Raw genomic sequence first — 61,965 nt, 5'->3', positions numbered from 1 at the left:
AATTCAATCAAATTATTATAACCTCCTCTATATTTACGCGATACATAATTAATTTTTAAATGTAAACAACTTTTCACTTTTAACGGAAATAGCAAATTTTTTTTTTCTTTCTTCTTCTTTTTCTTCCAAATTTGCGTACGCAAGTTTTTCTTCTTCCCTCCTCTTCCTCCTTCTTCTCTCTCGATGTTGCGTCTTCTTCTTCTTCTTTTCCTCTTTCGTTATCTTTCTCTTTCGTTATCGTTATCACCAATAACACTAACATTTTGCAAATATCTTTATTAGTTCTGATTCTCTCTTATGCCATCATTAAATAATTTTTAGTTCATTTCTTAATTTATTTCAGTTCATTTGTGTGTTAATTGAGATTCATTTGATGCTGCTGATAAGTACTGACTAAATTTTTTATTCCATAAGTAATTTCGATTTATTTCTTAATTTAATTGAGGTTCATTTGGATCCAGAAATGAATTCGATGTGTTTTTGTTAATGGTTGAGTCTTTTTTGCTGTTTGTTCAAATATGAACTAATTTCGGTTCATTTGTATGCTAATTGAGGTTCACTTGATGCTACTGATAAGTATTGACCAAATTTTTTAGCAAACAAGAACGAAATTATTCATTATCGCTTTATTCAATTGCATTAGATTCCACTCCATTGCATTCAATTAATTCAGTTTTGAACAAGTAGTAAAAAAAACTCAGTCATCAACAAAAACACATCAAATTTATTTCTAGATCCAAATGAATCTCAAATGATTAAGAAATGAACCAAAATTACTTAAAGAATAAAAAATTTGGTCAATACTTATCAACAGCATCAGGTGAACCTCAATTAACACACAAATGAACCGAAATTAGTTTAGTTTTGAACAAGTAGCAGTAAAAAATACTCAATCATCAACAAAAATACATTAAATTTATTTTTTAATCCAAATGAATCTCAATTAAAAGGAGAAAAAGAAAAAATACAACAACAACAACAGTAATAAAATAATAACGATTGAGAAAAAATACGTGAAGAAGAAGGAGGAATGCGAAGAAGAAGAAGGAGGAAAGCGAAGAAGAAGGAAGAACGCAAAGAAGAAAGATCGCGAAGACGAAGAGGATATGTGTTGCGTTATTGAAACACGCGTGTGTACACATTGATGTAATGAAAGTGGTTTTTGTTAAGTTTGAATCAACTTGGTTGGACTTAGTTGCCAAAAACACTTGGATATGTAAATGGATTATTTATTCACCTAAGATTTGTTAATTATAATTAATTTGGTTAAGCTAATTCGTCTTAGTTACTGTTACGGATCCGACCTTCAGATCCCACACCCCGAACGGCCTCCCAACCTGGATATCCGAGTCGGCCCGCTTCCCTTTTCTAGAAGGTCCGAAACCGGCCCACTAGACCTTCTAACCAACATTCAAATTCAAACACTTCCCTTATCTTGGCCAGATAAGATAAGATAAGATAATTAGCATCACCTTTATAAAGGGGAGCTCCGTGCCCCCTTAGGTATGTCACTGATCGCACACTCCATACCTCTTAGATCTATTCTGACTTGACCGTTCCGACTCGCAAGTTCCCGATCCATCTCACAACCCTTACCGGAGCCGTCCAGTACATTGGTGCCGTCTATGGGGACTGAAATGTCATGACGGCATGGCAAATAACCCCGAGGAGCAACCCCCAAGCCCTCACCACAACTCATGCACACAAGCTCTAACTCCTGAACGTCAGGAGACCACCCATTCCACTCATCGAAACATAACAAGCGCCGTTCGTCAACCAACCCCACCTCAGCAGCAACCAAGGGAAAACAACCATCCACCCCACGAAACCCGAGTGCCTGACGGCCTAGGCGAAAAGGCAACTCGAATAATCCAAGAGCTGTGCCTCAGGGTACAAAGCCTCGAAGGTCGGGTCACAATCAAAAAGCGGTATCACGTAGAACACGGAAGCCACGCAACCTCCAGAACCCGATCTCATCGTGAAGCCCAGAACAGGACACCTGAGTGACGACACAACAAACAACTGGACCGCAACATATCCCGAGAACCAGAGCGCCGACACAACGAAGACGGCTGACGACACCATCGGGAAGCTAAACGAGCTTGAAGCAAGCACGTGATAATGGGAGCCACCCCATTCACCGACAGAATCCTAAGATCCAAACTTCCGAAGGGTTTTGATAAGCCCATGAACATGAAATACGATGAAACTAAGGATCCCCAAGAACACCTGACGGCCTTTGAGGTAAGAATAAACCTGGAGGGAGCTGCCGATGCTGTCCAATGCAGAGCCTTCCCGGTAACTTTGGCAGGGCCTACGATTAAATGGTTCAACACCCTCCCGAACGGTTCCATAACCAGCTTCCATGATATTTCGAGAAAGTTCATGGCGCAGTTCACCACCAGAATTGCCAAATCCAAACACCCCATAAGCCTACTCGGAGTCACTAATGCACCACTATTTCGTGGTACATCTTGTGCTTAATTGAGTGAATTTTATCCACTATTCTCATACTTATTCATAGAATTCACATGTTTTACATTTTTCTTTCTAATTCTGTGCTATGATTAAAAACATGCTTCTTTGGCCTTAAAATTGCTAATTATTAATCCTCTCTTATTACCATTCGACGCCTTGATGTGTGTGTTAAGTGTTTTCAGGGTTTATAGGGCAGGGATGGCTTAGAGGATGGAAAGGAAGCTTGCAAAATGGAAGGAACACAAGAAACCAAGGAGCTGACCAGCGAGGAATGACGCGTGCGCGTACCTGACGCGTACGCGTGACACGCGAAGAAGACAATCGACGCGTACGCGTGACTGATGTGTACGCGTGACGTGCACCACGTGCAGAAATTACAGAAGACACTGGGGGCAATTTTGGGCTGAGTTTGGACCTAGTTTTCAGCCCAGAAATGCAGACTAAAGCCAGGGGACAAGCAGAGACTCATCACACATTGAATCATTCATTCATACACATAATTTTAGGGTTTAGATGTAGTTTTCTAGAGAGAGAGGCTCTCTCTTCTCTCTAGGTTTTAGGATTCTTAGGTTTAGCTACTTTCAATTTTAGATTTCTACTTTACTATAATTTAGTTTCTCTTCTACTCTTATTTGTTCTAGAATCCTAGTTTATTTATTTCCCTTATTGATTACTTTATGTTTCCAACTTGGTTTATGAATTTCCATGTTAGATTTAATTTCTTATTAATGCAATTTGAGGTATTTCACGTTTATGATTGCTTCCTTCAATTTATGTTATTGATGCTTTCAATTGGTTGTTTGGATTTTATTATCTCTTATTGTGTTTCTATGCTTTTATGTTGTGCCTTCCAAGTGTTTGATAAAATGCTTGGGAGGGTTTTAAGTTAAATTTTATGTTCTTGGCTTTGGTTGAGTAATTGGAGACTCTTGAGTTATCAAACTCCTTTGTTGATTGATAATTGAAGGTTGCTGATTGATTTGGATCCCTCTAAAGCTAGTCTTTCCTTAGGAGTTGACTAGGACTTGAGGAATCAAATTGATTTATCCACTTGACTTTCCTTCATGGTTAGAGATTAACTAAGTGGGAGCAATGGACAATTCTCATCACAATTGATAAGGATAACTAGGATAGGACGTCTAGTTCTCATACCTTGCCAAGAGCTTTTCTAGTTATTAATTTACTTTCTTACCAATGTATTTCCTTGTTCCTTATTCAAAACCCCAAAAAGATACTTTTCCATAACCAATAATAATTACACTTCCCTGCAATTCCTTGAGAGACGACCCGAGGTTTAAATACTTCGATTTAATTTTATTGGGTTTGTTTTAGTGATAACCAAATTTTTGTATGAAAGAATTCTTTGTTGGTTTAGAAAATATACTTGCAACGATGTTTTATTGTGAAATTCTAGACCACACAAAAGTCCGTTCATCAGTCACCCAGAAGCAAGACAAATCCACAAGAAAGTACCTTGATAGGTTCAACAACGAGTGCCTAACGATCGACGGACTCACAGACTCAGTCGCGAGTCTCTGTCTGACCAACGGCCTCATGAACGAAGACTTCCAAAAACACCTTACCACTAAACCAACCTGGACCATGCACGAGATCCAAAGCGTCGCAAGGTAGTACATAAACGACGAAGAGGTGAGCCAAGTCGTAGCCGCCAACATAAGGCAGCACAGCAACACGACACCTCGTCATAATCCCCCTACTGAGATAAACTCAAAAAGAACATCCCAAGCCGGCAAACACCAACCGACCACCCAGGGTCGGAAAATTCTCAAACTACACCCCCTACCAACCCCCATTACTGAAATCTACCACCAAATAGTTGAGCGGGGCATTCTCCCGAAGGCTCGAAAACTGAAAGAGCGGACGGGTGGCAACAGGAGCCTATACTACGACTACCACCGAGCATACGACCATAAAACCCAAGATTGTTTCGACTTAAAGGACGCCCTTGAACAAGCCATCCGAGAGGGAGTTTGCCAAATTCATTAGGGAGCCAAGACAAAAAGAAAAGGACAGATCACCAGAGCACGAAAGATGCAACCCCAAGACAAGACCACAAACACCTCAAGAGAATCCAGAAACAGATCCCACTATAATCGTAAACGTCATTACTCGAAAGTCTCTCCGGAAAAGTCAAAATCAGCACTAAAAAAGGACCTCAAAATCTTGGCCGTTAGAAACCAAGCTCTGACCCCACAGTCGTAGAGACGATCACGTTCTCCCCCGAGGATTGCCAACACGGCACCTCGACAGAAGACGCCCCGTTCGTCATCTCCGCAAAAGTCGGGATAGGACTCGTAAAGAGGATACTAGTCGACACCGGAAAGGACTCCAATATCCTCTTTAGAGGAGCCTTCGACAAACTTGGACTCTGGAACGAAAATCTGCAAACCCACCGCAACGGGATAACCAGGCTCGGGGACAATTTTCTTAAACCGGACGGCTCCATAGTGCTTCCACTTACCATCGAAACCGGAAGCCAAAGGAAGACCATCCTCTTCGTGTTCGTAGTCCTCAAGAATCCACTGCCTACAACATCATCCTCAGGAGAAAAACCATCAATGACCTTTCCGCCGTCATCTTTACCAAATTCTTACTCATGAAGTTCTAAGCCGACGACGGCACTATCAGAACAATCCACGGAGACTGGAAAATCGTAGTGGAATGCAACAATACTAGCTTAACCCTCCGCAAAATGTCCTGAGACGTGGTGGGATCTTTCTTGTCGACCTCGATTCCCTCCAGGGCTGCCAACCCTGACCGGAACCAGAAGGAGACATGGAAAATCTACAGATAAAGCAAACAAAGGAGGAGTACACATTCATCAACAGGAACTTACCCTACGACTTAAAGGAAGACCTAATAGACCTCCTAAAACAAAACAGGGACATATTCATATTTACCCCGGCTGACATGCTGGGCATAGATCCTGACCTGATGTGCCACCTCTTAGCCATAGACCCGAAGGCCAAGGCCGTGACCCAAAGAAGAAGGAAAATATCCCCAGACCGAGCAACCGAGGTCAAGAAACAAGTCAAAACCCTTCTCGAAGCTGGCTTCATATAAGAGCTACGCTACACGACCTAGTTAGCCAATTTTGTGTTAGTCAAGAAAGCAAATGGAAAGTGGCAAATGTGCGTCGATTATACGGACTTGAACAAAGCTTGTCCTAAAGACACCTTTCCCCTTCCAAACATTGACAAACTCGTCGACGCCGCGTCAGGACACCAATACCTTAGCTTCATGGATGCCTATTCAGGGTATAACCAATTACCCATGCATTGGCCTGAAGAGGAGAAGACGGCCTTCGTAACTCCTGACGGCACGTACTTCTACACGGTTATGCCATTCGGACTGAAAAATGTGGGGGCCAGCTACCAGAGACTTGTCACCAAGATATTCCAAGACTTATTCGGGACTAAATTGGAAGTCCATATCGATGATATGCTGGCCAAAACTCATTCGGGCGAGCAACTCATCAATGATTCTGAGTTAGTAATGAATACCCTAAGGAAATACCGAATGCGTCTCAACCCGACGAAGTGCGCATTCGGAATGGAAGCCGGAAAATTCCTGGGATTTATGATCACCCAGCGCGGGGTCGAAGCAAATCTCGAGATGAACAGTCTAGGTAAAAAAAGTCTTTTCCAGAGGAAAATTTCTTTCAATTTAATTTGAAAGAAAAGTAAAAAAAGAATTAAAGGGGAATCATTTGATTTACTTTTTCGGGATATTGCAATGGAAAAAATATAAATTCTGTTTAATTCTATTGTAATATATTCTTAATTCTATTCTATCTTTATTCCCTTTTTCTATTTGAAATCTTGCCCCACTGATGTATTAGAAATGATATTTTGGGACGGGTGTAAAGCTAAGCAAATAGCTTCTGCCCCAAGAACGGAGGCCCTTACCACTGGGGGTAAGAAAATTATGATCGGGCTAGGTCAACGATATTCAAAAATTGACCGGCCGACTGACTGTCCTTTCCCAGTTCCTCAGAGCATCATCCCAAAGGGCATCACTTTCAAGTAGGAGGCAGAGTGCGAAGAAGTTTTTTAGCACTTCAAAAAGTTACTAGCGGAACCCCCCATCCTCCCCAAACCTCAACCGGGGAAACCCCGTTCCAGCTAACTTACGGCCTGGAAACCGTCATTCTAGTAAAAATCGGTGATCCCAACCCCAGAAGAACCATTGGGGGCAACGACGAAGAAGCAGAATGGGACCTCACGGACGATGTCAGAAGCATAGCCCACCTGCGAGAACTGGCCCTAAAATAGAGAATCAACTTAAGGTACAAGTGTACAACCGCGGCCTAATCCAACGGGACTTCGGGCCTGATGACCTCATCTTGCGACGGAACAACATCGGTCCTCCTACTCCCAGGGAATGAAAGCTCACTCCCAATTGGGAAGGTCCATACCGAATAAAAGCGGTAATCGAGAAAGGAGCCTACAAACTCGAACGACTTAACAGAGTTGAGGTACCGGGAACCTGGAATGCCGCCAACCTACGACGATACTACACTTAGAAACAGCCATCATGGAGAACCTTGCATCTTAAGATAAATCTCCTCATCTGTTTATATTTTCTCATTCCTTATTTGCTATCATTTTCGGGTACTCTTTCCCGCCCACCTCAGAGGGTTTTAATGAGGCCCAATATCTTAATAAAAATTCCATTTTATTATTTAAATCTCTTTTCCTCTTTCTTAAACTACTGCCCTTCCCAAACGGCACACAACACGCAGCTACCATCGAGGACCGATTACCCCGAGGCCAAACGAACACAGATATCCACAAAAGCGACCCAACGAGGGTCATAACGAACGGTCCGCGAGTAAGACCCCAAGTCATGAAATGGCTTAAAAACAAACGATCCAGATGACCCACACATCAACAAGTAAAAAATAGCGGCTTGAAACGTAAACGGCCTGGACGGCCCGATCATAAAAATAAAGTCATCAAAATGACTTAGAAGTAATAAAAGGCCCAAGCACCTAAGTTACAAACACGGCCGAAACGGCCAACCACAAAACAGAAACAAAGTCTGAGGAAGAAAAAATCACGGCCAAACGGCCAACCACAACCAGAAACAACCTACGAAAAATAACAATTACAAGTACTCTACTCTATATCGACAATCTGGCCATCGCGGACGGTCTTAAACGCCCCTATCACGGACACATCCACATCTGGTGCAAGGACCAGAGACTGAGCCTTCATCGTCTCCTCGGTAGCAGATATCGTATTCTTCACATTCGCCAGTAGCTCCCCCTTCTCCCACTTCAACTTCGCCACCTCAACCTTCAAAGCGTCTGCCTCGGCGAGAAGAACGGAAGCTCGGGACTCGGCATCCGAAGCCCATCTTTTCTCACCCCCAGTTGGGACAACAGTGAAGTCTTGACCTCGGATAAACGGAGCAGCTTGGCCTCGGCATCTTGGGCGTCCTTGACGGCCTTCAACTTAGCCGTCTCCGCCGCCTCCAACTGGTCTTTCATCTTGCCCACCTAGGCCTGAGAATGACGAAGCTTCTTGTCCAAAAGACCCACCTGAGCCATCACAGACTCGGCCTTCTGAACTATCACGGCAGAACGGAGAAGAGCTCGATACACCGACTTCGCCTGAAAAGCAACGTCACAGTCATGAAAAACTCCTCGGTGCCAGGCTTGAGATGCTGATCAATGAAAGACGGGGCGTCAAAACTTCAGTCCATCACAGAGGGCACCATACTCTCCTCCCCCAAGTTCTAGCTGCTAACCTTCTCCGGCCTCTTCCGCTTTCGAGAGGCAACGGTAGCTGAAACCACGACCACCTCCTCATCACCACCCGCGACCCCCGGACACAGAGAACCAGGACCCCCACCCCCGGCCGAGGTTGGCTCCTGAGAGACGGTCCGTGAATCATCGGCAGGACAGGATGAAGGAGTAGAAGGAGAAGCATTCGAAGCTACCTTCTGATCCATGGCAGCCTTCAACCTCGCCAAGGTTCTCAAACCACCAGCCATTTCAACTGAAAGAGCAAAAAGAGAAAAAGAAAGATAAGTCCCTAAATCGGGAAGATATGAAAGACAAAAGACAAAACACACACCGATAAAGGTCTGACACGCCGTCAGGTCTCCCATGACATCCCGAGGATTCAAATGATGCTCCCCCAAAAGGTGCCAAAGGACACCAGCGATATCCCTATCCTCCGGGGACAACGCCTCGTAAGTAACCCACATCAGATATGACAGCCCGACACCAAAATTTCAATACGTCAGAAACCGACGCTCCCCTTCCAAAGTCAGCCAGAATGGATGATGCCCCGAGCTGGACGCACCTTAAAAAATACTCCCTCTTAAAACCATGAAAAGAATTCTCATACAGACCAAAAATACGTCGATTAGGCTTAGCCTTAAACGACATATACCCTTTCTTATGCTTCCCCTCTTTAGTCGGCAAGATGCATAAGAAAATGAAAAGAAAAACGTTAACCGAAGTCGGAAGCTCCAAGTACTCGCACACAAGCTCAAAAGTACGAATAGCAGCCCAGCTGTTCGGGTGCAATTGAGACGGCACCACGGAACATCGGTTCAATAATGCCTGAACGAAAGGAGAAAAAGGAAGCCGCACACCAAGGCGAGTGAACATCGACTCATACAACCACATCCAACCCAGAACGGTTGGAGAGTTGGGGTTAAGATAACAAACCCGCTCGTTGACCTCGAAAAGAGCAAGCTCGAACTGACGCTCAGCGTCACCACCCCCACAAATAGCCCCCTGATCACGAAGCCATTGGAGATCCACCTCGTCATCCGAGACGGCGTTCCCCAAACATCAGACGTCACCCAATAATATAAAGAGGGAACGCCCCCAGCTGGGATCACCGGAGCACCCGCACCCTCAGTCTTCCGCTGAGACATACCTAAAAAATGAGGGAGCACCACCGTCATCCTACCAAAGCCAAATGACGGAAAACAGTGGAAAAACAAAAAAATACTACCATCTACCACAAACTACGCCTAAAAAATAGTGGTGCTCATCCCCTCTAAAAAGCTCACTACCCCTACCCAAAACAATTCGAAACAGAAAAATGCAGAAAACAAAATCATCCAAGCATAGCAAAGAGAAATGAGAAAAATACCAACCTGATAGAAAACTGAAGCAGGAACGGCATAGAAGTGCAAAGCAAAACACCAAAAGCGCACAAAGGAGGGATGGAAGAATGCAAGGCAGAGAGAGAATGAGAAAATACAAAACAGAGAAGAGTAAGAAATGAAGCGAACAAGGGAAGAAGAGCGAAAATCAAAATGGTTGCGAAAGGCAAAAAATCAAAACTACCCCTGGAACCAACAAAAGGGTAAAGGGGCAGAAACGGAAAGGCAGTCCAAACGTCCCTTTGCAATAAATGCACCCCGTAAAACATAACTGACAAATCCCTCGAAAACCACAAGGGGCATATGAATACGAAAAGCCCAAATAAACCAACCACTGACACGAACTCCAAGAATGACGACCCCAACGGCGCCCGGGCTCGGTTCACTGATCCCACACTCGATAGGCCCTCAGACCGACCTCCCAGGATCCGACCCATATCCCGATAGCACCGAACAAAGCCATAAACGGCAAAACCCATGTCCTCTAGCGATGAAGACCGACCTCTCTCACTCTCCCGCTGCGGGGGCAACTGTTACGGATCCAATCTTCAGATCCCGCACCCAGAACGGCCTCCCAACCCGGATACCCGGGTCAGCCCGCTTCCCTCTTTTAGAAGGCCCGAAACCGGCCTATTAGACCTTCTAACCAACATTCAAATTCAAACACTTCCCTTATCTTGGCTGGATAAGATAAGATAAGATAATTGCCATCACCTATATAAAGGGGAGTCCCGTGCCCCCTCAGGTATGTCACTGATCTCACACTAGATACCTCTTAGAACCATTCTGACTTGAGCGTCGAAGTGTCATTGCAAGTAACACCCCCCATTGTTTCAGTCAAAAAATCCGGCTACTATTCCGACTCGCAAGTTCCCGATCCATCTCACAACTTGTACCGGAGCCGTCCAATACGGTTACAAACAAAATTAGTTCATGGTATTTTTTAATTACATATTTTAAAGGTAAAATTTTATTTAAATAAGTGTGAAGTTATTTTTAATTTACATAGATTTTCACCATGGTGTGGTTATTGCTTCTTTTTCCGTTGAAACCTAAGCGTGACTGTAAATAAGTTGATACAGACACCTAACTAACACATTACATTATTAATTTATTACAGCTTTTATTTCACAATATATATATATATATATAGCAAAGAAATACACCTCTTTTGGACGGGAATCTGAAACTTGGTTTCCCCCTGCATGATAAATACGATATGACAGGCCATAAGCTCAGAACTTTTTTTTTGAATTGAGCTTTCGTTTTTATTTTTATTTATTTATTTATTTTTCCTTTTTCTTTCACTTCGAGTAATTACTTTAAAATTTTTACTAATAGTTGACAATTACATGAATCTCCTTCTGTTGTGGTCGCCAATATTTTCGATAGAAGAAAACAATTTTCATTGATAGAAAGTCAACCAACATTTATAGATTAGAAGAAATATAAGATATATATGTAAAAAAAATAAATATCTTCTATTATAAATTATAAACTAATAAAAAGTATAATATTTAATTACAAAAATTTTAATAAATAGAAATAGAAATAATTTTTAGTCTATTTTGTTTCTGAATTTATGCAGATGCATTACATTATAATATAATATTTTTTCTTCGAATAAATTTGAGTTCTTTTCAAATTTACAATAATTTTCATAAACAACAATTTTTTTTAAAGTATCTTCTTCTTAACTAGGAAAAGTTTATAATGGCAAAACCAAAATATTAAAAAAAATTTATTACACCATAAAAATACGAAAAATAAACCACACTAAAAAATTATTGAGATGTAAATCTAAGACTAAAAATAGAAAATAAGAAAAGAAAACAAAAATAGAAACACATAAATAAAAAAATTAAGAAAAGAAAAATAAAAAGAAAGGAAAGAGAAAGGAAAATAATAGAAAAAAAAGATAGATAAAAAACGGGAAAAGAAATAAAAGAAAGAGAGAGAAAAAAAAAAGAGGAAAAAAAAAAAAGAAACAACAGTAAGGTAGTGTTTGTTTTGAGGTACTGAGACAGAGATTGAGGGACTGAGACTCAGTATCGTGTTTGTTAGTTCAGAGACTGGTACTAAAATTTCTGTCTTTGTCTCTAAAATTTCAATATTTCAATACCTCCAAAAAGTATGGATACAGGGGACTGAAATTTTTAGAGATGGAGACTGAAACTTTAATAACATTTTATACCTAAAATACTTTCATTTCAATTAATTAATTCTAATTTTACCCTTTGTACAAATTAAATTAGAGTTTTATTCTTGTTTTAATTTCTGTATCCCATTTTACACCAAACAGAATACTGAAATTTATTTCAATTCCTGTCTCTTAATCTCAGTCTCTCAGTCTCAGTTTTTTCGTCTCTGTCTCTCCACCAAACACTACATAAGAGATACGAGATGAAGGGAATGAGAACTTAAAAGAAAAATAGAACGCTATTGCGGCCAAGATTAAAGTAGTGATGATCATCCTCGGCTATCATTGTGTATGTTTCTTGAGAAAAATGGAGTTTTGTAAGAGAAAAATTGTCAATGTTGGTGTCTTATAAATAATTAATTGCAACAATTTTAGTAGAAGGGAATTTTGCATTTTAGAAAAAAAAATTAAAGAGAAGAGTATGAAGGAGATTTGAGTTGGGAGAAAAGTCTTTAAAAAATTTTTTTTTCATAAATATGTTGAAATAAAAAGATAAAAATATACACAAAAAATTATATAGAATGAATAAAAATATTCTAAAAAAATAAAAATAATTAGAAATATTTCAAAAAATTATTTTTACAAATCAAAATTGTTCTTTCAATCAGACTAGACAAAGACAAATTAAAAAATAATCTTTTTCAAGTTGTTATATATGAATTTGGCATCTTTCAAATAGAGCTTTGGGGCATTTGATAGGAGTTGGCCATGGCGTTAGAGACTAGTATTTAGAATTTAATTTGTGAGATTAATTTAGTAGAGACATGTGCTATAATGTCTCATTGAAAATTCACATTGGAGCATTTAAAAGTTAAGTCAACTTAATAATAATTATTATAATAATAAATTACGCAGCAAAATATTTTACTGGTCAAGTCTCAACCAAATCACATATGCACAAACTTTTTTTTTCAATAACGTTGTCTCCTCCTTCTTTATGTTTTTTTTTTTTTTTTTTGCGTACTTCGACAATTTTTTCATTATTAATATGTACGATCTCTTATTTGATTTTTTCTCCTCTTTTTTTCTCATCTTCATCTTCTTTCATTATCATCGTTATTATCTTTTTCTTTTGTTATATATGTTTTGTAAGACTATTGAGTATAGAAACTATGATGCACAACACAAAAATATTGATGCATAGTATAAAAATTTTGGTATATAATACAAAATTTTTTAAAAAACTATATACCCAAAACATTGATATCCAACCAACAAATACGCACAACACAGATGTTTTGGTACATATCACATAAAAAATGCACATTACATAAACTTTTGAAAGATTTCGTACTCAAAATATTAAATCAATAAACCAACAAAATACCGTCGCTAAAAAATTTATATAGTATATCAATAAATTATGTGTTATGTGTAAAATTTTTTGTATTATGTGCAAAAATTTTTGTGTTTTCCAACAAAAAATTGTGTTGAAGTAGCACAGAAAAAGAAAAGCAAGTAACGCATATACTTTTTTTTACTTAATTATAAAAATATTTGTACGTGTAGCATCACAGAAAAAAAAACGTAACTATATAATTAGTACATAAACAAATACATATAATAAAGTTATATACTCTTGTAAGTTGTAACGAGATATATAAATACCTGACACAGGATTCGATGGTTTTAGAACGTTTGGACTATTTAATTATCTCATAACAAAACATATTTTTTAAGTTTTTTAATAATTGCTAAATAGTCCTTATTTAATTTTAATTATAAATTAATCTTTTATATATATTATTTAATTCTAAAATTTATCTTTTATTTTATAAATTATTGTTTTATCATTCGTCTATCATGTTTATTAACAATTAAAAACAAAAACAATAACAAAATAGATCTTTCATTAATCGTCATAAATATTTTGGCAATCGAAATCAATTAGCTTTTTATCCTTGATCCGTTACATCCGTAAACGCTAGTAAAATCATGTTTCTTGGTAATTCAATCGATTGGACGTACAACACAATCGATTGAATTTTGTACGGGAATATGAGTTATCAAAATTCAATCAATTGGATTTATTACACAATCGATTGAACTGTTCTTAGAATGTGAATTTTTTCTTATTCAGTCGATTGTTCGTGTTACTAATCAATTGAAGTCTTCAAAGCAATATGGGTTTTCACAATTCAATCGATTGGTTGTATTACTCAATCGATTGAATTGTGCACTGCGTTATATGTTGTCATTCTAAATTTTTTTCCTCGTGTTTATAAATTATTTTTTTATTATTCATCTATCTTATCTTTAAAATTTTATCTTCAATTTTTAAGTTTTTATTTTGATTTAGATTCTCTAATCTTATCTTTTTTAATATTAAGATTATAAATTGGTGAATAATCTATAATCAATTTATTTTTCAACTACTCAATCTTACAATTAGAATCGTTTATCAATCTCCTTTATTATCAATTTTTCATTATTTTTGTTCATCGTCTATCCATCTACTTAATATCCAATTTTCTTCATTAAATTTTGAAAAAATCCATACTATTGTCCAACATTCAATCGATTGTGTTGTACGTCCAATCGATTGAATTACTAAGAAATACGATTTCACTAGTGTTTACAGATGTAACAGATCAAGGATAAAAAATCAATTGATTTGGATTGTCAAAATATTTATGATAATTAATGAAAGATCTATTTCGTTATTATTTTTGTTTTTAATTGTTAATAAACAAGATAGATGGATAATAAAATAATAATTTGTAAAATAGAGGATAAATTTTATAATTAAATAATATATATAAAGGATTAATTTGTGATTTAAATTAAATAAAGACTATTTAATAGTTATTAAAAAATTTAAAAAATATGTTTTATTATGGGACTATTAAATAATCCAAATATTTTGAGACCATCAAATCCTGTGTCTATTACCTAGGATAAGTACGCATTATTTGTTCATAGCGCTGTTACATATTATCACTACAAGGGGGCACTAAATGTCGGCGATTTTTTTATGATTAGCCGCAAAATCAAAGGCTGGCGACTCACAGGACCGCGTTATAGGTGCGGGATTGGATTTGGCAGTGATTTTTAACAATCGCTGGTATAACCGCTGCTAAACCAATATTTTGCGGCAATCGTTCAGAAAACCGTCGTTATTTCAGTGAGTGGATTTAAAAAATAAATTGCAGCAGTTACAAAACCGCCACAAACTTATATGTGTTTTTTTTAAAAAAATTCAGACAGTTTTGAACCGCCGCAATTTCATAAATGAGGTTAAAAAAAACTAACTAATTACAATAATTTATATCATTTTTCTTTAGTATAACCTATTTTCTTTAGATCATGTTTATTAAAGTTGAGATATTAATATAAAAAATACTATATAAACAATATTAAACTCATAGATAAATCCAAAATATTAACTAAAAAAATACTTATTTTTAAAATAAAAAAACATGATACTCAAGCACTACTTGTGCACAAACTAGCATATATATATATATATATATATATATATATATATATATATATATATATAAAAACAAAACTAAGGTGGTAAAAATAAGCACCTTAGAAAAATCCTAAATATTGAAGCCCTGTTGAGAGTTATCACCGACAAATATAAACCATAGAACATATTTTATTTGGATCTTTGTGTAAGTCTTTGCGTCTCACTTTGGTCATTGTTGAGAGTTTCCATGAGAAGGGGGTGGAGCATACTATGCTGTTCCATTCTCTTCAAAATCCTGGCAGTATGAGAGAATGATGGTATCAATTGACATCTCGACAACTCTGAAGAAAAGAGTTGCAACAATGTACCCAAGAACCCAACAAACTTGCATTGCATAGAATCTAAAATGAAAGTTGAATCATCATATCTAATACTTAGTTTTAAATAATCATACATCTCCGTGACATACTCATTTAATTATATATCATAGAAAATATACCAAAACAGTCAAGAGTTTGTGTGAAGCTCTATACTAAATAATAATAATAATAATAATAATAAACTTATTGCCCCACTACATGTAAAATGACAAACCTTTAAGGAGATGAGCAATAAAGGCTGAAAAAAATGTACCAAAAACAAGAATAATAAACCAAAAACAAAATGTACCAGTACTCTGCCTATATTGTTTTCGATAAGATGTAGCTCTTCAATAGCTATCAATGATTGTCTAAGCAATTCAACCTGCCCAGTTAAACAGGAAACATTTAGTGGCTCCTAACTAACATGATGAGAATTTAAGCAGCAGTATAAGTTGGGAAAAGAGATAGAAAGGAACTTGCTCCCAATCTACACTAGTATTATTTAAAACTAGAATGCGGATGCTTTCCAATGGTGAAAGTTTTGGTTTATGTGGTGACATTAAGTTGTTAGATAAGTTGAGAGCCTGCAAAGCAGGTAACTGACCACAAATTTTGCCAACATCCTACAAAAACATAAATAAAAAAGATACTGAATAATAATTGTTGTCAATCAATATATTTCGCTATACAAAATAAGCAGAAAAAAATTTATATATGATCACTTACTAATGAGCTCACTAAGAGATGATTAGAGGGAAAACTACGCTAATAAGAGAGGAAGTTGGGCTTGCTTGTTTTGGTTTTCATTTATTATTTTTTTGAAAGTGAAAGAAATACTGAAACTAGAAGGAATGCAACAAAGATCGGGATGTGATTGAGCCTCTCCAAACTTGAAGATAAAAAAGAGTACTAATCCATGCATAAACATTTTCTTTATGGAAGAATAACAAGACAAAAACAAACAATAGAAGAAAATAAAATGAGAAACATGAAATGCAAGAAAATAATGTCTGCAGCTGCACCAATAACATATTTTGTTTACCTTAGGTAACGGAGCAGGCTCCTCATTAACCTTCAAATTCAAAGCCTCCAATCCAAGGTCTTGTACAAAAAATTCAAGTAACAAATTGAGGAACAAGACTAGAATTCAGCACAACAGAAATGTTTATATTATATAAAATATATCCAAATTCACAATAAATTGTTGCACATAACAGCAAGGTAAAAAAAAGGTGTAATTACCATATACTAGTATTTGAATATGAAATTGTCACCCTATCGGGCAATTGAGAGGGAGCATGAAGGGACATATTCTGTAGTTTCTTTTGCTGCTTCAATGAGGCACTAATCAACTTCTATAAGCAGGCCAGAAAATTAAACCAAATTCAATGGTCATTCACTTGCACATAAATAATTTTCTCAACAATTTTTAGCTGAAAAGGGATTTCCATTTTAAGAAGTTAATACATAATAATCCAACACAATTTTGTTTTCATATAGTCTCTAGTGTAAATAATTAATGATTAATGATTAATGATTGTACCTTTGTAGATACAACCGCAAATGAGAACCAAATAAAACTATATCATTATTTCCATGAGGCCTCAAACGAAGCAACTCACACACACACACACATATAGAGCAGGAGCAGCAGCAATCCGAAAACAATGAGCCATTACAGACAGCAGGAGAACTACTCTTTTCTCGTCCAAGTATAGCTTTAAACACTTTTCAAATAGCACAAAACCAAGGTTCAAATACGAACAAGCACCATCAAATATTTCTGAATAATCATATTTCTAAATCACCTCTTTCATCATATACAATAAGAGTATATTACTGTAACCTTTACACTCAATCAAATGATTTAATCAGCATCGTCATCATCATCAAAGTATTCATCTTCACTATCATCAATACCATTTTCAGCAAATTTGAGAAGAAAACAAGTGAACAAAAACAAATGAAAATAAAAAAAATCCCACTTTATTTCTAATGTTTATGCAATCAAAATAAGCACAAAAATGCTGCATGTTTAATAGAGATTAAAAAAGAAGTCTTTAGCAGCCAAAATCTCATATAAAAAGGTGAATAAGAAAATAAAACCTTAGTAAAGAAATAAAAGGAAGAAAGAGAAGAACCTGAGATGGTGGTGGTGGCAACGGAGACCGAAAGTGACTGTGGCAAGAAACTCGTGCAACTGCAGCAAATTTGAACTACAGATAGAGCAAATTTGGCGGAAGAAAGGAAGCAGGGGAGCACTGCTTTGAGGTCAGGCCCAACAGAAGCAGCGCCAATCGAAGCTCATGGAGTAAGGGTTAGGGTTAACGAGATTTGAGGGGCTCATGGAGCAATGGATTTCATAGTAAAATTAGACAAAAATTAATTAGCTAAAATAAAAATTGGACTTGTAACAAACACAATTAGCTAGTATAATTACACAAATTTTAAGAATTCACCTCGTTTTGCTGCTCCAGCAATGTAAAAAAATGAAATCAATGACCTAGGAGAAAAAAGAAGACAAAATAAGAAAACGAATACCTAAACAAACAAACAAAGGAAGAAAGAGCAGAACCAGTGGTGCATGGTGATGGTGAAAGGCTGGCAGTGACACAGACTGGAGGTGATAGAAGCAGGACACTCATGCATCTACAGCAGATTCGAACAATGCATGCGTATAACGAGATGGCGAGTAGATCCAGAGGAAGAGACAAAACAGAGGAGCTTGATATCGGCAAAAGCAGCACCGATAAAAGTTCGGGACGAAGGTCGAAGTAGATAACGACTAGGGACGATGGCGAGAGTAGTCGAGGAATGAGCAGATACAGGGAGAGTGAAAAATAGAATAAAAAGAGGGCAAGTTGAGGCGGGACCTTGATGGATTAAAAGAGTCAGGTTAGCGACGCAATTGTAAAAATTGTCACAAATCAAGTCATACAGCTGCTCTTCTCAAAATCGCAGCTAGAATCACCGTTAAATTGGCAAATTATGGCAGCTATCAAAATAGACACTAATAATTGGCCGCTATCTACCGTTTCTGTTGTGTGATATTTTGTTCTAGTTATATATAAGTTTCTTAATCGATTTAAAATAATTTGAATTCTAGAAAACAATAAAATCCGACTTAATTTTATTTTAATAAACGAAATTAATTGATTTATCTGGCTAATTGATAAAAAACATTATATTATTAATTTTTAATCAATTTAATTGTTTTTTCTTTTCTAAATAAATGGGTTTGATATTGAGTTAATTATGAATCTAACTTAGAGTTAAAGTAGTTTAAAAAGGCTTGACGGTGGACCCCGCAGTGGAAGAAGCTAACCATGAGTTCCATGACTTGCAAGTGTTGGATGAAAAAGAAGGGAACCGTGCTATTCAAGGAGACCAACGACTGCAATTTCAGGAAAGGGGGACTAATGTGACAGGGGTAGGAGGTGAAGATGATGCTGTGGAAATCAAGCCATTAGCAGCGACTAGGGAGCAACATCAATATGTCAAAAGATGGGCTACAGAGGATGCTAGGTCTGAAACAGAAGTAGAGTGTATGAACGGGAATGCTGATCAGAGGTTCACACGGGAAGAATAGATGATCGAAAATAAAGAAACATGAAAGTTGACAGTAGAGTGGTGCAGTCTTATATGATGAAGAAGAAGACATTATAACAATTTTACAAGGTCAAAATGAAGCAATTGCGGTAAAAAGAAGAATGGCGAAGCAAAAAGAGAAAGCAAGGAGGAGCAGACCCAAAAATCATAATAAAGTGTGTACAAATTCTTTTAAATGATTTATAGTTGTTGGAATGTTAGAGGCATATGAGGGAATAGTAAGCTGAGTATGGTGAAAGAATTGAAGAAAAAATATAGGTTGAATATGTTAGGCTTGATTGAAACTAAGAGAGAGGTAGTGACTAAATTTGATGTAGCACAGATTTGGGGTTGTGACATGGTTGGTTGGGATTACATGAAATCAGCAGGTGTCTCTGGAGGTTTATTGTTAATGTGGTATGATATGGTATTTAAACGTTCAAATTGCTACAAAAGGGAAGGTTGGCTGTGTGTTGAAGGACTATTGACAAAAAATAACTTTAACTGTGTATTCTGCTTAGTGTATGGAGGCATGGAGCACATGTGTGGAGTGAGAAACTGGTGATGTGGGAGGAATTGGCCTATATTGTGGGATTATGTCAGGTTCTATTTTTTTTCATGGGAGATTTTAACGAGATACTACAGGTGGAGGAAAGGAAAAGTGCAATTAATGTACCAGTATCTGCAAAAGAATTTAAGGATTGGGTGCAAAATTTACAGCTAGTGAATTTACCTCTTAATTATCGAAAGTTCACATGGTTTAGAGATCGATCTTGTAGTCACATTGACAGGGTTCTAGTAAGTATAGAGTGGCCTGAGTAGCTCCCAGATACTCGATTGAAAAGGAGAACCTAGAGGTCTATCAGATCACTATCCGTTGATTGTAGAAGGTACAAGAGTTAGTGGGGGCCCAAGACCATTTCGAAGTTTGGATTCCTGGTTTACACATGAGGAATTTCTGAAGATGGTGAAGGAGGAACTTGGGTGATGATAAGTTCACTACTAAGCTGAAGGCCCTGACGGTATCGCTAAGAAGATGGTATAAGGAAAATTTTGGAGATATCGACAATAGGATAAAGAAGGTTGAAGAAGATATCAGGAAGATTAATCATATGGTTAGTGCTAATACTTATGATGGAATGGTGGAGGCTCGATTGAAGGCTCTGGTGAGTTGTTGTACGAAATGGTATGTTAGAAAGGAGATTCATTGGAAGCAGATGTCTCGATCTTAGCATGCTACAGATATGGACAAGAATACTAGATACTTTCATAACCTAGCGTCGGCTAGAAAGAGGAATAATAGAATTGATGCTCTGTTAATCAATGGAAGGTTGGAGCGGAACCAGGCCAGAATAAAGGTTGCGATTAGAGGATTTTATAAAGAGCTATATCGACAGGAATATGCTCTTATGATTGGGCTCCGTGATGGGTTGGTAAAGCAACTTGATGATGAAGAGGCAACAGCATTAGAGGTACTGTCATTGTCTGAGGAAATCCGAGAGACCTTTGGGATTGTGAGTCCACTAAAGCTCTAGGTAGTGATGGATACAATATGAACTTCATTAAGAAATGTTGGGATGAGATTGGCCATGGGTTTACTGCAGCAGTGTTGGAATTCTTCCAAAGTGCTAAGCTACCAACAGATGCTAATGTAACGTGGGTGGCACTAGCTCCAAAATTTGTGGGAGCTAAGAAAATCAAAGATCTTCGACCGATTAGTATAGTTGGTTGTGTGTATAAGGTAATATCAAAAGTATTGGTAAGAGGAATGAGGTTAGTGATGCCAGGATTAGTAAGGGAGACACAGTCTGCGTTTGTGAAGGGACGAAAAATACATAATGGTGTCCTTATTGTATGTGAGACGGTCCAATGGCTGAAGTTGCATAAGAAGAAGGCGGCAATCATCAAGTTATACTTCCAGAAAGCTTATGACAGGATTAGATGGAGCTTCGTGGATATTGTGCTATAAAAGATGAGTTTTGGTCTCAGTCTCAGATGGAGAACATGGGTGAAGGAATGTGTGACCACAACATCTATATCGGTGTTGATTAATGGGTCACCATCTAAGCTGTTCAGAATGGAGAAAGAGGTCTTAGACAAGGTGATCCACTGTTTTCTTTTCTATTTGTTCTTGTTGTTGATGTATTGCATAGGATGGTGGGTGAGACAGTCAGGAATTGACACATTTTTCACTATTGGTTGGAAGGGATAACATAGATTTGTTGCATCTCCAACTTGCAGATGACACAATCTTATTCTGTCTACTGAACACGGAGGCAATTATGAATTATAAGAGGCTTCTGCATTGTTTTGAGTTGATGACTGGCCTGAGTATTAACTTTGATAAGTCAAACTTGATTTCGGTTAATTGTGAGCAGGAATGGGTGACAAATATGTGTGGTTGTTTAGGATGTGCGGAAGTTGCTTTACCCGTTAGGTATTTAGGGATTTCTCTAGGTGTAAATCCTCGATTGGTCAAGACCTGGAAACCAATTATAGCAAGGTGGAAGACAAGCTCAGCTTATAGAAAGCGAGACTCTCAACAAAACTGGTAAGCTATTTCTCATCAAATCTGTACTTAATAGCTTATCGGTCTACTACTTAAGCTTGTATAAAATGCCAAAGACAATTGCAGAGAAGCTAATTTGGTTACAAAAAAGATTTTTATGAAGTAAAGAAGATGAGAACAACGACATACCTCTTGTGAAATGGAAAGTGGTGCAAGCACCGAAAAACTTAGGTGGTACGGGGTGGGGGATGCTATAATCAGAAATACATCGCTTCTGTTCAAGTGGTGGTGGCGCTTTTCGAAGGAGGATTGTCCGCTGTGGAAGAAAATTGTATGTTCGTGTAATAAATTGAACCCCAATGTCATGTTGTCAAAATAGACATTACCTTCAAGAGGTGGTCTGTGGAAAGACATCTGCTAGCTGAATCTTAAGGAGAAACAGGTAAGAGATAAGATGATTAGTGAGTTGTCCATGGAGGTAGAAGATGGAAGACGTATTCAATTTTGGGAAGATGATTGGTTATAAAGTGGTTCCTTGAAAGAGAGCTTTCCGAGGATCCTCTCTGTTTCAAATCAACAAGGATCTATAGTAGGAGATTGTGGGTTTTGGGATGGATTAGAGCATAATTATAAAGATCGAATCGAAATGGCCGGTTCAATAGAAAAATCGAAAAACTGGATTCTTATCCAGTTTGGTTTGATGTCCTGATCGTTTAAAATAGAAAACTGGTCAACTTGTTTAAACCAGTCAAAATCGGTGCAAACTGTAGTTAAACCTAACCGGTCAACTATGAGCTGACGAAGTTAGCAAGTAGCTATTTTGCATTTTGCACCTAACCGGTCAACCTGCGGTCAACTATGAGCTGACGAAGTTAGCAAGTAGCTATTTTGCAAAAATGCAAAAGCAAAGTTTTGAACCTTGCACCTCAACAATGCTTAGACATAACTCCACCACTAAATCAATTGTCTTTTTACAACTTAATGTGTTTATAATTTTATATATTGAATATCTAATGCAACTTAAAGAAAGAATTTTTTATTATATATATTTGTTCATATAATATATATATATATATATATATATATATATATATATTATATAAAAATTCATATTATATTATAATTTATATATAATTTTATTAAGTCAAAATTTAAGTAATATCAAATATTAATTTTAATTTTTTAATAATAATATTGTATTTTTTATTTTTATTATTAATATTTTTGTTTTATTATAATTTTATATATTTATTTTATTAGAATTTATAGAATTATTAAAATAAGTATTAAACATTTTAAATATTTACATATTAAAATGTTAGTAAATATATGTATTTTAAATTTTAATTTTATGTGAGACCGGTTCTATCGATTCAACTAGTAATTTATCAGTTGAACCAATGAACTAGTAAACCAGTAATTTGATCGGTTCGATCACCGGTTCGGTTCTAATAACTATGGGTTAGAGTGGGTATAAAACTTTCATTTAAGGATAGATTTATTCCAATGGGAATTAGAGAGGTGGAAGATGAAAGATGTATTCGATTTTGAGAAGATGATTGGTTACAAAGTGGCTCTTTGAAAGAGAATTTTCCGAGACTTCTCTCTATTTCAAACCAACAAGGATCTGTAATAGGAGACTGTGGATTCTGGGATAAATGGGTTACAGCATAGTTATAAATATCAAACCAGATTGACCGGTTCAATCGAAAAATCGAAGAACCAAATCCTTATCCGGTTTGATTTTATGTTCTGACCGTTTAAGATAGAAAAAAAACTGGTCAAACTCGTTTGAATCAGTCAAAATCGGTGCAAACCACAGTTAAACCAGACCGATCAACCCGCAGTCAACTATGAACTGATGAAGTCAGCTGGTAGTTATTTTGCAAAAATACAAAAGCAAGGTTCTGCACCTTACACCTCAACAATGGTTAGATATAGCTCCACCACTAAACTAATTGTCCTTTTACAACTAAATGTGTTTATAATTTTATATATGGAATACCTAATACAACTTAAAAAAAGAATTTTTTGTTATATATATATATATATACATAAAAACTCATATTATATTATAATTTATATATAATTTAATTAAGTCAAATTTAAGTTATATCAAATATTAATTTTATCTTTCAATAATAATATTATATTTTTTATTTTTATTATTAATATTTTTGTTTTATTATAATTTTATATATTTATTTTATTAGAATTTATACAATTATTAAAATAAATATTAAATATTTTAAATATTTATATGTTAAAATGTTAGTAAATATATGTATTTTAAATTTTGATTTTATGTGAGACCGGTTCTATCAGTTCAACTAGTAATTTATCAGTTGAACTAATAAATCAATAAATCGTAACTTGATTGGTTCAATTACCGGTTCGATTTTGATAACTATGAATTAGAGTGGGTATAGAACTTTCATTTGATGAGAGATTTATTCCAATGAGAATTAGAGAGGTGCAAGATGGAAGACGTATTCGATTTTGAAAAGATTATTGGTTACAAAGTAGTTCCTTGAAAGAGAGTTTTTCGAGGCTCCTTTCTGTTTCAAATCAATAAGGATCAATGTGAGTTTTGGATAGATTAGAGTACAATTATAAAAATTGAACCGAACTAACCGGTTCAATAAAAAAATCGAAAACCGAATCCTTATCCGATTTGGTTTGATGTCCTAACCATTTAAGATAAAAAACTGATTAAATTCGTTTGAACCAGTTAAAATCGATGCGAACCGCAGCTAAATCGGACCGATCAACCCACGGTCAACTATGAGATGATGAAGTCAGTAGGTAGCTATTTTGCAAAAATGTAAAAGCAAGGTTTTGAACTTTGCACCCGAACAATGGTTAAACATAACTACACCATTAAACTAATTATTTTTTTTATAACTTAACGTGTTTATAATTTTATATATTGAATACCTAATGCAACTTAAAGAAAGAATTTTTTGTTATATATATTTGTTCATATATATATATATATATATATATATATATTATATAAAAACTCAAATTATATTATAATTTATATATAATTTAATTAAGTTAAATTTAAATTATATTAAATATTAATTTTATCTTTCAATAATAATAATATTGTATTTTTTATTTTTATTATTAATATTTTTGTTTTATTATAATTTTATATATTTATTTTATTAGAATTTATACCATTATTAAAATAAGTATTAAACATTTTAAATATTTACATATTAAAATTTTAGTAAAGGATTTTTTTATTTATAAAATAAAAAAAAATATTATTTCCTCCAACATTATTTTTGGACTTTAATTTTTTAAATATGATTTTTTTTTTTTTGCATTTAAGCAAGTTCGTTGGACCCGGCGAACTCTATAAAAATTGGCAAGTTCGCCTAACTCCCGGGCGAACTCTATAAATTTTATAGAGTTCGCCTAACCCGGGCGAACTCCCTTTTAAGTTTTTTTAATTCCGCGTTTTTAATCCATTATCATCATCTCCAAATAGTATATAGATCTACAAACAGTACATAGGAATACATAAAAATATACGGACAACAATTATGGCTTCTTCAAGGATTTTTTTAATTATAAATTAAAAAAATAAGTCATATTTAACAATGGCAACCATTGTTATCGTCTTTAAAAATACATAGGTACACCGGAATAAGCCATATTTAACCAAAAAAAATTTAATTATAAATTAAAAAATAATTATTTTCCAAAAATAATCCACTTCAAATATATCAGATTGGAAAGTTAACAATGGTAACCATTATTATCGTTTTCAGAGTACATAAGAGTACGCAAAAAGTACACAGGATAACAATTTTTGTTATTTTTGGGAAATAGTTATTTTTTTAATTTATAATTAAAAAAATTCTTGTTAAATATGGCTTATTCCGGTGTACCTGTGTATTTTTAGAGACGATAACAATGATTGCCATTGTTAAATATGGCTTATTTTTTAATTTATAATTAAAAAATCCTTGAAGAAGCCATGCTTGTTGTCCGTGTATTTTTGTGTATTCCTATATACTGTTTGTAGATCTATATACTATTTGGAGATAATGATAATGGATTAAAAATATGGAATTGAAAAAACTTAAAAGGGAGTTCACCGGGGGTCAGGCAAACTCTATAAAATTTATAGAGTGGCGAACTTGCCAATTTTTATAGAGTTCGCCGGGTCCGGCGAACTTGTTTAAATGCAAAAAAAAATCGTATTTGGAGAATTAAAGTCCAAAAATCATGTTGGGGGAAATAATAATTTTTTTTTATTTTATAAATAAAATAAATTCCTCTTAGTAAACATATGTATTTTAAATTTTAATTTTATGTGAGACCGATTTTATCGGTTCAACCATTAATTTATCGGTTGAACTAATGAACCAACGGTTGAACTAATGAACCAATGAACTAGTAATTTGACTGGTTTGATCATCGGTTCGGTTCTATAACTATGGGTTAGAATGGGTATGAAACTTTCATTTGAGGAGAGATTTATTCCAATGGGAGTTAGAGCTTCTCAACCAACTTCATGACGGTTACGGTCAATTAGATTGTCAACTGTAAAGGGGATACAGTTGTATAAAAATTTAACAAAACAAGTATTTTTTTTACTAATTCATTTGAGCAGGTATTGTAAAAAGAGACTCTCTCGGAGGACATCACAACTTATAGCTTCGCTAGTACTATATGGAGATGATTGGTTCCTCCAAGAGTTGAGCTATTTGCATGGTTTGTTCTAGTAGACCAGGTCAATACTAAAGAGAGATTGAGCAGACTATAAATTTTTCATTATAGTGATAATATATGTGTTTTGAGTAAAAAGGATATAAAATTTGCACATCATTTGTTTCTTGGTTGGGTTGATGTGTGCTGATAGAGCGTGGACTATTTCGGGAACCGTCAAAGAGCTTTTTGAGAGTTGGATTGGAGTGCCTGGTAGAAACGTTGAGCAAAAGAAGTGGCTGATAGAATTTTTTGCGATTATTTAAAACATTTGGTTGGAACGTAATGGCATAATATTCTAGAATTAGAGACAGGTGTTGAGAAGATCAAGAACAAGTCATTTTTTGAGTTACAGAAAATGGAGTGGTGTTGATCCGTTTGGTTGTTGATGACAATATCGAAGGTGACAATAGCTTATATCCTATATATTTATTCTGTTTGTTGTGTCATGTTCTTTCTTTACTCCACGTAGTTGTGTTGAGTTTTCTTTATTCAAAAATAATAATAATAATAATAACTAATTTATGAAATTCTATTTTTTTTTTCATCTCATCTTGAGTTATAGACCTTAATTTAAAGTTAGGTATCAGGGGCGGATTTAGAGGGGTCAATGGTGCCATGACCCCCAAAAAATTTTAAAACTTCTATATATTATATAACGATACATTTAATTTTTAAAATTGATTTATTAGTCTAGTTGGTAATTAAAAAATTTTTTGTCCCAAGACCTAAGTTCAAATCCCAATTGTTATATTTTAAACATTAATAAATGATGTATTATATTTTTTTAGACCAACCATTTGATCAATAAATCTTTTTTAATTATCCTTCTATTCTTTATTTTTTTTATTAACCATTTATTTTGATGAATTTTCTTTATTGTTCCTTCTATCTTTTTATTTTTCTTCCTTAACTTCTAAATCTATTATCATATAAAAAATTCTAATTGAATAATAAAAAAATATATACATAAAACTTAAATTATTTCAACATTTATTTATTCTTTCATGATATTAAAATAATAACATATTAAATAAATTATGTATTAGTATGAATATTTTATATATTTTATTCACTAATTTATTTTAAATATATATATATAAAAAATCAAAATAACTGATTTATATTATTCATGCTATATTTTTTATAATAATAAAAGATAAAAATTAAAATTTTAGTTATTATGAATAATATAGAATATAAAATTATTATTTTTTAGTATAATTTTCTATTTTAATATAGCAGTTCTTAATAATTTATTTAAAAAAATAATTAAAAATAATATCATCAATTATATAATATAATATTTAATTATATAAATATTTAATTTTCAATCCCTTTTCAAAAAATTTTTATATCCGTCCCTGAGTAGCATAGAATACCCCTTATCTTAAAAGTTTTTATTTTATAGACTATTTTTATAAAATTATAACTTAGATATATTAAAACTTAAAAGTCAATGTATTTTGAACAGAAATTTATAAAATGCATGAAAGAAGTGTCTAAAGTTATTAAGTTATTTAATTTTAAAGAAACAATTTACATAAATAAGAATTGTTTCGTGACGTATTTATTAACATTTGATCTAATAATATCTTATATAAATAATCTATCATAATTTATTATAATTCAATATTTGGATCAGTAAAAAATATACTTTATAAAATATTACAAGCAGTGTCACTATATTATTCTTGTAAATCGGTTATGAAAAAAAGACCATGAGAACTCGTATTTTTAAATGAATTTAATTTTAATATATTAATAATATAAAATAATTATATATATATTTAATAATATAATATTATATTAATAAAAATAATTATTTTTATATTAACTGCATATATAACCATCTAAAAAAATAATTTTAATTGAATAAATATATAAAATATTTTACATCATTAATATACCAAAATTAATTCTTTTTAAGTTGAGATAATAAATTTTCAAGCGAAAATCGTAGGAGGATAAAATTTGCTTTAAATTGTCATCAAAGCTCAATCAATGTACATGCTAGGAACGCATATATAAAATAAAATCATAAATTCATGCATGCATCCATCATCGGCTAAATAGTGTTTTTCTAATGATTTTTCTTGTTAGATGAATAAATTATATTTTATATTATTTTTATATGTACTTTATTTTAAATTATTTATAGTTTTTAAAAAAAAAAATTTACTCTTCTCTCTTAAAAATTATTAAAATAATACTCTTCTTTTTTTTATTTTTTTTGTAACTTTTAAAATTTTTTTATTTTATTTTAATTTTTCTGTATTAACTAATGTTAATTTTATTCATTTTCAAAAAAAAATAAATTATTTTTTATAAAAATATTCTTTAACAAAAATTTTATTTTTTTATTAAATTTTATCTATTAAAATATCTTTTAATAAATTATTTTTTTATTAATTAAATTATATTTTTATCAAAATATTTTTTTAAATTAATAATTAAATTATTTTTTTAAGATATTTTCAATAATTTTTTAATTATTAAACTGTGATTTTACTAAAATTTTTGTTAATAATTATTTTTATATTTTACTATTAATTTTTTGATATCAATATATTGATATCAAAAAATTAATAGTAAAATATAAAAATAATTATTAACAAAAACTTTAGTAAAATCACAGTTTAATAATTAAAAAATTATTGAAAGGTATTTTAGAAAAAAATAATTTAATTATTAATTTTTAAAAAAAATATTTTGGTAAAAATATAATTTAATCAATAAAAAATAATTTATTAAAAGATATTTTAATAAAAAAATTTAATGACAGAAAAATAAAATTTTTGTTAAAGGATATTTTTATAAAAAATAATTTATTTGTTTTTAAAAAATAGATAAAGTTAAAATTACTTAATACAAAAAATTTAAAATAAATTAAAGAAGAGATTTTTTAAAAATTATAAGAAAAAAAATGTATATTTTATAAATAGAAAAGAGAAAAATGTTATTTTAGTATTTTTTAAAAGAGAGAAATAAAATATTTCTCTAATTTTTAATTTATTACTTACTTCGTTTCCACTGGAATTTTTTTTTTTTTTGGTGACCGTTTTCACTGAATTTGAAATAGGTATATATATACATATATATTGTTACACAATTTTTGTTATTTATCTCGGTTATAAAGCAGATATACGTAACGATGGTTTTCTCATCATAACACTTAAACAAACTGACAACAAATGGTTTTATATCGATATAAAAGATAAAATTAATATAATTTGTTATGATTTATATTTTATTGGTTTGGTTTTATTTTTTAATATAATCCTATTTAATTTAAACGATTGTAATTTGTATTATATCAATTTAAATTTAGTTTTTAATCCAATCTTATCCAAATTATTATAAGTTAGGATTATATCGGTTCATTTAGTTTTGAAAAAAATTAATAAATTTAAATTTTATAAATTTAAACTTTTGATGAAATATAATTTATAAAATTTAAAATTTGGATGGATATAATTTATTTCTGAAAAAATTAATTTAAGAATTATAAAATTTAAAATTTAGATGTGATATAAAAAGATTACACCCAAATCATAGTAGTTTGGATCATATTGAATTAAATTGGATTAAATTTAAAAAATTAAATTAATACAGTTTAAATTATAACAAATTATATTAATTCTAACTTTTAAAGTGATCCAAACTATATTGCAAATACTTTTTTTTAAGTCGTACAATTGTTTGATTTTGTTGTCAATAAGACATATGTATATCTATATTTTTCGTTTACAGTAAAAATTTGTGTAAATATTGTTTCCTCAGTTATCGATTTGAAAATTAGGTAAATAACAAAATTATCTTACTTATTTGTTTACACTAAATGAGATATGTGCATCCTATTTTGCATACAGTACAAACAAGGTAAACAAAATAAAAAATATAAATAAATCATATGAGTAAAAATATGTAATTTAATTTATTTGTTTTAAGAAAAATTCTTTTTCCAATAGTTAAAATAATAAACACTCAAATTTATTTTTAAGAAATTTTAAATTAGACACTTTACTCTCTAACAAATATTTATTCTTTAAAAAGCTTCAACAATTATTCTTTTAATACTTAAAATAAAAGAATAGAAATTCAAATGTATATGTTACTTTTTAAAATCATAAAAAATTTAAAAGTTGCTCTATTTTAAAGTTAGAAGAATAATTAGGGGAATGAGTTAGGACTTTTAATTATTTTTTAAAAAGAAAATTGATTAAAAACGATCACTTATTTATCCGAGGAGAATAATTTTAAATATTTATATAAAATACAAATTTATTAAAAATTAAAATATTTGATTTAAATTATTTAGGTGCTTATTCTAGTTAAAATTAGGACCGAAATGATCACTCATCACAAGCCTAACCCAAACTTAAGCATAACAAAATATGATAAGCTAAAGCAAGCTGCCTCCCCCAAACCCAATTAAGTCTTGCGCCGTGTCTAAACCTCACAAGGGGCAAAAGAAAAAGAAAAAGAAAAAGAAAAGGAAAATTGTATAAGATAGTTTCCGTGCTCAAAAAAAATACAAAAGATTAGGGGCATTCAAGTAATTCATTATGTCAATGGTAGTTCGGTAATAAACCAAAATCTCAAGGCCAATTAGCTATCATCTCCCCTATAAATAACGAGGCCCCTCATCCTCTGCGCATTCTCTCCTCCAACCCCGTCAGTCCCACACATTCTCTCTCCCTCTCCGTCTCTTTGTTCATCTCTCTCTCTCTTTCTCTCTCTTCACCTCTCCCATTTCTGCTCTTTATATTTGAAACCTTAGAAAAATAATTTCCCAGATTTCAGCCACAAATTTCTCTCATCTTTTTTTTGTTTTTTATTTTTATTTTTATTTTTATGATCTTTCCCCTCTCTTAATCACATCATCTTGACCCTCTGTTCTGTCCCATCTGTTCGTTATATATTTACTGTCTTACCCTTAATTATTTTCTCAACTTACTCTTTTGCCCTTTCACCTTCTTTTTCTGCCCCACATTCCCTCGTTAACACAATAGAAAATTACCGCTGGCATCTTATTTTCTTTAAAAAATTTCCTCTCTATCTTTTCAAGTTTTAAATTTGAAAAAACTTCTTTGCCTGGGTTGGGTGGTGACGTGGCATGCGGATAGGTAGCCATGAATACCAAAACGATGCGCCTCCCCCCTCGTCGCGTGCTGACACCTAGTGGACCTAAACGAAAAGAGAGAGAAGACCCGTTTGAAAGGCCCAAGCCCATAACCACAACAACCTCATCGAAATTACTTAAGCCAGACAGGCCCACACCTCGGCCCGTTTTAGAGCCCATCACCACAACAACACCAACAGCAGCAGCTACATCCCCATCAACATCAAGCCCAAGCAGCGTCAAGGGTTTTGAATCGACAACTCCGTCTAATCAATTATTAGCTGGGTTCCTGGCCCACGAGTATCTCACCAAAGGGACCCTCCTGGGCCAACCGTGGGCCCAATCCTGGCCCGAAAGCCCAATTGTAGCGGAGAAAGAGGACTGCAGCGAGAAAGGAGGAGCGGCTACGACGACGGCGACAACAGCCTCCAAAGTGTGCCGTGAGACGGAGGAGCAGAGGGAAAGGTACGCGAAAGTAGCGAGCCTGTTCAAGTGCGACGGGGTCCACCTTCCTGGAGTGGTGAACCCTGCCCAGCTGGCTCGCTACTTACACTTGTGATCTAAACAGAAAACAAAGGGGAAAGTCCGTTAGAGACACGTGGGAGGATCCCATTGGCTGTTTCTTAAACGAACGGGAAAGAGAAAAAATCGAAATTTTAGATTTCTTGTTTTCTATATTTATAAATCTAGGATTAGGATATTTGGTAAATCTGCATTTTGTGATGATGCATGCAACTTGTTGTATGTCATGCCTCGTGATGTATCGGATTAAACATGCAAATTACATGTCTCCTTTCGATAATTTTCTTTAGCATTTTTTTTTAATTTTTTGGTTGAATTTGTTTCGAATTTCCTCTCGGCGTTTTAATATTCTGAATTAGTCAACTTGTTCATTTGTGTTTGTTAATTTGCGACATGTCGTTTGTGTGTTTCGTTTAATTTTTGTCATGTTAGAATAGAAGCAATAGATTATTATCAGGTAAATTTATAAAATTATAAGGTGATATTTTGATGATTGTTTCAGTTTCCATTCTTAATTGTTAATTCGTTCAAATATCATATTTTTTTGCTCTTATCAGTGAAATTAGATTGCTTCATTTCCAAATATTAGAGGTTTGATGTGTGCTCTTAGATCATACGAGAAATATTTGTATATATATTTTTTGAAGCTATATTTATTATTTACTTGTGCTCTAAAATTATGTGTAATCATTGAATTCAATTATTTTTATGTATAATTTTTACTATTATAAATAAAAAGGAGTGAGAGTGGATGATCTTGATTCTTGAATCACACAAGTTTGAAACGGGACTGCCATGTTTTTTAACGCCAACACTACAAAGGAGGATTTCATTTGTCATTCAAAGAGGACTATCACTAAAGGATTAATATGTTATGTATTTATTTGTTATATATTTGTAATAATAAAAAAAATGAGATTAGTAATGCTAAGTATTACTTCTTAATAAATAATTTTAGGTTTACATTTTAAGAATAACAAAAAAAAAATTAAAATTATATAGTAATACTAAGGTTTTAAAACAAAAATTTTATATTATTTTATATATTTTAATATATATTTTTTATTTTAATATATATTTTATATGAATGATTTAATAACTCCTTGTATAGTTGTTTAGAATTTATGTTAGTGAAGTTTTTCTACGTTAGGCTTACTTCTGATTGCTGAACTGACACTTTTTTTTTTCTTTATATATTTTTTAATTATTTTTTGGGGACTTCAGTGGATCACTCTTTTATTCAATTGCTTCATATTTCATATTTATACGTTAGTCTTGTTTTTATCTTTGTTACAATTGCTCAAACAACTTCAAGTAATTTGTTTCTTTACACAATTTGCAAGTTAGCATGCTATAACACGCCACTTTTATTACTGAATTTCATTTAGTACTAAGTTTCTATTTCAAGCAACCTTAGGAAAAAAACATGTTTGTATTTCAAGCAATGCTTGGACGCATAAATTAGAATTATAATTGGCATTAGTACTAGTAATAGTACCATAATTTTTTTAATAATGGTAGAAAGTGTTGGGATAAACATGAAATGAATGCCCATTTATCAATTGGGCGGTTAATAATCTTTCCCATGCAAAGATTTATTTTCAAGGAAGAAATTTGAAGACCAACCTTTAATGAAGGTTGATTTTGTACTACTATAAATAAGGCATCATAGCCTTTACGTACAACACACAACAAGAAATAAAAATACTCTCTCTTTCTTTCTTACACAGAAGCAAGAAATCTATTCCCTCTTTATGCTACAATCAAATACTATTCTCCTTATATTTCTACTACAATTCTTTCTCCTATTTTATTTTATAAGTATTTTAAATTCTATTTTCTATTACTCTTTACATATAATATTAATAGCAATATTAACCATCTTTATTATATTGAAATTGCAACAATAAACAGATGAGATTCTCTCTCTCTTTATTTTTAATACTTCTTTCTATCTTTGTATATATATACACATTACAACATATAATATTATTATATATATATAAATTATTATTGGGCTAATTATTTTAATACTAGAGTCTTCTATTTGTACATCTCTATTATATATATCTTTTATTTCACAACACGTTATCAGCACGAGACTCTGATCAAATCTTTAGGAAGACTCAGGTAACAAATTTTCATTATGTCGAAACTCTCTCATCTTGAATTCAATGCTCTCGATATATCTGGAAACAATTATTTATCATGGATACTAGATGCTGAAATCCATCTTGATTCAATGGATCTTGGAGATACCATTAAGGCTGAAAATAATGCATCCCAGAAGGATAAAGCTAAAGCCATGATTTTTCTCCGTCGTCATCTTGACGAAGGATTGAAAAATGAGTATCTTACATTAAAAGATCCTGCAGATCTTTGGAAAGACCTTGAAGAAAGGTATAATCATCAGAAAACGGTGATACTTCCTCAGGCCCGATATGAATGGACGCATTTGCGTTTACAAGATTTTAAATCTATAAATGAATATAATTCTGCAATGTTTCGAATCACCTCACGAATGAAATTGTGTGGGGAAAAAATAACTGATCATGATATGTTGGAGAAAACTTTCTCAACCTTCCATGCCTCGAATGTGCTCCTGCAGCAGCAGTATCGAGACAAAGGGTTTAAGAAATATTCTGAGTTAATTTCTTGCCTTCTTGTTGCCGAACGCAACAATGAGTTGTTATTGAAAAATCATGAAGCGCGTCCAGCTGGCGCCGCCCCATTTCCTGAAGTAAATGCGGCAAATCATTACCCCAGAAGAGGTAAATGGCAAGCTTTTAATAACAAGAAAAATTATGGAAGGAAAAAGAATTATGTTCAAAAGAGAGGATCTCACCAGAAGTGGGACAAAGAAAAGAATATCGGGCAGAATAAATCAACCGAGGAGAAGTGTTTCCGCTGTGGTGGAAAGGGCCATTGGTCTCGTACCTGTCGTACCCCAAGGCACCTAGTCGATCTTTACCAGGCATCTTTGAAAAAGAACGACAAAGGAAAGGAAACAAATTTTGTTTCAAATGATGCTGAGAACTCCACCACTCATTATGATGTATCTGATTTCTTTGAGGATCCTGAAGGAAATATTGGTCATTTGATCAATGATGGAATAGTTTAATCTATGGGATTGTGAAGTATATATGTAAATAAATAATGTAAAGAACTTATTGTTAAGTTTTATTTTCTATGTATTTAAGTTTCAAATGTGATGTACATAAATAATGAAATATTAATATTTATGAATTTTGAAATTATTAATTGTGTCAAATTTTAAAATAAAATTTCAGTATATGACATTATTTTATGTACAGTGTTTCTTAGAAAAATAATTCTGATCAAGTATTCAATTTAACTGTGCATACTACTCATTTAATTATTATTTGTTTTTGAAGAATGGCAAAGATATGTAATGAAGATGTATGCCTTGCGGATAGTGCAAGTTCACACACTATTCTCAAAAGTGATATATATTTTACCCATCTTGCGCCAAAAGAGGAATATGTTAACACTATTATTGGCTCAGGCAATGTGATAGAAGGCTCCGGAAGAGCTATAATTTTGTTTCCTGGAGGAACAAAATTTATAATAAATAATGCACTATTATCTACCAAGTCTCTGAGAAACTTGTTGAGTTTCAAAGATATTCGCCGAAATGGATATCATGTTGAGACGATGAATGAGGGAAATCATGAGTATTTATGTATAACAACTCATGATTCAAATAAGAAAGTTATATTAGAAAAATTACCCTCACTTTCATCTGGGTTGTATTATACCAAGATTAGTGCAATTGAATCACATGCCACTGTAAACCAGAAGTTTACTAACTCAAATGAGTTCATAACTTGGCACGACCGATTGGGTCATCCGGGAACAACCATGATGAGAAGAATTATTGAAAACTCTCATGGACATTCACTAAAGAACCAGAAGATTCTTAAATCTAGTGAATTTTGTTGTGCTGCATGTTCTCAAGGGAAATTAATTTTAAGGCCATCACCAGTAAAGATTGGATTTGAGTCCCCTGAATTCCTAGAAAGGATTCAAGGTGATATATGTGGACCTATTCATCCACCATGTGGACCCTTTAGATATTTTATGGTCCTGATAGACGCATCTTCGAGATGGTCACATGTGTGCTTATTATCTTCTCGCAACCTGGCGTTTGCGAGATTACTGGCTCAAATTATTCGATTAAAAGCACAATTTCCAGAAAATCCAATTAAAGCAATTCGTCTTGATAATGCTGGTGAATTTACTTCCCAAGCTTTTGATGCTTATTGTATGGCTAATGGAATAAGTGTTGAACATCCAGTAGCTTATGTTCACACACAAAATGGGTTAGCAGAATCACTTATTAAGCGCCTCCAATTAATTGCTAGACCCTTGCTTATGAGAACAAATCTCCCAACCTCGGTTTGGGGGCATGCTATTTTACATGCCGCAGCACTTATTCGTTTGAGGCCAACGAGTTATCATCAATTCTCTCCTATACAATTAGCTTTTGGCCAGCAGCCAAATGTTTCCCATTTAAGAATTTTTGGGTGTGCGATATATGTTCCCATTGCGCCACCTAATCGCACCAAAATGGGACCCCAAAGAAAATTGGGGATATATGTTGGATATGATTCTCCCTCTATAGTGAGGTATCTTGAAATACAAACTGGTGATGTGTTTAAAGCCCGGTTTGCCGATTGTCATTTTGATGAATCAAAATTTCCAACATTAGGGGGAGAGAATAAGTTTCCTAAAAAGGAACTTAATTGGAATGCATCATCGTTGATGCATTTAGATCCTCGATCAGGGCAATGTGAACTAGAAGTTCAAAAGATTATACATTTGCAAAGAATAGCAAATGAATTGCCTGATGCATTTTCCGATACAAAGAGGATAACCAAATCTTACATACCAGCGGAAAATGCCTCAATTCGAATTGACGTCCCAGTAGGACAAGTAGCCACTGAAGCAAATTCACGCCAGAAGCGTGGCAGGGCGGAAAATGCCCCAATTCGAATTGATGTCCCAGTAGGGCAAATAGCCACGGAAGCAAATACACGCCAGAAGCGTGGCAGGCCTGTCGGTTCCAAAGACAAAAATCCTCGAAAGAGAAAAGAGGTAAATAATATTCCTGTTGAAAAAGACATAGTAAAGACACCGGCAGTTGTCCAAAATTCTGATATAACGCCAGAAGACGTTCAGGTACCTGAAAATTGTGAAAATGACGAGATCTCGATAAATTATGTCTTTACAGGAGAGAAATGGGACCGAAATAAGACAATTGTCAATGAAATATTTGCATATAATGTGGCATTAGATATCATGCATGAAAGTAAGGATCTTGAGCCAAGATCAGTTGAAGAATGTCGACAAAGAAATGATTGGCCAAAATGGGAAGCAGCCATGAAGGCTGAATTAGACTCACTTGCAAAACGTGAAGTCTTTGGACCTGTAGTCCGTACACCTGAAGATGTAAAACCTGTTGGATATAAGTGGGTATTTGTGAGAAAACGAAATGAGAAAAATGAAGTTGTGCGCTATAAAGCCCGACTTGTGGCACAAGGTTTTTCACAAAGGCCCGGTATAGATTATGAAGAAACGTATTCCCCAGTAGTGGATGCGATAACATTGCGTTATTTGGTCAGTTTATCTGCATATCATAAACTGCATATGCATTTAATGGATGTGGTAACAGCCTATTTATACGGCTCATTAGATCGTGATATCTATATGAAAGTCCCTGAAGGACTAAAGATATCTAAACCATCCAATGAATATTCGCAAGGGTTATACTCAGTCAAATTGCAAAGATCTTTATATGGTCTAAAGCAATCTGGACGAATGTGGTATAATCATCTTACTGAGTATCTGGCCAAAAACGGATTCAAGAATGATGATATCTGCCCGTGTGTTTTCATAAAGAAATCTGCATCCGGATTTATTATAATTGCTGTGTACGTTGATGATTTAAATATCATTGGGACTCCTGAAGAGATTCCAACAATTATAAAAATTCTAAAAGAAGAGTTTGAGATGAAAGATCTTGGAAGAACTAAATTTTGTCTCGGCCTGCAGATTGAGCATATAAAAAGTGGGATCTTTATTCATCAAACAACATACACAGAAAAGATCTTGAAAAGATTTTATATGGATAAGTCACATCCATTAAGTACCCCAATGATCGTAAGATCTTTGGATGTGAAAAAGGATCAATTCCGTCCTAAAGAAGAAAATGAAGATATCATTGGTCCTGAAGTACCATATCTTAGTGCCATTGGAGCGCTAATGTATCTTGCTAATAATACGCGACCCGATATATCATTTGCTGTGAATTTACTAGCAAGATATAGTTCCTCTCCAACCAGAAGACATTGGAGTGGAATCAAACAAATCTTTCGATATCTTCATGGGACGGTTGATATGGGATTATTTTATCCCTATGGATCCAAGTCACAACTAGTTGGCTATGCAGATGCCGGATACCTGTCTGATCCACATAAAGGGAGGTCTCAAACAGGATACCTATTCACATATGGTGGTACAGCTATATCATGGAGGTCCACGAAACAGACGATAGCAGCAACCTCCTCTAATCATGCTGAAATACTGGCGATTCATGAAGCTAGTCGCGAGTGTTTTTGGCTGAGGAGTCTGATTCAATATATTCTGTCATCATGTGGACTAATTGATCATAAGATAGCTCCAACTGTCCTGTTTGAAGATAATACAGCATGCATTGCTCAACTTAAGGGTGGATACATCAAAGGCGATAGAACAAAGCATATTTCTCCCAAATTCTTCTTCACTCATGATCTTCAAAATCAAGGGACAATTGATGTGCAACAGATCCGCTCAAGTGACAATCTGGCAGATTTATTCACAAAATCACTCCCAAAATCCTCCTTTGAAAGATTGGTACATGAGATTGGAATGCGCCGATTTCGAGACATTAAATGATGTCGGCAAGAGGGGGAGACTGTACTCTTTTTCCCTTGGTCAGGTTTTTTCCCATTGGGTTTTTCTTGACAAGGTTTTTAATGAGGCAGTCCCCATCACTAAAGGATATTGTACTCTTTTTCCTTCACTAAGGTTTTTTCCCATTGGGTTTTCTTTAGTAAGGTTTTAACGAGGCATAATCCTTAATGGGCATTCAAGGGGGAGTGTTGGGATAAACATGAAATGAATGCCCATTTATCAATTGGGCGGTTAATAATCTTTCCCATGCAAAGATTTATTTTCAAGGAAGAAATTTGAAGACCAACCTTTAATGAAGGTTGATTTTGTACTACTATAAATAAGGCATCATAGCCTTTACGTACAACACACAACAAGAAATAAAAATACTCTCTCTTTTCTTTCTTACACAGAAGCAAGAAATCTATTCCCTCTTTATGCTACAATCAAATACTATTCTCCTTATATTTCTACTACAATTCTTTCTCCTATTTTATTTTATAAGTATTTTAAATTCTATTTTCTATTACTCTTTACATATAATATTAATAGCAATATTAACCATCTTTATTATATTGAAATTGCAACAATAAACAGATGCGATTCTCTCTCTCTTTATTTTTAATACTTCTTTCTATCTTTGTATATATATACACATTACAATATATAATATTATTATATATATATAAATTATTATTGGGCTAATTATTTTAATACTAGAGTCTTCTATTTGTACATCTCTATTATATATATCTTTTATTTCACAACAGAAAGTAGGTATTGTCATTTTAAAATTAATAATGTATATTCAATTAGAAAATATTATTCTGAGTAGTGAGTACGATATAAACAGCTATAACAAGATTTTTATTAATTAGATGTGTTATTATTAAAATGAAGAGAAAACAGAAACTTTTATTTCTTTCATAGAAAAACAATTTCATCCATACTCCATATCATTTATTTATCTTTTATTATTAAATTTTTCTATTTTTTAAAAATTTAATGAATAAGATTATCCTATAATTTCTTAATTCACAAAGCATATAAGAATTTTTTGTTCACCACATGTTGGTTCTTTCGAAAATGAATTTTTTCAATTCTTTTAATTAAAAGAATAAATGTGATCTTTAATATTTTATGTTTTTTTATTTATATCTTTTTTGTCCTACTTATGAAACATGAGAGATCATATTTTATTTCTTGAAATAAAAAAAAAATTGAAAAGATCCAATTCCATTCTTTATTGAGTTTATTCTATGTTTTTCGAGTAGTCTATTAAATGAACAGGCTGTACAACAATTCTTCCTTAAATGATTGCTTTATTTCGTTGAGAATTTCGAAGTTGGGAAACGAAAACAAACTCTTATCTCATACAGCTATGCTAATGAATTAAAAGTAATTTATAAATAAACTCTTAAATGATTCCTTAAACAATAAATGACTATATTAAAAGTAATTTATAAATAAATTATTTTGTATTTGGATTTTTTGTTCTAAAAATATTTATTTTATAGAAATATGATAAAAAATAGTATTATTATGAAAAAAGTCATTTTTTAAAACTTTTCTACAAGTTTCTAAATAACTTTTTAAAAAGCAGCAATTTGATTTTGAAAATTGAATCAGACATTAATACTATTACTTTTCATAAGTCAAAAGTTCAAAAAAGCTACTTTTAAAAATCTTTTTCAATTCTTGCCTGAAGAAAAAGACTTGATTAGAATTTAAAGAAGAGTTTCATGGCGTTTTAATTTTTTTTTTTGTCAAGAACTACATTCTGAATTTGAAGAGGTGAAAAAAAAAAGAATTTTCATATGTCTCAGACTGGGTGCAATTCTGGAGCTTACCAGAATATTGTAAGACGAAAGAATTGGGAGTAGAAAAATTGGATGTGCAATAAGTGAGGTCTTAGATAGCGAATTCTTCTTTACAATGAGGGAGAAGCAAAGTAGAATTGTTGAGGTTCAACTTAAACCTTTGAATAAACTACTCAAGATTGATATACAAAATAAAAGGATGATTGAGGTGGGAGTAAAGCAAGAAAGAATCGGCAAATTTGACAATTATTGTGAACACTTAGGGCATGAGAATTTAGAAGCAGATGGTGAGGAGGAATTCAGCTAGTATGGAAGGCAACAAAAGAAGAACAACAGAGAAAGATGTTTTGGGACTAAAAAAGCAATGCTAAAAAGATGCCACAAGAATACTACAGGAGGGATTTGAATCTTCTAAAGTTTGAATTTTACTTTAGAGAGTAAAGTGTGATCTCTCACCATTTATTTCATAGATGGGACCAAGAATTAATATGAAAGAGAAATCATTCAAGGGTAGAAGATCACACTTTACTTTCTAAAATAAAATTTAAACTTTAGAAGATCCAAATCCAGGAGGGAGGTATGGAACACGAGTAGTTTTCCCACTGTATAAATTATGAGTAAATGACCATTTGTACCCACGAAAGATACAAACGCTGTCAAATGTAACCATAGAAGAAGGAAACTCACCTTGTAACCATGGAAGATGACCTCCGTGTGCCAGAAATACCCTGACCTTGGTTACGCACTTGGTCCGTTAATATCCGAACCTATGTGGCAACAAAACCACTCCAAACCTATCTACGTGTAACCCATTTTTTTATTAAGAAATAGAAAAAAACCCTTACACCTTCTCTGTGCCGTAGCAGAGCTCCATTGTTGTCACCATTGCCATTCCAAATCGAAGAAGAAGACCAGAGTACCTCCATTTCGCAACAGAGACATTTCTCTAGTTTAATCAAGTCGTTGCTTCACTACCTGCAGGCCACCATTGTCTGCATCTCGCCGTCCACACTACCCGTAGCCCACCATTGTTGTATGCATCTCGTTGTCCACTATCCATAATTTTACCATCGTTACTCTACAGAGAACAGAGATATGTCATTACCAGTTTTTCCATCTTAGAATATTTTCAGAATTTTTGGGTTAGGATTAGATTTTCAATTGCTATGTTGCTGTCTGTAATTACATGGGATGGTACCTTACATCTATACTGTATTGGTTGCAGGGATGGCCACTGTGCATATTACTCTGTGTATTAATCATAGGGGGAGATTTGAGCGAGGTCCATGTGAGAAGCTTGGGTATGTTGGTGGAGAAGTAACAGAGATTGAAAGGGTTAATGTGGATACTCTCAATGGATTTTTCATAAATGATTTGCTAAGGGACATTGGATATACATCCATTACTGATTTTTATTGGCTAGAACCTGGTAAGGAGCTTGATAATGGGTTAAAATTGTTAAGGGTTGATATGGACATAGTTAAGTTGTATGAGGCTGCTGTGAAGAATGGTAACAGAATTTACTTATACACAGAGCACCCTGTAAATGATCCTGTTATTGTTGAAGAGAATATTACTCCATCAAAGGTGAGATTGAAGACTTGTGCTAAGAGAAATCCAACTCCAAAGAAGACTCCAAGAAGAAGACTTATGGATGGTGAGGTCCAGAATAGGAAAGAGGTCCATGAAGCAAGCAGCCAGATTGAGGTTGAGTCCCAAGAGGAGGATATTGTTAATGTGGCCCAACAAATATCTCCAGCAAAATAGATGTCTCAGCCTCCCACAACACTTGTGCAACCATATGAGGCACCTTCCAATCAATCACAGCCTTCACAAAATCCCATTGAACAAGAGCAGCAACCAATACATACTGCTGGTTCAACATCTCCAAATACATTTTTTGTCTCATTATCTAGTGAGAACGAGGCCCAAGCAGCTGAATAAGTAACCCAATACATTCCACAGCCATATAGAAACCCACTTTCACAATCAAACCCTAAATCAGACCTAGTCCCACCATCTGATACTAACAGTACTCCTCAAAACAATCAGACCAACACAGATGAGCAGGTTGAGGGAAGACCTAAGGTGAGCAAGAGAAGATCAGCAAAAAGGCCTCCCCCAACTGGACAATCCTTCATACCCAATCCTGATCCTGACAAGCCTCCATCCATCTATGTGCCTGTTGAGTCAGAAGAATTTTCAGATGAAAATGCTGGATACCATTGTTATGAATCCGAAGAATTGAGAAGCATAGCAAGTGATGAAGATGCTGATCAGCCTCCAGTCTTTCCTCAAAGCAATGCTGATGCTCCTGTTAGCCAAGTCCGGTTGGAGTTGGGGATGGAGTTTGAAACTCTCAGCCATTTCAGGAAGGCAGTTCGAAAGTTTAACATTAACATTAGAAGGAGCATATTATTTCCTCGATGTGACTCAACTAGAAGCAAAGCAATTTGCTATGATGATGAATGTCCGTGACAAATATATTGTGCTAAGAGGTTATTTTCCTTGAGTTATCAGGTCAAGATGTTTGTCAATGAACACACTTGCAGCAGAGATAACCATTGTAAGTCAGCTAACAGAAAATGGGTTGTAGATGAATTAGAAGAGAGAATAAGAGTCCAACCAAATCTGACAGTAAGGGAGGCTGACCAATTCTTCAGAAATGAGTATGATGTGCTGATTAATGAAAGAAAAATCTATAGAGCGATGGGCAAAGCAAAGAGTTTTGGGAGAAGCTAGATACGTTGCCTATTCTACCACCTCGCTATAAGAAACCCATTGGGAGACCTTCCCTTAAGAGAGACAAGAGGAATGATGGTCCTATTGAGATCTCTGATCCTCATAGAATGAAAAGAAAATATGGAACTATTGTCTGCAAATACTGTCTGCAGGTATCTTCTTTAATCATTGTGCAATTTACATTATAACAATTTCCTATTTTGTGTGCATGTAACTATATTGTCTGCAATTAAAATGATGTTATTACAATTTCCTATTTCGATTGTAGCTGGGTCACAACAAGAGAAGTTGCAAAAAGAGGAAAGAAGCAATGGCTAGTGGAAGCGGTACACCTCAGGAGCATGTAAATGCGGGGGATGAAGATTCTGATGTTTTGGTCGAAATGTATTGGGAGGAAACTTTGGAAGCTGCAGATGCTGAGGCAGCAGCAGCAGGCACTAGTGAGGGAAGTGGTTTAGCAGCCCCACAAGTTGCAGTTGTAAGTGTCATTTCATTTCATTTGTCATTAACTATGTAACATTCTGCAATCACTAATCTATTGTTTCTTGTATCAACTCTAGGAAACTCAACCAAATCCCCCACCGAACCCTACAATAATAAAAAAGCCTGCTAAAAAGAGAAGTGTTAAGAGACCTCCTCCAACTGTTTCACCATCTACCAGACCTCCTTCTACCAACCCTCCTACAACTAACTTAGAAACAGCACCAATGGTTACACCTCAAACAATGAAAGGTTCTAGTGCTGGGACAACCACACGTTTTATGTAATTTATGCCTACACCTGGTGCACCATCAACTGTTAGAGGCAGAGGAACAACGGTCAGAGGCAGAGGAACTTCTAGTGGACCCAGTAATGTTGTTTCAAGCGGGAGCAGCAACTCAACTCCAAAATCATAGTTGTTTAGTTGATGAGAACTAATTGTTTTGCTGTATTACTTCAATATTGTTTTAATCTGAATTAGACTTTTAGGCTTATTTTTTTGGTATGTTTCATGTAATCAAGAGAGATGACAGACTCTTCTGTTTCATTCTGTTGTTATGATGTTCTGAGCACAGTCTCTAGACTCTTTAATTTTATTTTGGTAATATGAGGTACTCTTTAACAAATACTACACTCTTGTGTTTCTCTATGAATCCACAATGTATCACAAGCTGAAGTTTGTTTTAACCTTTAAAGACAGTGTTATAGAATTATAAACTTGTGTTGCAGTTTTGTACGACGGGAATTAATACATGACAAATGCACATTTTAGACATCATCTCATTAATCTTACAGGACCTGTTTAGTCAAATAAAGCAAATACACATGACTATCTATGCCATCTAATTAATCATTCATGACTACTCCTATCAAATATAACAAACTGAATTGGTTCAAACTTGTTTGTCATTCTTAACAATAAACAATGCTCATAAACAACAATCTCCAGATTACATTAATCCTATATTTTTATCACTAAATACAAATTACAAGTTAAACAAAACACAGCCACCAATGCTATAGTTACAAGCAACACTCTACTTGTTCTAACTTCGGCCCTGAGTTTTTTCATTTTCCTTGCAATCATGGAGAAGCTTTCTTGATTCTCCCTTTTAACTGCAGTGATTGTCAACCCATCTTCACATATTACATCACAATGCTCTGTATTTCTTTTAGCTAATGATCTTGCAAGACCTTCCCAACCTTCTTCGATCTCATCCACCCACATAAAGTATTTGCAGTCTCTTGTCTGAAAAATTAAAATACCCATGCCCATCCAACTGTCAACGAAAATTAAAAAAAAAATGGAACCTTCACAAAAAAGAAAAGAAAAAAGAAAGATGCTAAGCCATTACCTTCCAGAGAGGACATCGGATGAACCATCTATTTGGGTTTGTTACCGTGCCAGATTCCATTAACACAACCTCCAGTCCACAGAAGCATCTCCCATCAAGCTTCTTTTCCTTCTTCTTCCTTGAACTCGAAGTATTGTTGCAACTTACATTACTTATGGCAGAGTTACATTTGCGCAGAGACATGGCCAGGGGTTAGAGGATTTTTCTTTGTCAGTGTTTATGTTTGAGGAAGAAACAAAAATGAAATGGTTTCAATTTCTGGGTTAGAGTAAACATTGGAGAAGAAAGGAATAAGAAAGGTATGCTAGGGTTTCAGTTTTTGTAGAGGTATACGTTGGATTACACGTAGATAGGCTTGGAGTGGTTTTGTTGCCACGTAGGTTCGGATATTAACGGACCATGTGCGTAACCAAGGTCAGGGTATTTCTGGCACACGGAAGTCATCTTCCATGGTTACAAGGTAAGTTTCCTTCTTCTATGGTTATATTTATCAGTGTTTGTATCTTTCATGGGTACAAATGGTCATTTACTCTATAAACTATTTTGGAAACCAAAGCAATGTAAGCACAAGCTAGTAAAGTGGCAAAAGAACACAAATAAGAATTTGAAAACTTTAGAACCCATTTGGGAAGCTTCAAAAAGTAATTTTTTTTTAACTTTTGACTTATAAAAAATAATAGTATTAATATTTAGTGCAATTTTCATAATCAAATTGCAACTTTCTAAGAAGCTATTTAAAATTTTATAAAAAAGTTTTTAAAAAAATTATTTTTCTCATAATAATTTTTTTATCACATTTCTTTTAAAATAAGCACTTTTAGAACTAAAAATCTAAACACAAAATACCTTATTTATAAGCTATTTTTAATATAGTCATTTATTGTTTAAGCTATTTTTTCAAAAAGAACTTAATTAAGTTGTTTACTCAAACTGGACCTTAGTTATGTTTCAGTATCATGTTAGACTAAGGGGATAGATTTATAATTTGAAAAGTTATCTGAGAGTAATTTTTAAAAAAATATTATAAAAGTTTCAATGACCGTCCCTACAAATTTCAGTCTCCTCTGTCCCATTTTTTAAAAATGTTAAAGAGGTTAAAATTTTGGGATTTGAATTCTCTAAAGTTTGAATTTCACTTTAGATAGTAAAATGTGATCTCTCACCATTTATTTTATAGGTGGGACCAAAAATAAATATGAGAGAGAAATCATTCAAGGGTAGAAGATCACACTTTATCCTCTAAAGTACAAATTTAAAATTTAGAGGATCCAAGTGTTCCAAAATTAAAAATGTTAATTTCAGTTTTTAGCTACTAAATATAATATTAAATCCCATTCTCAGTTTTTGTTTCTAAACAACCTGAGTAGTCTGAGATTGTCAAGGCAGTCCTATTAGTAACCTGAAGATGAAAGTCCCTATTGAAGACTCTCTCCTCTCCTCCCAAGTAATCTTATCTTGGAAAAGGTCAACAATTTTTAGTTAACATTGCACGGAGACTTTTAAAAGAAGATAAAACAAGACTTCTAGATGTTTTGCAAAAGAGAACAATGTATCAAAATTTATCTGATATCATTAGTTGTCACTCTATTCGTGTTCATAGAAGGGATTGTCACACCAGTTTCGCTCCTCCTTTAGCTTAATGTAAAATTCTTTAAGCAATTCCAATAACCTATAATTGTTACATGCTTTTGAAAATTAATTATACTAATACAAGTGTTGTGCTTATTAGCTTGATCCATTTTGGCAACTGAGTGAATTTAGCAAAATTGATGTTTGATTTATGAATGGGGTTGGGGATAATGACATGTTTTCATTATAGTTGATTATTCGATTATTATTAATTGTTATTAACCACTTGGGTTTATCATATTCCCATAATTCTAAGGGGTTAGATGAGTAATTAATGAGTGAGTTGCAAGCCTCAAATATAAGTGGCTTTTGGTCTTATTATAATCCAACCATAAAATCACGTTGTTTATATTGTACAGTTGGTATTTAGGTTCCTTTGTTCTTAACCAGCATAAGAATCTAATGATAGAATAATAATAAAAAATTAATAAAATAAAAAATTTAATTTTAATGTATTATAAATATAAAAAAAATTATATATGCATTTAATTATATATCGGTATAATAATAAAAATAATTTTATATATATATAATTAAATAAAAATAAATATAATTAAATATTATGTAAAATTGGTACTAGATGGTTTTCAAGCCCTGTTTTATAAGGAGTTTTGAAATTCTTTGAACTATGATATGTAGGGTTTAGTCAAGAGAATCTTTGAGAGAGATTTTAAATCCTACAATTTTTGAGACATACATTGTTCTAATTCCTAAAGTTGAAACTTCTATTTCACTACAAGAAATTATTAGAATAGCGACCGAAAAAAGTGATTGCTAATAGCGATTAATTAGCAACTGATATAGGATTTTTAGGACTAGAAAAAAATCGGTTGCTAAAATTGTATTCAGCGATCGATTTTAGTGACCCAAGGAATCGGTCCCTAATAGCGACCGATTTAGCGACCGAATAAATTTGTTATATGAGTAACATAAAGTTAGTCGCTAACTTGGTCGCTAAGTCGGTGGTCGCTAAATGGATTGCTAATAGTTAAGGTAGCAACCGATTTAGCAACCAACTATAAATACTGATTTAAAATGATTGGTTACAAAATCGATCGCTATTTTTATTTAGCGACCGATTTTGCAACCGATAGAATAAATAGGGTGGAAAAATTTGGTCGCTAATTCTGTCATTAAATCGTGGTCATTATATTGGTTGTAAATTTAATCCTTAGCGACTGAATTAGTGACTAATAAAAAATACTGTTAAAATTAATTAATCGCAAAAATCGGTCACTAATTTAAATAAAATAAAATAATTATTAAATTATTCTACCCTCACTGACCCTATAACATTCTCATCTTCTCACACAGTTACCGATGTAACCACCGTCGGAAGCACCTCTCCTCGCAGGGTCTTCGTCGTCGATTGAGTTCGTTGCGCCGCCGCCTTCATCTTTGAGATCTCGGCGCCATCGTCGTTGTATTTTGCGCCGTCGCCATCGTCTTTAGCTCGCGACGCCATTGCCTTCGTCTTCTGGTATCTCAGCATCGTCGCGGTCGTTTTCATCAATTTCTCAAGCAGGTAGTCTTCCCTAATCCAGATTCCGATCAATTTCATCTACTCTGTTAGGGCTTTTTCACCTATTCTGATCAATTTTATCTATTCTGAACAAATTGAACAATTGAAGGTAATAGTTGTAATATTATTCTACTCTCTTGCTCCTTGCGGCCGTTGCTTCTTTGCTCTGCTCTCTCTTGTTTGTGGTTCTGCTCTCTCAGTCGTCATTGTGCCTCTTCTCGACTCTCTCTCTCTCTCTTTCTCTCCGCCATTGTTGTTCTAGGCAGGTACGTTCTAAAAATCTCCTTAAAATTTATATTTGTAAAAGGTTAATTGTTAGTGTGATATATTTGTTAGTTGATTGTTCTGATGTTAAAAAACTTGATAATAAATGATACTTTAATATATTTATTTAAAGCTATTCAGAAAATTTGTCATTAAAGGTGCGCGCATTTTGTTCCAACCAAATAATCTTATTATGTGCATATCAACATAAGCATTCAGAATTATTTTGGTAGTTAGAGCTAACAAAATTTCCCTGGTTCTTTTGATTTTGAATCAAAAGAAAGATGTGTAATTTTGGTTGCATCAGTTAATCAGTTAGTTATTCTTCGGTTATGCATTTTCATGCATCTTGGAGTTGTAACTTCTTTCCTTATGTTGGGGGAATGAGTTGGTGTTATTCAAATCTTGACTTAGAGAGCATGCACTTTTACTAAACACAGTAATGAGGTTGATGAACCCTTCAAGGTCAAAGAAGCTGAAACGGTAAACATACCTCCGCCCTCAATAGACAAGGTGTTCATTCTATTCTACTACCGGCATTTATTTTCACTCTATTTTACTTAATTTTGTGTGTGTAAGTTTAACCTAATATGTACTCAATGCAATTCAAGTTGCTTGTGTTGGGAGGCAATGGATTTGTTGGCTTACATATTTGTAGAGAAGACTTAGATCGCGGTTTGTCCTTTGCCAATCTTAGCAGGTTCTAAATCCCACTTTCATTCTCATTAGAATTGTTTGTTTGGTGCAATTTCATGCCACTCATTTTGTGTTTTACTTATTGCAGGTATCGCAGGTCATCTTTGCATGATTCATGGGCTACCAATGTCATCTGGAATAAAGGTATGCTTTTCAATTTCTTTATTTTCCTTGTGGACTCTGCATTTTTCACGGTGCTATTATGGCCTAATATATCTCAATTGTTTTTTTGTAAACAGGGAACCTCCTTTCGGGTGATTCGTTGAAAGAAGCTTTCAATGGCGTCACTGCTATCGTAAGTTTTCACTTATCTTGTTAAAATGCCTAGTAAATATAGATAATCATAAGTAAGAGGAAGCCCAAAGCCAACTCTATAATTACTTTATATTGCTTTTATTTTCTTCAATCTGTTTGGTGAAAATCACCTTTGTTTTGATCAATTTTTTATAGTAGTGTGGCTCAGATATCTAATACCAACCACTCTAGTTTCTAAACATAGAAATTTGTGCAGTTCTTTTTTTATATTCAAGTGTTTATTTGAGTCCTGGAGAAACAGTTGGGTCGTCTCCGTGTGACGTGAAGATCACGGGTTCAAGTCCTGGAAACTAGTCACACTGATGTAATTATCAGTTAGGATACTTATATTACAATTATGAAAACATGGAATAAGAGTTTAAGATGAGGGAGTGTTAATTTCCCATGTATGTAGGATCTCGTTGGAGTCTCCATTCCTTCTCCTTAAGGTACTCCAGCGGAATATGTGGCTCATTTCTCAATTGTTCTGTCACAGCACCACCATAACCATAAGGGATTGGTCTTTGAAAATTGTTGAAAAGATTGATAGTACCGTGTTCTGCTGCACCAAAAATATGCAGTGGTGGGGAACCTGCTACTGGCTCCATATATGTATAATGGTAAGGAATAGGATTACCCCATTGATCATGATGGAAATTATTTTCATGGTTTGTTATTTCTGTTTCAGTCTTAATTATAATCTATCTTCAATATGTGATTTGCTCTTATTCGTTATTTGCTCTTATTATTTGAGAGAGTTTATGGTGAGGAACAGAAGAAGTGCAGCAACAAAATAGACCTGACATTGAAGCTGTCACCTTGTGGTGATGAGAAAGAAGAAGAGAGGAGGAGGAAGCTGAAGAAGTCATTATTAGTGATCAAAGATGGCAGCATCACATATATGTAGTATACATAAATATAAATTTGTTGTATTTGTGTGGATTTGTTTCGGCCTTCATTATTTTTCAATATATATGTAGTAAACATAAATATAAATTTATTTGTATTAGAATCTATTTTCCATTTCATCTTTATACGATTTTACTTTTGCCTTCATTTTGATTTTCAATAATTGTTGGCATTTGATCTTAATAAATAGTTCTATCTTTGATTATTCATATATTTTGTTGAATCAGAGTTATATTTAAAAATTAAGTTTTAATAGTGATATATGCAAAATTTAGTTGAAATTTATAATTAGGAAGCAGCAGTTGATGCGTGAGCATTATTCATATCTTTTCCTATTGACTTATATGGTGCTTTGTTGATTTATTATAAGATTTAGGTGTTTTAGGCTTTTATGGATGTTACTTTGAGTTGTTGTGGCATTTTATTGATTACATGTAGCATTCGGGTGAGATTGGCAGAGCTCAGAAAGAAGAAAAATAAGAGACAACATTTCTGCCAAGATGGCGCTAAACGCCACATCACCGGCGTTTAGCGTCGGCACCTTAAACCTCAATATCCAATTCAACCATGTTGGCGCTAAACGCCACGACCTGGTGTTTAGCGCCGAGGACTTCATATTGCGTATAACGCTCACTGAAAGGGTGGCGCTATACGCCATCAACCTGACGTTAGCGCCAGATGCGTTGAATGAAGTGGTCCCATTGCATGCAAACAAATCACACGGAATCTTTGATTTGATTTCTTTTAATCAAATAAACAAAATTAAAAAGATTTGTTAGGTTCTAATATAAATTTAGAATAAATCAGAATTAGATATAAAAGGGGAAAAGATTTGCCCTACGGGCTTTATTCTTCGACTTCCGCACTTTCAGTTTTCACTTTTACTCTAGGATTTTCTTTGCACAATGAGCCACTAAACCTCTATTGTTAAGGTTAGGAGCTCTGTTTACTTTAATGAATTAATACTATTTATTCTTCTACTCTTAATTAATGCATTGATTTTTGTTTAAGAATTGGTTTCGTTCTTCATCCTACGGATTAGCGTATATTGGGAAATAACCCTAATCTAAATTGAATTCCTTTGAATCTTGGAAAAGTTAAATCACTTAAATTAAAGTTTGAAACCCTTTTCTCACAATCTTTCATTTATCTGGATTTAATGTGATACGTGATATATAATCAGATTATTTTTGGGTTCTTAAGGATTGTGTGGCTTATAAATTAGAAATTGAACTTAATCTTTTAATACAATTGAGTGATTGAGAAATTGACAGTTGGTTGTGTTAGAAGAGATTGGATTGTCAAGAAATTGGAGTTCAGTAACTTAGGGTTTGCCATGAACTAAATCTTTGCATGATCAAGATAGTTGACAATGATTGAATTTAGCGACCAAGGTTTTAGCGACCACCAGAATCGGTCGTTAAATCGGTCGCTAAGCTGATAGCAACTGATTTTCAAGAAATATCGGTTGCTAAATCGTTCACTATTCCGGTAATTTTTTGTAGTGTTTCGTTAAGAGATTTTCTCCCCATCAGTTTATGTAATGTTTTTTACAAAATCATTACGAAAGTGCTGGTGAACAAGGTTAGACCCTTTTTTTTTTTCAGAATTGGCCCACTTTAGGGTGGTTTTAACTCGAGAAGAGGTACTATGGAGAACATCATCATTTCGCAGGAAATTATAAATTTCATGAAGAACACTAAGTCTAGGAAAGGGTCTTTAGCCTTTAAGATTGATTTGAAAAAGGCGTATGACAGGATGGACTGGAGATTTCTTGAAGCTTCTTTGGTTCTGTTTGGCTTTTCAACAGCTACTATTCATCTTATTATGGCTTGTGTGAGCGTCATCTTCTTTGTATATTTTTTAGAACGGTGATAAACTCCAGAGCTATAACCCCTAGAGGGGTTTGAAACAAAGGGATCCCATGTCCCCTTATCTCTTTGTACTTTGTATGGAGTGTCTTGATTGTTTTATTGCCCATCGAGTTTCTCAAGACTCATGGATACCGGTGTCAGTTTTCAAACATGGCCCGAAACTATCCCGTTTGATGTTTGCTGATGATCTACTGCTGTTCTGTAAAGCTACAAAAGCTCAGGTAGAGGAGGTTGTGAAGTGCATGGACTTATTCTCCAAAGCATCAGGCCTGCGAGTGAATCTTAGTAAGTCTAGGGCTCAATGTTCAAAGAATATTTCTATGAGAAGGAAGGAGATGCTCTCGGGAGTCTCTAGTATTCATTTTTGTTAGGACTTGGGAAGGTACCTAGGATTTAATGTTGGACATGAAAGGTCTTTCAGGAGGATGGCTCAAGAAGTCATTGAGAAAATTCAAAACAAGCTTGCTATTTGAAAGGGATGTTTGCTGAATAAGGCAAAAAGACTTTGTTTGGTTAAGTCGGTAATGGCTTCTATTTTGTTCTACAACATGCAAGTTACTCTCCTTCCGAAGTATGCATGTGAAAAGATTGATTCACTAATGCGACAGTTCTTATGGAGAGGCCATAATAATAAAATAGGGTTGTCATTGGTTAACTGGGAAGTAGTTATTACTCCCAAAAGGCGGGTGGTTTGGGTGTAAAAGATACATACTGTACTAATCTAGCGCTTCTTGGCAAGTTGATTTAGGATTACTTTAATAATAGAAACAAACTGTGGGTGCAAAGTGTGATGTGAAAATACCTCCGAAATTCAAATTGTTTCGGTGGTAGTCATAGGCAGAATGCGTCAACCATTTGGAAGAACATTCTTAAAATATATGAGGCACTTATAGATGGGTTTAGGTGGAATGTAGGGGATGTGCAGAAATCCAGTGGTATGATGAATGGACTCCATTTGGAAGACTTTGTGATCTTGTTCTCTATGTTCACATATCTGAGTCAGAATTCGTAGTGGCTGATTTGTGGTGTGATAGTTCTTGGATGGTAGATTACGCTTGCTACGATAATTTCTCTTGCAGTTAACAATTTATTTGCGGCCTTCCCTACCCAAATTCGGCAGACCTGGATTCGGGGTGGAGTTGGTGGCCTACAAGGGCAAAAAGGTACAGTGCAAGAGAAGGTTATAGTTGGTTGTTGAAGCATAAAGTGAATTGGAATGGAATAGTGATTGGAGCTGGCTTTGACATTTAAATCTTCTGAAAAAAAAATCAAATTCACTATGTGACTTGGACTTCATAATGCTCTCCTGACGTTGACTTTTCGATTCAGGCGGCATCTAGCTAGTTTGGATTTGTGCCAGAGATGCAATGTGGCTTAGGAGACAATTGAACATTGTCTGTAGGACTGTGTTAAATCTAAGAGTCTTTGGAAAATATTAGACCCTCGCTTTATTGACTCGTTTGAAGGCACCTCCATTGAGGCTTGGTTTAGAAAAGTGGTGCCTGGTAATGAGATTTTTTTTGGGGCCATAGTGTCGTGGTTATAGAGACATAGGTGTAATGATGTTCTCAATATTGGAAATCTTTGGACGGATCACAAGGTGGTTGCCCTTAGCAGAAGCACTATCATGGACCTGAGACTTTATATGTATCGGTGTTCTTCCTTCAGCACCTTCAAGAATTGTTGGTGCTGGGAACCCCCTGTAGGTAATAGCTTTAAAGTTAATTATGATGCAAGTTTATTTCCTGATTTGAGTTTGGTTGGTTTTGACTGTTGTGATAGTTCTCCTCCCTGGTTTATCACCAGATGTGAGCTTTTTGCAGTCTAGAGGGGACTTGTCTTAGCATAGGACTGCGATTTGAGAGACATTGTATGTGAAATAGATTGTTTGGATGTTCTGCACCTTTTGCATGACTCTAGTGGTGGGTACACGTCTGAAGTTGTTGATTTAGTTCACAAAATTTAGGAACTTTTATCAAGATCTTGGTATGTTCAAGTCGATTGGATAGCTAGAGAAGCAAATAAAATAGCGGATTAGATGGCTAGATATGGAGCAAGAAGTAATGCCAATCATATGATTTGATCAGAGTCTAGTGATATTCTCCCGCAAATAATCAATTTTGGTTTAGGATAAGTGTTTGCTTTGGTCTTCTCTTTTTATATAAAATTTGAAAAAATACGCACATCTCGTTTACAGTCTGTAAACGAGATAATTATAAATGTATCACGTTTATAATGTGAGCGAGATATGTATATTATTATAAAAAAAAATTACTATTAAAATAATCCACTTTGAGAAAATAATCCACATATGATTTTAAAGAAAAATTGATTAATTTTTTTTATAATAATACACATATCTCGTTTACACAGTAAACGAGATAATTATGAATATATTTTTTTATAATAATACAAATATGTTACAAATTATATATTTTAATAAATAAAATAATTAAATTATTTATTTAAAAAAAATCCTACGTATAGCCTGTCTTGTTCGCATAAAATTTCCATTTTTTCTCCTCACTAACTTTTATATCATTTAAGAATTAGGTGAGAATTCTAACTCATCTTTTAGTCTTCACTAATCAATACCGTAGTGGACCTTAGCTAGTAAAATGGTATTATTAGTTAAGTACACATTGATTAATATCAACAATATACCCATCATATGAGAGGGGAAAAACTCGTACTATTGCTAGTTCCCGTGAAAATGGATTCAAGTTTCCTTAAAAAAAAATTGGAAAAATAGGGTAGGCATGGCCTTATTATTAATAATACATATATGGTTGCGTTGGGTTAAATTAGTTGGTATAATCTGGTTTAATTATTTGTTGAGTGAAGTTTAGAACGAGAAATTGACCAAATAATGATTCAAGAAATAAGTAAACAATTGAATACAATCCGTACAAGACTATAAAAAACTTGATAGTTGATACTAGCATGACTATTAATGAAGATGTTATAACCCCAAACATTAGGAGTTAATCCCTTTTCTAGCACTCTGTTGAATAACGCAATTGTTTTGTCAATATATTGGATATTTTCAAAAAGCATTTAACAACCGGATTACATATTACAGATCAAATATGACCAAAATTTTAATTAAATCTACACTAAATTTATCGAATAGGATCGAATACAATATCTATACTTTTTATGTTCGGATCCAATCCGCATATTTGCGGATCAAATATATCTGCATATCTACAAAATAGAAAATGTTTTAAAAAAATTATTTTTAATAAATTTAGAGCATAAAAAATTAAAAACTTTATATTAAAAAATTATACAAAATATAAATATAAAGTCAAGAAAATATTCCATCACTTAAAATTAAGTAAATATCTTATTAAAAATTATTTTAACAAATATTTTTATAAAAACAATTTATACTATTAAATAATTATGTATTATTATAATATATGAAAGTTTTCAAGTATATCAGTATACCGATATTTCAGTAATTTTTAACCGTTAATTTTAATTATAAATGTTAAAAATTACTGAAATACCGGTATATCGGTATACTTAAAAATTTTCTTATCTTATATATGTAAACTTTTTAGGGAGTGGAATGTGTGAGATATGTTGAAAGGGATTTTTTTTAATTTTTAAAAAAGAAAAAAACTAAACTTAACTATATATATATATATATATGTATATATATATCGGTTTTATAATAATAATACATCAAAATTAAATTTTTAAATTTTTAAAAGAAAAAAACTAAACTTAACTATATATATATCGATTTTATAATAATAGTACATCAAAATTAAATTTAAATATAATATATAAAAAAGATAATTTATTCATATAAAACATTTGAAAAGCAAAACTACAGAAATGTCCAAAAAACAATTCTAATACAAGTTTATTCTCAAACATATTATGTAAATCGAGAAATTTTAACAAAAAATCAATTAGTGTAACAAATTATTCTAACAAAATTCCACGTTAAGTAAATGAAATAAATATAGGTCATGTAAATATTCACACGAATAAATCATCATTTTACGGGCAAAAAATTTGAATAAGCCAAGGCAAGTTGAGAACTACGTAAATAAGTCAAATTGAAATTCGTTTCAGTAATGAGCCAGGAGCTATATATATGTAATTCGAACCAGCTCGGTTCGAATTAGATTCCTTAGTAAATCGAACCAGCCAAGTTCGAATTAGGTTGATGAAAAGTTGGTTGTAATTCGAACCAGCAAGGTTCGAACTCCGTCTCCACGTAAATCGAACTAGCTTAGTTCGAATTATAGGTAAGTAAAGTCTTCAAGTAATTCGAACCACCCTGGTTCGAATTACACTTATGCTGGGTTCTTAATAATTCGAACCACCCTGGTTCGAATTACTAGTGATTCGGCTATATAAGGAGTTCGAATCAGCCTCATTCGAACCATGCTCACCTTCCCCTACCCCACCAAATCTCAGAGAAAATGACCCAGATTCTCTCCGACGAAGACCTGAACGGAATACTCTGCTGATGGGGGACGATCCGGCACGGTTATATCGCTTGGACGGAGTCGCCCATATAGCTGGGGTCATCAACGAGGAGGTTAGTACGGAAATAACTTTGTTCTACCGGTACATGTGACTTAGTGGTTTTGCATGCGGGTTAGATGGTGGTTTAGTTGGTGGTTTATGTTAGTGGTTTATGTTAGTGGTTTCCGTTAATGGTTTATGTTAGTGGTTTCTGTTAGTGGTTTATGTTAGTGGTTTATGTTAGTGGTTTATGTTGGTGGTTTATCTTAGTGGTTTATGTAAGTGGTTTACGTTAACGGTTTATGTTAGTGGTTTATGTTAGTGGTTTACGTTAGTGGTTTATGTTAGTGGTTTATGTTGGTGGTTTATCTTAGTGGTTTATGTTGGTGGTTTATCTCAGTGGTTTATGTAAGTGGTTTACGTTAACGGTTTATGTTAGTGGTTTATCTTAGAGGTTGACGTTAGTGGTTTATGTTAGTGGTTTATGTTAGCGGTTTAGTTGTGGTTGTTTTATGTTAGATCTTTCATGTCAATGGTTTATGCTAGTTTCTTATGTTAGTTGTTTATGCAAGTGGTTCTCGTTCTTGGATTTTTAAGCGGTCATATTTAGTACGATTTTTTGGTTTATGAATTATCGTGTTGATTATGTTTGTCACTGGTAATTAAGTTGGTTCTAATAATGCGGTTCATTTCTTCCGCAGCCTCAGCGATGCATCAGGAGCATGCGGCGGCAGCAGGGCATGCTCCTCGATGACAGATACGTTCCGTACCTGCAGATGGCCGGTCTATACCATCTTGCAAGGCTGAACGATAGATGGTTCCGGTTGGACGAGGCCCTTGTCAGTGCGTTCGTCGAGCGATGGCGTCCGGAAACGCACACGTTTCATATGCCGTTCGGAGAGTGCACGATCACACTCTAGGACGTGGCATACCAGCTGGGTTTGCCAGTGGACGGGCGTTACGTCAGCGGCTGCCTATCAGAGTTCCAGATATACATCCAGGGTGGCCGTCCAGCCTGGGTGTGGTTCGAGGAGTTGCTTGGAGTGGTACCTCCTCCTAGCCAGGTTCAGAAGTACGCGGTCAACTGTAGCTGGTTTCAGGAGACTTTTGGAGAGTGCCCGGAGGGAGCTGATGAGGAGACTGTGCGTCGATATGCCCGTGCGTACATCATGATGTTGTTGGGCACGTAGCTGTTTGCGGACAAGTCCGGCAACCGCATTCACATCAGATGGCTTCCGTTTGTAGCTAGGCTGGAGGAGATGGGGAGCTACAGCTGGGGTTCTGCAGCACTGGCATGGTTGTACCGGTGCATGTACCGAGTGGCGAACAGAAATGTTATCAAGCTAGCGGGCCCACTTCAGCTACTTCAGTCATGGATTTTCTGGCGATTTCCTCGGTTTAGGCCTGCAGGGTTTGAGACGTTCAGCTGGCCATTGGCCTCGAGGTACTGTACTAAGCCTTGTCTATTTCAATTCACTATACATAACTACGTGTTCATTTATAATGTATTGGATACCCTAAGCACATATTTAAGTAGCGGTAAGACATGTGTATGATGCAGGAGGTCAGGTTACAACCTTCCAATAGCGAGAAGGGTCCTAGAGTTCAGATGTGGAGGCTCTGGATAGACCGGTTGCAGGATAGAGAGGTCAGTATGTTACTTAATAAGTTTCTTTATTTAACCACACTTTACGAGTTGGGTTCATGAGTTGCCCTGACACTGTATAGTTCTTGGTGCAGTTTATTTGGATGCCGTATAGCAGCCCCGACGTACTTCAGGTTGTGCATCCAGAGGTTTTGGAGCCTCGGCATATGGCGTTGTGGCGGTCTGTTACGTCGCTTATCTACTTTGCCGTCATAGAGTGGCATCAGATAGATAGGGTTCTTCCGCAGTTTGGAGGGGTGCAGCCCCGTCCACATCCCGCCCTGAACATCGACTTTCTGATGTCGAAGGACGGCAGAGGCGGCGATCGATGGTTCCCGTACCATTTGCAGAAGTGGCATCTCCATTGGGAGTCCCGTGCGGAGAGCGTGCTGAGGTTCGATGTTGTTGCTGACCCTGGTCCGTCGCATGAGTTTCTGGAGTGGTGGAGTCAGCATGGAAAGAGGTTCTTGTCTCTGGATCCGCACTTGGGGGATCCGAGAGCCGTTGCTATTCCTGTTGAGGCCTCACAGCGGGGAGCTGGGCGAGTTCCTGAGATGGATCGTCCTGACGACGTGCCGGACAGGCGGCGGGTTGAGAGGAGAGATCGCGTGGGGACACGGCGGAGCCAGCGTGACTGGAGGTGGCTTGATCATGCTATGGAGGATGATGACGAGGCCGGCCCCGCTGGGGGTCGACGACAAGGCCAGCGAGGCAGAGGTAGAGGGCGTGCTGCGGTTCATGCCGCTGCTCCTGACCCTGAGGACGATGACGACGATCAGCATGGGCCCGAGGGCGGGGATGGTGCAGGGGCGGCTGCAGTTGCTGGTGTTAGTACCCAGGATGGGGGGCACGGAGGTGAGTGGTATGGCTCAGGGATGGGTGACGGGGCTGAGCCTAGTGACGCTGGACTTGGGTCGGGACCTCTTGGACATTACTTTGTTGGTATACCCGCCGATGACCAGCCTCAGCAGGACGGGACTCCATGGGTTATTCCGGGATCACAGTGGCAGGACTTCCTTGGCGCAAATACGCTTGATGCGGACTTCGGCAGTCCACGGTTTCTAGAGGAGATTACGGCTATCATGCAGGAGGACGTGCCGGGCAGGAGGCGTGGTCAGACCCCCGGCACACAGGCACCCTTAGATGTTGATCTGAACGAGCCTGCTACGACACCTGTTGGTGACCAGTTTGGTTTGGGAGGTACCCCACCTTCCGCCTACACCGCTGCATCAGAGTCTGTCGCCGGGCCGTCTGCCGCACCCGTCCATTTTACGCCACCCGCACAGCCTGGCCCGCAGGAGGACGCGGATGAGATCGAGGATGAGGAGCCGTTTATCCGCAGAGGTCAGAGGCCATGGGTACCCCGTCGTTGTGGGACGGGCTCCCACTTGTTTAGATGATTTACTTTTCATGTATTTTGGACGTTATGGTTCATTCATGTATGATACCCATGTGGACTACTGTTGTTACTTTAGAGCTGTTTTTCCTTGTTGTTTGTTCATCTTATTGTACTTCGAAATCTGGTATTTACCTAGTGGATCAGTGAATATTTATTATCATTGAATCATATAACACTTTAATGTTGACAATTAGTTATCAACTTTTGCATTTATGGGATTTCTAGCTATACTCAAGTTCGAAAACAACTTTTTCATTACTAGAAGGTAGAAAGATCAACAGATTACATAAGTCCTCAAACATAACATGTAATAGGAAAAATAAAAATCAATAAGCACTAACACTAACAACATCGCTACTATTGGCCCCCCGTGTGAGACGATCCTCCAAGCTGTGGGCAACTCCGACGGGTGTGTCCGGGTTGGCGACAGAGGCCACACCTCTTTGGCTGGTTCGGATCTGCCTCGTCCATATTCGTCCGTATCCTAGTGGATCTCGGACGACCCTCTCTCGCACGCCTCTTGGCAGGGTCCGGAATCACCGTGGGCCCGTCGTAAGGTGGCCAGAAGCCCTCCGGTATCGGTGGTGTGAATCCCATTCGGTACACACTGAACACTGAACTAATCTGATACACGCTGTGAACATAAGAGGACTAGGTAACCCGTGAGTAGACGCAGCATGCAAGTGCGTGCTGGCACGGGAAATGAAGCGCCTGGAAGTACCCGCAGTCACAGGTCCGAGAGGCAAGTGATACTCTGTAGCTACCCAACGAGAAAGAACCAGTAGGAGTAGTCTCTGCTACGGTGAACTCGGAGTTATCACGGTCATACAAAGTCACCGCGAAGCACTTGGCCGTCTTCAAGTTGGCCTCAATAGACTTCACCAAGTGCTGACTGAATTGTTGTCCGGTTCCCATCTGAGCCTCAGCCTCTCTCCCCTTACGAACAAAGAGTTTCGCAAGCCTACCATATGTTGCCTTCACCAGGGAGGATACAGGGAGATTTCTGACACCCTTGAGTATTGAGTTCACACACTCGGAGATATTAGTCGTCATGTGACCGAATCTTCGCCCATCATCACGATGTTGAGTCCACAAGGAGTAGTCAATCCGGTTCGCCCACTCACACATCGCCGGGTCTTCAGACCGCAGAATATCAAACCAGTAATCAAACTCAACCTCGGTCTTTGCATACGCCGCATTCACTAGAAGCCTCCGTGCGTCTTTGCCTTTGAAGGTCAGGGCAAAATTAGCCGCTACGTGTCGAATGCAGAATGCACGGTACGCAGCTGGAGGTAACCAACCCCCATCAGGAGCCTCAAGCGCAGCCTTGATGCCGTTATGCCTGTCCGATATAACCAGCAGACCCGGCTGTGGTGTCACGTGCTGTCGAAGGTGGGAGAGAAAGAATGTCCAGGACTCCGCATTCTCACCCTCTACTAGTGCGAACGCCACAGGTAGAATGTTCGAGTTCCCGTCCTGTGCAATCGCGATGAGCAACGTTCCCCCATACTTCCCATACAGATGTGTGCCGTCGATGCTGACTAGCGGCTTGCAATGACGGAATGCCTCGATGCACGGAGGAAACGTCCAGAAAAGTCTGTGAAAATACGCTTGAGTCTCGTCCACCTGTCCTCCAACTCGAACGGGGCTCGTTCTTAGGATTGCAACAGATCCAGGCATAGTCAGCTGGATTCCCAACACCTACCTAGGAAGCTCGTTGTATGACTCATCCCAGTCACCGTAGATGACGGCAACAGCCTTCTGCTTCGCCATCCAGACCCTCCTGTAAGTCGGCCTAAACCCACACTGTGC

At 35.1% G+C, this 61,965-nt stretch overlaps 2 protein-coding genes and 2 pseudogenes across 2 annotated transcripts; 3 read left to right on the top strand and 1 right to left on the bottom strand.

Moving 5' to 3' along the window:
- The first annotated feature begins 20,747 nt into the window (after positions 1-20,747).
- On the top strand, positions 20,748-21,750 carry LOC148573221 (uncharacterized). The gene is made up of 3 exons (XM_088505717.1): positions 20,748-20,968; positions 21,191-21,296; positions 21,574-21,750. Exons 1-3 carry the CDS (start codon positions 20,748-20,750, stop codon positions 21,748-21,750), a joined length of 504 nt encoding a protein of 167 aa, XP_088361843.1.
- Positions 21,751-31,099: 9,349 nt separating this feature from the next.
- LOC107625005 (uncharacterized) lies at positions 31,100-32,359 on the top strand. The gene has a single exon (XM_016327513.3). The coding sequence runs from the start codon at positions 31,568-31,570 to the stop codon at positions 32,114-32,116; it is 549 nt and encodes a 182-aa protein (XP_016182999.1). The 5' UTR covers positions 31,100-31,567; the 3' UTR covers positions 32,117-32,359.
- Positions 32,360-56,768: 24,409 nt separating this feature from the next.
- Positions 56,769-61,965, bottom strand: part of LOC148573219 (uncharacterized) — a 6,367-nt pseudogene continuing 1,170 nt past the window's right edge.
- On the top strand, positions 58,859-59,819 carry LOC148573220 (uncharacterized; annotated as a pseudogene).

This window comes from Arachis ipaensis, chromosome B2, assembly GCF_059453495.1.
Source record: "Arachis ipaensis isolate K30076 ecotype BB chromosome B2, ASM5945349v1, whole genome shotgun sequence".
Taxonomy (NCBI): Eukaryota; Viridiplantae; Streptophyta; class Magnoliopsida; order Fabales; family Fabaceae; genus Arachis; species Arachis ipaensis.
Note: the sequence above shows the minus strand (reverse complement) of the source record. Positions and strands in the feature narration are given on the sequence as shown.

Coding starts and splice junctions, on each gene's coding strand:
- LOC148573221 (XM_088505717.1), top strand. CDS start 20,748: ATGAACTTCATTAAGAAATGTTGGGATGAGATTGGCCATGGGTTTACT. Junction 20,969..21,190: donor GTATTGGTAAGAGGAATGAG/GTTAGTGATGCC, acceptor TCTCAGTCTCAG/ATGGAGAACATGGGTGAAGG. Junction 21,297..21,573: donor AGAAAGAGGTCTTAGACAAG/GTGATCCACTGT, acceptor AATTGTGAGCAG/GAATGGGTGACAAATATGTG.
- LOC107625005 (XM_016327513.3), top strand. CDS start 31,568: ATGAATACCAAAACGATGCGCCTCCCCCCTCGTCGCGTGCTGACACCT.